The sequence below is a fragment of the Oncorhynchus clarkii genome, chromosome 9, assembly GCF_045791955.1.
Source record: "Oncorhynchus clarkii lewisi isolate Uvic-CL-2024 chromosome 9, UVic_Ocla_1.0, whole genome shotgun sequence".
Taxonomy (NCBI): domain Eukaryota; kingdom Metazoa; phylum Chordata; class Actinopteri; order Salmoniformes; family Salmonidae; genus Oncorhynchus; species Oncorhynchus clarkii.
This window is the reverse complement of record NC_092155.1, coordinates 70,331,272-70,403,112: the sequence shown is the minus strand read 5'-3', so window position 1 is coordinate 70,403,112 and position 71,841 is coordinate 70,331,272. Positions and strand designations below refer to the sequence as shown.

The 71,841-nt window shown below is 44.9% G+C and overlaps 3 protein-coding genes and 2 pseudogenes across 5 annotated transcripts in view; 3 read left to right on the top strand and 2 right to left on the bottom strand.

Annotated features, from left to right (window-relative positions):
- The window catches only part of LOC139417611 (uncharacterized), a 33,563-nt pseudogene extending 22,543 nt beyond the window's left edge, over positions 1–11,020 (top strand).
- A 10,373-nt stretch (positions 11,021–21,393) lies between these two features.
- Positions 21,394–34,230, bottom strand: LOC139416882 (carbohydrate sulfotransferase 11-like). Its single transcript, XM_071166042.1, has 4 exons — positions 33,727–34,230; positions 28,008–28,090; positions 23,900–24,741; positions 21,394–23,624 (listed from the first exon to the last, which is right to left on the bottom strand). Exons 1-4 carry the CDS (start codon positions 33,818–33,820, stop codon positions 23,621–23,623), a joined length of 1,023 nt encoding a protein of 340 aa, XP_071022143.1. The 5' UTR covers positions 33,821–34,230; the 3' UTR covers positions 21,394–23,620.
- Positions 34,231–39,417: 5,187 nt separating this feature from the next.
- On the top strand, positions 39,418–43,642 carry LOC139417610 (uncharacterized; annotated as a pseudogene).
- Positions 43,643–47,265: 3,623 nt separating this feature from the next.
- Positions 47,266–50,276, top strand: LOC139416881 (toll-like receptor 5). The gene is made up of 2 exons (XM_071166041.1): positions 47,266–47,410; positions 48,163–50,276. Exons 1-2 carry the CDS (start codon positions 47,391–47,393, stop codon positions 50,135–50,137), a joined length of 1,995 nt encoding a protein of 664 aa, XP_071022142.1. The 5' UTR covers positions 47,266–47,390; the 3' UTR covers positions 50,138–50,276.
- Positions 50,277–53,880: 3,604 nt separating this feature from the next.
- Positions 53,881–71,841, bottom strand: part of LOC139416880 (mitogen-activated protein kinase 14A-like) — a 28,742-nt gene continuing 10,781 nt past the window's right edge. The window contains exons 4-12 of one of the 3 annotated variants that reach the window (XM_071166037.1): positions 69,328–69,439; positions 68,999–69,028; positions 68,527–68,574; positions 68,200–68,314; positions 67,030–67,101; positions 64,849–64,928; positions 58,117–58,195; positions 57,660–57,833; positions 53,881–57,486 (exon numbers count right to left, since the gene is read on the bottom strand). In XM_071166037.1, coding sequence (XP_071022138.1) covers positions 57,422–57,486; positions 57,660–57,833; positions 58,117–58,195; positions 64,849–64,928; positions 67,030–67,101; positions 68,200–68,314; positions 68,527–68,574; positions 68,999–69,028; positions 69,328–69,439 — 775 coding nt within the window. In that variant the 3' untranslated portion in view covers positions 53,881–57,421. Of the gene's footprint in view, positions 57,487–57,651; positions 57,834–58,116; positions 58,196–63,934; positions 64,015–64,848; positions 64,929–67,029; positions 67,102–68,199; positions 68,315–68,526; positions 68,575–68,998; positions 69,029–69,327; positions 69,440–71,841 lie in introns of those variants that run through there. The other 2 variants (XM_071166038.1, XM_071166040.1) reach the window with 2 other exon arrangements.

The following is a 71,841-nucleotide window of genomic DNA, read 5'->3' as shown; positions in this document are numbered from 1 at the left end:
AGATAACTGTCAGTAGGACTATAAACAGTAGATGACTGTCAGTAGGACTATAAACAGTAGATAACTGTCAGTAGGACTATAAACAGTATATAACTGTCAGTAGGACTATAAACAGTAGATGACTGTCAGTAGGACTATAAACAGTAGATGACTGTCAGTAGGACTATAAACAGTAGATAACTGTCAGTAGGACTATAAACAGTATATAACTGTCAGTAGGACTATAAACAGTAGGTAACTGTCAGTAGGACTATAAACAGTAGATAACTGTCAGTAGGACTATAAACAGTAGATAACTGTCAGTAGGACTATAAACAGTAGATAACTGTCAGTAGGACTATAAACAGTAGATAACTGTCAGTAGGACTATAAACAGTAGATGACTGTCAGTAGGACTATAAACAGTAGATAACTGTCAGTAGGACTATAAACAGTAGATAACTGTCAGTAGGACTATAAACAGTAGATAACTGTCAGTAGAACTATAAACAGTAGATGACTGTCAGTAGGACTATAAACAGTAGATGACTGTCAGTAGGACTATAAACAGTAGATAACTGTCATTAGGATTATAAACAGTAGATAACTGTCAGTAGGACTATAAACAGTATATAACTGTCAGTAGGACTATAAACAGTAGATAACTGTCAGTAGGACTATAAACAGTATATAACTGTCAGTAGGACTATAAACAGTAGGTAACTGTCAGTAGGACTATAAACAGTATATAACTGTCAGTAGGACTATAAACAGTAGATAACTGTCAGTAGGACTATAAACAGTATATAACTGTCAGTAGGACTATAAACAGTAGGTAACTGTCAGTAGGACTATAAACAGTATATAACTGTCAGTAGGACTATAAACAGTATATAACTGTCAGTAGGACTATAAACAGTAGGTAACTGTCAGTAGGACTATAAACAGTAGATGACTGTCAGTAGGACTATAAACAGTATATAACTGTCAGTAGGACTATAAACAGTAGATAACTGTCAGTAGGACTATAAACAGTATATAACTGTCAGTAGGACTATAAACAGTAGGTAACTGTCAGTAGGACTATAAACAGTAGGTAACTGTCAGTAGGACTATAAACAGTAGGTAACTGTCAGTAGGACTATAAACAGTAGATGACTGTCAGTAGGACTATAAACAGTAGATAACTGTCAGTAGGACTATAAACAGTATATAACTGTCAGTAGGACTATAAACAGTAGATGACTGTCAGTAGGACTATAAACAGTAGATGACTGTCAGTAGGACTATAAACAGTAGATAACTGTCAGTAGGACTATAAACAGTATATAACTGTCAGTAGGACTATAAACAGTAGATGACTGTCAGTAGGACTATAAACAGTAGATGACTGTCAGTAGGACTATAAACAGTAGATAACTGTCAGTAGGACTATAAACAGTATATAACTGTCAGTAGGACTATAAACAGTAGGTAACTGTCAGTAGGACTATAAACAGTAGATAACTGTCAGTAGGACTATAAACAGTAGATAACTGTCAGTAGGACTATAAACAGTAGATAACTGTCAGTAGGACTATAAACAGTAGATAACTGTCAGTAGGACTATAAACAGTAGATGACTGTCAGTAGGACTATAAACAGTAGATAACTGTCAGTAGGACTATAAACAGTAGATAACTGTCAGTAGGACTATAAACAGTAGATAACTGTCAGTAGGACTATAAACAGTAGATGACTGTCAGTAGGACTATAAACAGTAGATGACTGTCAGTAGGACTATAAACAGTAGATAACTGTCAGTAGGATTATAAACAGTAGATAACTGTCAGTAGGACTATAAACAGTAGATAACTGTCAGTAGGACTATAAACAGTAGATAACTGTCAGTAGGACTATAAACAGTAGATGACTGTCAGTAGGACTATAAACAGTAGATGACTGTCAGTAGGACTATAAACAGTAGATAACTGTCAGTAGGACTATAAACAGTAGATAACTGTCAGTAGGACTATAAACAGTATATAACTGTCAGTAGGACTATAAACAGTAGATAACTGTCAGTAGGACTATAAACAGTATATAACTGTCAGTAGGACTATAAACAGTAGATAACTGTCAGTAGGACTATAAACAGTATATAACTGTCAGTAGGACTATAAACAGTAGATGACTGTCAGTAGGACTATAAACAGTATATAACTGTCAGTAGGACTATAAACAGTAGATAACTGTCAGTAGGACTATAAACAGTAGATAACTGTCAGTAGGACTATAAACAGTATATAACTGTCAGTAGGACTATAAACAGTAGGTAACTGTCAGTAGGACTATAAACAGTAGATGACTGTCAGTAGGACTATAAACAGTAGATGACTGTCAGTAGGACTATAAACAGTAGATAACTGTCAGTAGGACTATAAACAGTAGATAACTGTCAGTAGGACTATAAACAGTATATAACTGTCAGTAGGACTATAAACAGTAGATAACTGTCAGTAGGACTATAAACAGTATATAACTGTCAGTAGGACTATAAACAGTAGATGACTGTCAGTAGGACTATAAACAGTATATAACTGTCAGTAGGACTATAAACAGTAGATAACTGTCAGTAGGACTATAAACAGTAGATAACTGTCAGTAGGACTATAAACAGTATATAACTGTCAGTAGGACTATAAACAGTAGGTAACTGTCAGTAGGACTATAAACAGTAGATGACTGTCAGTAGGACTATAAACAGTAGATGACTGTCAGTAGGACTATAAACAGTAGATAACTGTCATTAGGACTATAAACAGTAGATAACTGTCAGTAGGACTATAAACAGTAGATAACTGTCAGTAGGACTATAAACAGTAGATGACTGTCAGTAGGACTATAAACAGTAGATAACTGTCAGTAGGACTATAAACAGTAGGTAACTGTCAGTTTTTCAAGCATTGTTTTTTGTTGTCCCAGATATACTGCTGGAGTTTACTCATGGAATAATTGGCAGACTAAAAGCAATTGCAAGTCATGCTAAAACTGTAAGATAGAGAGTGTGGGGAAATTAAAAATGAATGAATGCAAACTAGTTCAGGCATAACTACAGATGAGTGTGCCTGCAACAATCACACTTTTTAACGAAAGTTCTTGAGTGGCAGTGGCACCCACATGATTTCGTTGGCATACTCCGAGTCAGGCCATTGTCTTCCTCTTCTCATGGGTTGTGCCTATGACGTTGGTAGTGACAGTGACAGAGATCACACACCGAGGTGCTGCAGGGGTGTTGGGGAACAGAAAAGTGAAAGTAGCGTGAGGCCAACAGCTGTCTGTTGGTGGGCTGGCAACAGGTGTCCCTGACAGACAGCCCAGGCCCAGAGGGACAGGGACATGTATTTTTAGCCATGAGAGTTTCCACAATGCTAGCCAGAGGGTCTGGAAATACCCATCCTCAGGTTCAGAGAGGATATAGGACAGCCCTCTGTTGAGTTGAGACACTCTGACTCAAGACACTCCAATGATCCACACCACAGTTGATCAAATCGTCTCCCATGTCTCATATTCCAAACATTTCTAACAAAGGAAAATACAATAAAACTTCCACAGTGAATAGCGTAACTGTCGGCTTGTCACGTCACGGATGTACCAGCTTTAGTTAGAGCGGATTGTTTCCCCCTTTGACAGCTCCCGAACCCACAGCGCTGCCCCCTAGGCCCTCCTGTGGAGTGCATGTGTGGAACTCAGAGTGAACTGTATGATGTCTGCATGGAGGTGTTACTGAGGTGATGAAAACACCTCCGCTCATGTAGACGGCTGAATGGCTGCCAAAACTCCTAACGCTAAAAAAGAAAGTAGTAAAAGAAAATTTACAAATTTGGAAAGGTGTAGTATTGGCATATTGCTGGTTTGGATTAAATGTGATGTAAAAAAAAAACATCAGTGGACCGTCAACCAAAACCCAGACATCTCCTGGGGCTTTCCACCTCTCAGGGGTTTACGCTCAAATCTACATCATGAACAAGGATTATTGGAACAATAATAATCCCTGTACTACAGCTTCTGCTACAAACCATACAATCATGGTGTTTTGACAGGAATATAAATATGTATAGAAACTACTGCAAGCCTTCCGTTGAAATACATCAACATACCGTTGTACATTTCCGTATGTGTCTCCTACAGCTGTAAAACAGCACAACTGTAAGTTGTTTGACATTAGTAACTCTGTTGTAATTGCCAGCCAACTGTCGGCGAAGAATTCGGTTGCAATGTGGTGAGTGGTGCAACTTCTCAAATCAATGTTTATGCATGGCTGATTGAGGCATAATGAAGACGTTTAGGTTTTCCTTTTCCAGTATGTTCTGTCTGTTTCGTTATTCCACGACACCACCTAGTGGGAACACTCAATGCACACTGAGAGTACAAAACATTAACAACACCTGCTCTTTCCATGATATAGACTGACCCGGTGAATCCAGCTGAAACCGTATTAATGTCACTTGTTAAATCCACTTCAATCAGTGTAGATGAAGGGGAGGAGACAGGTTAAAGAAGGGTATGGTAGTAGGTGCCAGGAGCACCGATTTGTGGCAAGAACTTTAACGCTGCTGGGGTTTTTTCACGCTCAACAGATTTACCGTGCGTTTCAAGAATGGTCTGACATTGGTTGTGGTGAGTATAATTGAAACTTGAGTATCTTTATGGCCCCTTAGGGAAATAAGTATAGCCAGTTATAATTGTAATGGTTTATCAGATCATAAAAAATAAGATCCATTTTTACATGGCAAAAAGATAAATAATATAATATCTATTGTTTAAACTCAGTCTACAAATATAGATGAGGTTGGGTGGAAAAGGGACTGGGAGGGAGAAATACATTTTTGTCATGGGCAAAGAATCTGAAAAGGGGTGATTATACCAATTCATATAAATGTTGATCCGATTGTGCAAACTGTACAAAGAAAATAGATTATTTTAGAAATGCTATTGGACCAAAAACAGATCTGACTAATTAATCTATATGGGCCAAATAATAATGATGATCCACACTTCTTTGAAAATATATATAATAATCTATTGAGCTCACAAGCAACGAATGAATCTATTATTATGGTGGGAGATTATAATATGGTTTTAAGTACCTCAATGGATCGTAAAGGAAATCACACTACAAACTATCACCCTCAAGCACTTAAGGAGATCACAAATATCATGGATACATTAGAACTAGTGGATATATGGAGGCTGAAAAATCCTGACCTAGTGGAGGAGGCTTAAACAAGCTAGCTGTCTTGGTAACTTCCTGGTCTCATTCTTGCTGGCATCAAAAGTTCAAAAAGTATTAACAGGAGACATAATGTGATTGGACCATCTGATTGACCTCCATATCACTCTTACAGAATTTCCACGTAGATGGGGACATTGGACATTTAATCATGATGACATTTTGTTTTTAACTAAGCCAAAATAATTCATAATTAACTTTTTTCTGCACAACATACCCTACTGTTAAAAAGTTTGGGGTCACTTTGAAAGAAAGGCAAAACATTTTGACCATTAAAATAATATAAAATTGATCAGAAATACAGTGTAGACATTGTTAATGACTATCGTAGCTGGAAACCGCTGATTTTTTAATGGAATATCTACATAGGCGTACAGGGGCCCATTATCAACAACAATCACTCCTGTGTTCTAATGTCAAGAAAGCATTGCATGCGCTTCAATGGGGCAGAAGTCTGTGTTGTTGTGATTCTGAATGGCCAGATGGCTACAATATTATCAACCAGGCAAGGTTGTATGTTTTGCAGAGTTGACAGTTCCTTTATTTAACTAGACAAGTCAGTTAAGAACAATTTCTTATCTTCAATGACGGCCTAGGAACAGTGGGTTAACTGCCTTGTTCAGGGCCAGAATGACAGGTTTTTACCTTGTCAGCTCGGGGATTCGATCTTGCAACCTTTCGGTTACAAGTCCAACGCTCTAACCACTCGGCTCCCTGCCGCCCCATGGTGCTGGACAGTGAGTGACTCCATGTTGCCTTGAACCCTGGCATGGAACCCCTCCATGTTGCCTTCTCATGTTCGAGTGAATACATCACAAGTCTATGAAGTAGACTGGCTTATATAGACAATCACTGATGCTTACTCTGTTGGATCATCTATCAAATAATAATGCCAAAATCTTGGTGTGTTATCTTAGTATTTCAGGGCATAATTCATACATCCAAAAGAATTAGTGTCTTGACACTGAAACATCGATTCTTTAAAATAAAAATATCTCCTGCAGGAGCCTACCCTGACGGTGAAGGAGTCATTTTTCCTTTCTGTTTTCTCAGAAGGCACAGAGAGCATGTCTCCTGTCAGTGAGCCAGCAAAGGGCCATGGAAACAATCAAACAAATGGAACGGGAGCAACAAGGAGATTCTAATTGGATCAACTGTACCTGCTGCCTCTTTCTATTCTCAAATCACATTTTATTTGTCACATGCGCCCTATACAACAGGTACACCTTACTGGTGTACAACAGGTACACCTTACTGGTGTACAACAGGTACAACAGGTACACCTTACTGGTGTACAACAGGTACAACAGGTACACCTTACTGGTGTACAACAGGTACAACAGGTACACCTTACTGGTGTACAACAGGTACAACAGGTACACCTTACTGGTGTACAACAGGTACAACAGGTACACCTTACCGTGAAATGCTTACTTACAAGCCCTTAACCAACAATGTAGTTCTAAGAAAAAAAAGAGTTAAGAAAAATAAACTAAAGTAAATAATAAAATACAAGAGCAACAATAAAATAACAATAACGAGGCTATATACAGGGGGTACCGGTACCGAGTCAAGGACCAGGAATTGAGTGAAAGCCTCTTGGTAGAGTAGTTTGTGTGCCAGTAAGATAGAGCCTGTTAGCAGTGTGGTCAACAGCTGTGGTAGTATCATATGACAGAGAGAGTGAACACTCTAGTGACGCCTGGACCCCTCACCAGGACTGATTCATCACAGGACAACACAACTGTTGTGGTTTTCTGTGCTTGTTCCAATCTCCCTAATTTGTTCTTGGGGAAAAGGATATGGCTAGGACAGCAAAAGAACAACATGTAACTGCAAGAGGACTTTAATCAAGTTCACCCACTTTTCAGCACAACGGTCCATTGTTACGTCTTTATTGTAACCGGCCCTGTTCTCATGACATTTCATGAAAAGCAACACTGTAGTAAAGTCGAGCTCCCAGCTCCCAGAGGTAGGCAGCATATACACTAGCTTGAGGTGCTTACTGGCGAAGGAATGTGGTGGTCTGTGGATCCCAGGCTGTGTCACTACCCCCCCCCCCCCCCCCCCCCCCCCCCTCACAGCCCTTCATCCCTACTCTGTGTGTTTCAGCACTGGGAAGTGTCATCACAGAGATCTTCATCCTTGTCCCAACTCTGAAGGGAAAATCTTGGCTGCTCGCCACTCCACCGCAGTGAGGCCACATCTTCAGCATCCTGTTGTATACGTAGTATTAGCCAAAGTAGGAGGCAAGTAGCCTGGTCTCTTTATGTATTATTATATCTTGATAACAAGTCTTCCACAGCATTTAACATGTTTTATTTAGTCATTTAGCAGATGTTCTCCTCCAGAGTGACTTACAGGAGCAACTCAGGTTAAGTGCCTTGTTAAAGGGCACATCGACAGGTTTTTCACCTAGTCAGCTTGGGGACCTTTCGGTTATTGGCCCAACACTCTTAACAACTAGGTCACCTGCCACACACCACAACTTCTCCTTTAATTTCCCAGCCTGAAAGACAGATAGCAACACTAACTGAAGCCCGAGGCTAACGTGACCTTTACTGTAGAAACGGATCACAGTAAAAACAGGTGTTGGAGTAGTCCAGGGTTAGGAAGAGGTCAAGATAGCCCTTGGTCACACATTATCCAAGGCATGATCATGAAGGTACGCTAAGCCCATAAGGTACAGTAGATGTGATGGATAGATGGACCCAGGGGTTGTGAAGGTCCATTCTCTCCCCAGGTTCAGGCCACAGTGGTGGACTTCCTGCCTGCAGTTGCAGGCATAGCACTGGGGTCCATGCCTAGAGGTGGGGTAGAGCTGGCCCAGGCTGCTGTAGTCTGTGCCAGCAGCATCATCACTGCATTCATGGCAGCACTGACTCTTGGTGAGTTCACCCTGAGATTGTCTTTATTGGATTGAGATGCCAAGTGTCTCAATAGTAGTATCTGTTAAGTTTTGCTATCCCCCCCCTCCCTCCTTCCCTCCCTCCCCCTCTCTCTCTCTCTCTCTCCCTCTCTTCCTATCTTTCTCTCTCTCTCTCTCTCTCTCTCTCTCTCTCTCTCTCTCCCTCGCTCTCTTTCTCTATCTTTCTCTCTCTCTCTCCCTCTCTCTCTTTCTCTCTCTTTCTCTCTCTCTCCTACATACCTCTCTCTTTTCTCCATACCTCTCTCTCTCGCTCCCTCCCTCCATAGGTCTGGTGATGATCATGGTGATCATTGGCTCCAGGAAAGTGGGCATCAACCCAGACAACGTGGGAGATCTGATCACACAGTCTCTGCTGGCTGGATTCAGTACAACACTCTAACAGTACCGAGGTAAGGCTTTATTATAACAGATGAAGGGTTTAATTGAACTTTGATTAAGAAATCAGTAATTTAACAATTAATAGAGTTGGTGCAGTGCATGTATCTGGGTAAATAACTGTTTAAGCCAATTAAGACCTTCAGTTTGTGGTAATAATATTCAGAACCAGCAGAGGGCAGCAGAAGTTACGTTCCAACTCATCTGTTGCCTGTTGTCAGCACTGACTGTACAATTAGTTACTTTTACGAAGCTCAATGTGTACATGCAGAAGTAAAATGTCTTCAATATCTTGCGAATATCAAACATGTTTGGGAAATATCTTGATTGATTTCAATGCAAGTTTGGCAATGCTCTTATGTCAGATTAATGGTATTCTCTATGTGTGAGATAGTGGTATTGTTGTATTTATTGGAGACCATTCTAACCTGTGTTTTCTCTGTGTACTGTAGACGTCTGGTACCTGTGTTTTCTCTGTGTACTGTAGACGTCTGGTACCTGTGTTTTCTCTGTGTACTGTAGACGTCTGGTACCTGTGTTTTCTCTGTGTACTGTAGACGTCTGGCACCTGTGTTTTCTCTGTGTACTGTAGACGTCTGGTACCTGTGTTTTCTCTGTGTACTGTAGACGTCTGGTACCTGTGTTTTCTCTGTGTACTGTAGACGTCTGGTACCTGTGTCTGGTGTGTGTGTTCTTCCTGGCTCTGGTTCCCTGTGGGTGGTGGTGGCCCGGAAGAGCCCTCAGAACAAGAAGGTCCTCGTGTCTAGCTAGCAGCCTGTCATTGTAGCCATGTCCATCAGCAGGTAAATAGACAACTCGCCCAAAAGCCCATTTTGGCATGGGCAGCGCCATTGATCACCATTTTACATACAAAGAACTATCTAACTATCTCTATGGGTGCGACACACAGGACACTTTAGCATTCAATACATGTTCCTGATCAGTAGATGTGTTACTGGTTTATTTCATCATGACCTTGTTCAGTTTCGTGGGACACAAGACTGTTAGCGACCCTAACTTTAAGGGAATGGCTGTCTTACACTTGTCATCAATGGTGGACTAATCACGGTGAAATGTTATCAACACACTATACAAGGATGGAAATGGGAGAGTGAGTTATTAACTGTCCCATGGAACATGCATGACTCTCTTCCTCTGAGTGAGGGTGTGATATGAAGAGGATGCTGGGGACAGTGGTTCCACAGTCAGAGAGACGGAGAGACTATCGTGTCTGGCTGAGAGTCAGTTAGCTGTGTTTAAATGGCACATGCTGAGGGATCCTTTCAAAATGAGCCTGTTTAAGAGCACACAGCCAGATGTTCTGAGTCACAAATGGCAGTGTCCCAGGCTGATGTTGGCAGCCTGATGTAGTGCATTGGATAACCATTGGATACTGTGAAATATTGCTTGCAGTGAATGTTAACGTTGTCCAATCTGGTTAGAATTTCCCCTCTACTGGTTCTGTGACTATAACGTAGCACGTTTGTGTTTTTCCCACTGTCCCCTCGAGTCTCTGCAAGTCTGAGATACACAGCTGCATTGAGTTTTGATTAAGATGTGACAAAAACAGTATTTTAGATTGTAAGTTTTATTAGAGTTCCTCCATTCCATGGCAACTGTGGCAGGACCACAAAGTAGAATCTGTCAATGTGGAGTTAATACATCAATTAAGAAATGATAGAACTCGACCATTTCTAAGATTTCTATCCTTATAATGTCAGAAGCAAGTGGTGAGCAACGTGTGTTTTACAGGATAGAGATGAAAATCTCAAAGGAAAGCATACGACTATATAATATGAGACTTGTGTGGCTGATACTCTCTCCATACATTTCTTGGTGCTTCCTCTCAGGTGTCGGAGGGAACTTGGTGCCCATCCAGGTCAGTCGGATCTCTACCTACCTGCGCTTCTGGAGCGTGATGGAGTCTTACCCTAGAAGATGAGATGGCACTGGCCCAACCCCTTCAGCACCTCCTTCATCTCAGGTAAGGCTTGTCCACTCTGTCTTTCTATGGAGGGTCATGGCTGTCCGTGGGATTGCACGTAGATACTGTATGTCTTTATAAATAGGAACTCTACTCTTGGAACCACTCTTGGCATTTCTCTATTTATCCTCTCTTGATTTTATCATAGGATTTGTACAGATGTACTTTTCAACCAGTGCTTAACTAACGTGTATGCAGTATCCATTGTCCATGCAGTATCCATTAGTTGTATCCATTAGTTGCCTCTGTCTGTCTCTCCAGGTGTAAACTCCAAGTCGGCGAGGGTGTTGTTCCTACTGGTGGTGCCTGGTCACCTGGTGTTCCTCTGCCACCTCTCTGCTCCAGGAGACCACACTGTCTCCTCCATCTCTCTGCTCCAGGAGACCACACTGCCCTCACTGTCTCCTCCATCTCTCTGCTCCAGGAGACCACACTGACTCCTTCATCTCTCTGCTCCAGGAGACCTCACTAACTCCTTCATCTCTCTGCTCCAGGAGACCTCACTAACTCCTTAATCTCTCTGCTCCAGGAGACCTCACTAACTCCTTCATCTCTCTGCTCCAGGAGACAACACTGCCCTCACTGTCTCCTTCATCTCTCTGCTCCTGGAGACAACACTGCCCTCACTGTCTCCTCCATCTCTCTGCTCCAGGAGACCACACTGACTCCTTCATCTCTCTGCTCCAGGAGACCTCACTAACTCCTTCATCTCTCTGCTCCAGGAGACCTCACTAACTCCTTAATCTCTCTGCTCCAGGAGACCTCACTAACTCCTTCATCTCTCTGCTCCAGGAGACAACACTGCCCTCACTGTCTCCTTCATCTCTCTGCTCCTGGAGACAACACTGCCCTCACTGTCTCCTCCATCTCTCTGCTCCAGGAGACCACACTGCCCTCACTGTCTCCTCCATCTCTCTGCTCCAGGAGACCCCACTGCCCTCACTGACTCCTCCATCTCTCTGCTCCAGGAGACCACACTGCCCTCACTGACTCCTTCATCTCTCTGCTCCAGGAGACCCCACTGTCTCCTCCATCTCTCTGCTCCAGGAGACCACACTGCCCTCACTGTCTCCTCCATCTCTCTGCTCCAGGAGACCATGCTGCCCTCACTGTCTCCTCCATCTCTCTGCTCCAGGAGACCTCACTGACTCCTCCATCTCTCTGCTCCATGAGACCACACTGCCCTCACTGACTCCTCCATCTCTCTGCTCCAGTATACCACACTGCCCTCACTGTCTCCTTTATCATCTGCTACCTGTGTGACACCCTCCTCCAGGTACGCCCCTCAGTCTGCTACCTGTGTGACACCCTCCTCCAGGTACGCCTGTCAGTCTGCTACCTGTGTACCGCCCTCCTCCAGGTACGGCCATCAGTCTGCTACCTGTGTGACACCCTCCTCCAGGTACGCCTGTCAGTCTGCTACCTGTGTGACACCCTCCTCCAGGTACGCCTGTCAGTCTGCTACCTGTGTGACACCCTCCTCCAGGTACGCCTGTCAGTCTGCTACCTGTGTGACACCCTCCTCCAGGTACGCCTGTCAGTCTGCTACCTGTGTGACACCCTCCTCCAGGTACGCCTGTCAGTCTGCTACCTGTGTACCACCCTCCTCCAGGTACGCCTGTCAGTCTGCTACCTGTGTGACACCCTCCTCCATGTACGCCTGTCAGTCTGCTACCTGTGTACCACCCTCCTCCAGGTACGCCTGTCAGTCTGCTACCTGTGTGACACCCTCCTCCAGGTATGCCCGTCAGTCTGCTACCTGTGTACCACCCTCCTCCAGGTACGCCTGTCAGTCTGGTACCTGTGTACCGCCCTCATCCAGGTACGCCTGTTAGTCTGCTACCTGTGTGACACCCTTCTCCAGGTACGCCTGTCAGTCTGCTACCTGTGTACCGCCCTCCTCCAGGTACGCCTGTCAGTCTGCTACCTGTGTACCGCCCTCCTCCAGGTACGCCTGTCAGTCTGCTACCTGTGTACCGCCCTCCTCCAGGTACGCCCGTCAGTCTGCTACCTGTGTGACACCCTCCTCCAGGTACGCCTGTCAGTCTGCTACCTGTGTGACACCCTCCTCCAGGTACGCCTGTCAGTCTGCTACCTGTGTACCACCCTCCTCCAGGTACGCATGTCAGTCTGCTACATGTGTACCGCCCTCCTCCAGGCCCGTCAGTCTGCTACCTGTGTGACACCCTCCTCCAGGTACGCCTGTCAGTCTGCTACCTGTGTACCGCCCTCCTCCAGGTACGCCTGTCAGTCTGCTACCTGTGTGGCACCCTCCTCCAGGTACGCCCGTCAGTCTGCTACCTGTGTGACACCCTCCTCCAGTTACGCCCGTCAGTCTGCTACCTGTGTGACACTCTCCTCCAGGTACGTCTGTCAGTCTGCTACCTGTGTACTGCCCTCCTCCAGGTACGCCCGTCAGTCTGCTACCTGTGTACCGCCCTCCTCCAGGTACGCCTGTCAGTCTGCTACCTGTGTGACACCCTCCTCCAGGTACGCCCGTCAGTCTGCTACCTGTGTACCACCCTCCTCCAGGTACGCCTGTCAGTCTGCTACCTGTGTACCGCCCTCCTCCAGGTACGCTCGTCAGTCTGCTACCTGTGTGACACCCTCCTCCAGGTACGCCCGTCAGTCTGCTACCTGTGTACCACCCTCCTCCAGGTACGCCTGTCAGTCTGGTACCTGTGTACCGCCCTCCTCCAGGTACGCCTGTCAGTCTGCTACCTGTGTGACACCCTCCTCCAGGTACCCCTGTCAGTCTGCTACCTGTGTACCGCCCTCCTCCAGGTACGCATGTCAGTCTGCTACCTGTGTGACACCCTCCTCCAGGTACGCCTGTCAGTCTGCTACCTGTGTACCGCCCTCCTCCAGGTACGCCCGTCAGTCTGCTACCTGTGTGACACCCTCCTCCAGGCACGCCTGTCAGTCTGCTACCTGTGTGACACCCTCCTCCAGGTACGCCTGTCAGTCTGCTACCTGTGTGACACCCTCCTCCAGGTACTCCTGTCAGTCTGCTACCTGTGTACCACCCTCCTCCAGGTACGCCTGTCAGTCTGCTACCTGTGTACCGCCCTCCTCCAGGTACGCCCATCAGTCTTCTACCTGTGTACCGCCCTCATCCAGGTACGCCTGTTAGTCTGCTACCTGTGTGACACCCTCCTCCAGGTACGCCTGTCAGTCTGCTACCTGTGTACCGCCCTCCTCCAGGTACGCCTGTCAGTCTGCTACCTGTGTACCGCCCTCCTCCAGGTACGCCTGTCAGTCTGCTACCTGTGTACCGCCCTCCTCCAGGTACGCCCGTCAGTCTGCTACCTGTGTGACACCCTCCTCCAGGTACGCCTGTCAGTCTGCTACCTGTGTGACACCCTCCTCCAGGTACGCCTGTCAGTCTGCTACCTGTGTACCACCCTCCTCCAGGTACGCCTGTCAGTCTGCTACATGTGTACCGCCCTCCTCCAGGCCCGTCAGTCTGCTACCTGTGTGACACCCTCCTCCAGTTACGCCCGTCAGTCTGCTACCTGTGTGACACTCTCCTCCAGGTACGTCTGTCAGTCTGCTACCTGTGTACTGCCCTCCTCCAGGTACGCCCGTCAGTCTACTACCTGTGTACCGCCCTCCTCCAGGTACGCCTGTCAGTCTGCTACCTGTGTGACACCCTCCTCCAGGTACGCCTGTCAGTCTGCTACCTGTGTACCGCCCTCCTCCAGGTACGCTCGTCAGTCTGCTACCTGTGTGACACCCTCCTCCAGGTACGCCCGTCAGTCTGCTACCTGTGTACCACCCTCCTCCAGGTACGCCTGTCAGTCTGGTACCTGTGTGACACCCTCCTCCAGGTACGCCTGTCAGTCTGCTACCTGTGTGACACCCTCCTCCAGGTACGCATGTCAGTCTGCTACCTGTGTGACACCCTCCTCCAGGTACGCCTGTCAGTCTGCTACCTGTGTACCGCCCTCCTCCAGGTACGCCTGTCAGTCTGCTACCTGTGTACCGCCCTCCTCCAGGTACGCTCGTCAGTCTGCTACCTGTGTGACACCCTCCTCCAGGTACGCCCGTCAGTCTGCTACCTGTGTACCACCCTCCTCCAGGTACGCCTGTCAGTCTGCTACCTGTGTACCGCCCTCCTCCAGGTACGCTCGTCAGTCTGCTACCTGTGTGACACCCTCCTCCAGGTACGCCCGTCAGTCTGCTACCTGTGTACCACCCTCCTCCAGGTACGCCTGTCAGTCTGGTACCTGTGTGACACCCTCCTCCAGGTACGCCTGTCAGTCTGCTACCTGTGTGACACCCTCCTCCAGGTACGCCTGTCAGTCTGCTACCTGTGTGACACCCTCCTCCAGGTACGCCTGTCAGTCTGCTACCTGTGTACCGCCCTCCTCCAGGTACGCCTGTCAGTCTGCTACCTGTGTACCGCCCTCCTCCAGGTACGCCTGTCAGTATGGTACCTGTGTACCGCCCTCCTCCAGGTACGCCTGTCAGTCTGCTACCTGTGTGACACCCTCCTCCAGGTAGGCCCTGCCACCTCGCCTGCCACCTCGGTCACTGGTCCACAGATGGAGTTTGGTCAAGTCCCCTACAGACTTATAAGGACTTCTCATTATAGTGTTATAGACCTATAAGTACTAAGGGGGGAATTCCGACCCGAGTTAAGAACATAAATGGAGCGTAATTCCCTTTTCATGCACTTTTCTCTCTACACATATTTTGACCTTGAACTTTAGCATGAGAACAGCATGATATTCACCCAGCTATTCGTTTGGGGTGGAGATTGAATAAATGAAGGTGTGGTGGAAGTGTGTCTAGAGATATTCTGACCTTGAACTTTAGCATGAGAACAGCATGATATTCACCCAGCTATTCGTTTGGGGTGGAGATTGAATAAATGAAGGTGTGGTGGAAGTGTGTCTAGAGATATTCTGACCTTGAACTTTAGCATGAGAACAGCATGATATTCACCCAGCTATTCGTTTGGGGTGGAGATTGAATAAATGAAGGTGTGGTGGAAGTGTGTCTAGAGATATTCTGACCTTGAACTTTAGCATGAGAACAGCATGATATTCACCCAGCTATTCGTTTGGGGTGGAGATTGAATAAATGAAGGTGTGGTGGAAGTGTGTCTAGAGATATTCTGACCTTGAACTTTAGCATGAGAACAGCATGATATTCACCCAGCTATTCGTTTGGGGTGGAGATTGAATAAATGAAGGTGTGGTGGAAGTGTGTCTAGAGATATTCTGACCTTGAACTTTAGCATGAGAACAGCATGATATTCACCCAGCTATTCGTTTGGGGTGGAGATTGAATAAATGAAGGTGTGGTGGAAGTGTGTCTAGAGATATTCTGACCTTGATTTAATTCCCTCATCAATCCATCACCTTTACGCGTAAGGAAACCATGAATGTCGAGAGAACCTACCAGTTCCATGTTTCTGTTTTCTGATAGAATTTCCATACACTTTAATTATAAATTGATAAGAGTTAGGTAAATGAGTCATCCATTTGGAGAAGGGGATTGTAAATACACATTGCAATTATTTTAGATGACTTTTCCTTATGATCCCTGGAGACTAAAGTGAAACCAGTCATGTGGAAAAAAAGTCATATGGAAGTGCTGCATTGTGGCCCCTCTTCCACAGTGACGTGGGCTACAAACGGAAGGAAACAAACACTAAAGTCACAGTGACGTGGGCTACAAATAGCTGTGCCATTATTCTGAATTTTTATGATATGTCCTTCTATTCGCATGGATGAAATTTGGAGACCCAGGCTTTTCTCCGTTTTATTTGAATCATGTTAAATATTAGCCACTATCAGGAACCACCGTCAGTAAAACCCACGTACATTCATAAAACTGTCATGTAGTGTTAGTTTCCTTCAGTTTGTATCCTACATTTATAACTGTGACTTTAGTGTTTGTTTCCTTCAGTTTGTAGCCTACATTTATAACTATGACTTTAGTGTTAGTTTCCTTCAGTTTGTAGCCTACATTTATAACTGTGACTTTAGTGTTAGTTTCCTTCAGTTTGTATCCTACATTTATAACTGTGACTTTAGTGTTAGTTTCCTTCAGTTTGTATCCTACATTTATAACTGTGACTTTAGTGTTTGTTTCCTTCAGTTTGTAGCCTACATTTATAACTATGACTTTAGTGTTAGTTTCCTTCAGTTTGTAGCCTACATTTATAACTGTGACTTTCCACTCAGAGTCCCAGCCCCTCCATGAGTGAGACAGAGTGGAAGACCAGAGACAGGAAGCCGGTCTCCCACAGCTGTCAGGTAGGGTATGGAGAAGTTGTATGGGTCCAAACTCCTCCTCCACATCAGATGGACTATCAGATCAGCCACATAGAGAAGGATGCCTGAAGGGACATCACAATCAATCAACCAATCACACAGCCGATCTGAATTAGAAGTCAATAATGGCCCGAATATGACTTAGGAAATGTCTTTCCTACTCATGCCTTCCTTTTACGCACTTCTCAGTAGTTGGTATTCAGACTTCCCTTATGCAGGTGTGTAACGGCCTTTGCAGGCGTGGTTTCCTTGCACGCACTGAATAAATGTAATTCAACCGCTGAAAAACCTCCCACTTGCTGACCAACATATTTTCTTGTGGTGTTTGCATTCAACAGGGTTTTCAGTACATTTATCTTAAAGCCATCCCTTTAAATTTGGTGCACCTTTAATTAGATGTTTGTGGACGGACTCCATACAATACATGTTGAGAACAGGGATCAATGAAAGAAATCCATCTAAATATACGGATATTCGTCTCAGTTTCAGCACCAACTGGTAGATTTAAAAATACTCTGATCTTGTAGATTATTTGGGCACATTTTGGGGTTAGGAAAGTATGTATGAATCATAACAAACTGGGTTGGAGAGCCTTTTTGCACAAAATACATTGATTAATCAAAAATACTGTGATTTGATTCATCCTGAAAGTTGCCTTGTTCAAGTTCAATGCACAAAATATTGGAAGGTATAAAATAGGGGTTGAACAATCATCTTATAAATCTACCCTAATCATGGAACTGTATGACAATGGTCCAGTTGTTGTGAACCGTGTGCCAGGCCAAAAGGTTTAAACTGCTATGTGTGGTCTGAGTTCCATAATGATCCTAGCCTAATGCTAGCGACCCTCAGGAACAACTACACCTATTTGACAATGGAAAGAAAGGTAAACAGAATGGAATGATGCAAAATGTAGGCTACAAACTGAAGGAAACAAACACTAAAGTCACAGTTATAAATGTAGGATACAAACTGAAGGAAACAAACACTAAAGTGACAGTTATAAATGTAGGCTACAAACTGAAGGAAACAAACACTGGAAGGGGGTTATCAGTCTCCTACAGACCTCCCGGTGCTGTGTATTTCCAGACCATGGTTCTATATCTCTCCCTGCCCTGCCTCTCCTCTGACTTCACCACTGGAGGGGATCGGAGTTAGTTACTCTACTGGGCGTGGCAGTATGACTCACTGAATGCACACTCACTCAGCTGTTTAAAACTCTCATGTTTAAAACCTCAGAAGGTATGGATGATGGGACACAGTCAACACACTAAATGGAACTTTTCTGAAATTAGGGAACGGTTATTGATTACGAACGGTTGCATTGTATGTTGGATAACTTGTTTACAGTATTTCTGGATGCAGGATGCATAGTGGGGCTTGGCAATATCCCTCTCATCATAGACAGGACTTTTTTAAAACATACTTGACAGGTAATTACTGGAACCTTCTGTTGAAGACCAAAGTAGAAGCACCTTCATGCAAAAGTTTTAGAACACCGACTCATTCAAGGGTTTTTCTTTATTTTTACTATTTTCTACATTGTAGAAAAATAGTGAAGACATCAAAACTATGAAATAATGTTTGTAACCAAAAAAGCTTTAAACAAATCAAAATACATTTTAGATTCTTCAAATAGCCACCCTTTGCATTTTTACCTATATTTAACTAGGCAAGTCAGTTAAGAACAAATTCTTATTTTCAATGACGGCCTAGTGGGTTAACAGTGGGTTAACTGCCTGTTCAGGGGCAGAACAACAGATTTGTACCTTGTCAGCTCGGGGGTTTGAACTTGCAACCTTCCGGTTACTAGTCCAACACTCTAACCACTAGGCTACCCTGCCGCCCCGAGGACAGCTTTGCACACTCATGGCATTCTTACAACCAGCTTCACCTGGAATGCTTTTCCAACAGTCTTGATGGAGTTCCCACATATGCTGAGCACTTGTTGGCTGCTTTTCCTTCACTCTGCGGTCCAACTCATCCCAAACCATCTCAATTGGGTTGAGGTTGGAGATTGTGGAGGCCAGGTCCTCTAATGCAGCACTCCATCACTCTCCTTCTTGGTCAAATAGCCCTTAAACAGCCTGAAGGTGTGTTTGGTCATTGTACTGTTGAAAAACAAATGATAATCCCACTAAGCCCAAACCAGATGGGATGGCGTATCGCTGCAGAATGATGTGGTAGTCATGCTGGTTAAGTGTGCTTTGAATTCTAAATAAATCACAGACAGTGTCACCAGCAAAGCACCCCCCCCCCCCCCCCCCCCCCCCAACCATAACACCTCCTCCTCCATGTTTTATGGTGGGAAATACACATGTGGAGATCATCTGTTCACCCACACCGCTTCTCACAAAGACACGACAGTTGGAACAAAAAATCTCCAATTTGGACTCCAGGCCAAAGGACAAATTTCCACTGGTCTAATGTCCATTGCTCGTGTTTCTTGGCTCAAGCAAGTCTCTTCTTATTATTGGTGTCCTTTAGTAGTGGTTTCTTTGCAGAAATTTGACCATGAAGGCCTGATTCACGCAGTCTCCTCTGAACAGTTGATGTTGAGATGTGTATGTTACTTGAACTCTGTGACGCATTTATTTGGGCTGCAATTTCTGAGTCTGGTATGAATGTATCCTCTGCAGCAGAGGTAACTCTGATTCTTCCATTCCTGTGGCGGTCCTCATGAGAGACAGTTTCATCATAGCGCTTGATTGTTTTTGCGACTACACTTAAAGAAACTTTCAAAGTTCTTGAAATTAACTGGATTGACTGACCTTCATGTCTTAAAGTAATGATGGACTGTCATTTCTCTTTGCTTATTCAAGCTGTTATTGCCATAATATGGACTTGGTCTTTTACCAAATAGTATACCACCCATACCTTGTCACAACACAACTGATTGACTCAAACGCATTAAGAAGGAAAACAATTCCCCAAATGAACAAGGCACACCTGTTAATTGAAATGCATTCAGGTGACCACCTCATGAATCTGGATCAGAGAATGTCAAGAGTGTGCAAAGCTGTCATTAAGGCAAAGAGTGGCTATTTGAAGAATCTCAAATATAAAATACACTTTTTTGGTTACTACATGATTACATATGCGTTATTTCATAGTGTTGATGTCTTCACTATTATTCTACAATGTAGAAAAGAGTAAAAAAAATAAGAAAACCCCTGGAATGAGTCGGTGTTGTAAACCGTTTGACCGGTAGTGTACGTCACCACCAAGGCGTGGAAGGGAGCTTGACCTGCGAATGTATCAATGGTGGAACATATTTGAAGGACATCAGTATTCATTAGTACTGTTGAAAGAGCAGCTTTCGGTCACCGTGTTAAGTTCAAGTACTTTTAAAGGAGATTTTAAACCGTAATGAATCTTGAATGACGTTACCATTGACATATCATCAGTAATGTGAAATGCGGTACGGGCAAAGCATTGGAACTGTTCTGAAATCAGATTTCAGGTGTAGTCGTCCACATCTTACGACAGGACAGGAGCAACAATATTTTTGCAAAACGCCTGATGAAGTATAAGTTGCACTAATTTTTTTCACATCTTAATGTTCAGTAGCAATCTTGAATGCAAAAGTTACAAAGAGAAGGTAGCTGTATTTCAGACATAGCAATGTTTCCGTTCTGCTCATTGGTTATCTAAACATGCCTTCTGTATGTTACGACTGTGGTGTCCTCACTGCCTGCTCATTGGTTATCTAAACATGCCTTCTGTATGTTACGACTGTGGTGTCCTCACTGCCTGCTCATTGGTTATCTAAACATGCCTTCTGTATGTTAAGACTGTGGTGTCCTCACTGCCTGCTCATTGGTTATCTAAACATGCCTTCTGTATGTTACGACTGTGGTGTCCTCACTGCCTGCTCATTGGTTATCTAAACATGCCTTCTGTATGTTACGACTGTGGTGTCCTCACTGCCTGCTCATTGGTTATCTAAACATGCCTTCTGTATGTTACGACTGTGGTGTCCTCACTGCCTGCTCATTGGTTATCTAAACATGCCTTCTGTATGGTACGACTGTGGTGTCCTCACTGCCTGCTCATTGGTTATCTAAACATGCCTTCTGTATGTTACGACTGTGGTGTCCTCACTGCCTGCTCATTGGTTATCTAAACATGCCTTTTTCTACACAATTGCTGAACTCTTGTATTATTTAAATAACCGTTCATAGACATTTACAAATCATGATATCATCATCAACAAGCATCAATGTTTTCTGTGGCTCTGGTCAGTCCTATTGTAATAACAAATGCTAAACAGGTATGTGACAACATCAACTGTCATCTTTCTCTCTCAGCTCTCCTTGTCCACCACTCAGTCAGTACCATTGGTTTACATCTGACCACTGGTCTGTACCAGCTCATTTATTGGTATGATTTCCCAGTAAGTTGGTATCACACGATGAGCACATAGAGGGCATTTTAAAGTGGGTGTTCAATGTTCTCACTGCAGATTGGGCTTTGTGGAGTGGAGAAAACTTCAATTTCTTCACAATAGTTTTATAGCCGCAAAATAGATTTCTGTCACAGAACAACAGTCATTCATAATGGATTTTTTTTTATTTAACCTTTATTTAACCTTTATTTTACTAGGCAAATCAGGAAGGAAACATGAAAAAAAGGAAACTTCTATGACGGTTTTGAAGTATAACCGGTAATGACAATACACGATGACATCACTGTCTACTGGGTGCTTGGTTGTTGAGAAATTAGTGTAAAAAATATCATTTATATTAAATGGTGGATATTATTACTATAAAATACAATTTGCAAAATAAACATAAGGGTACTCTCATATCAGACAAAAGTAAGAGAAAATTAACCAGACTGTAGTACTGGTAGAATAAATACACACTTCTCTGTAGGCTAAATACCAGGTCTTCCAGACGACTTGTCCACAACGGTGAAATGTTGTATGTGGATGTTCTAGAGCAGCCACTTCCCAGCTGAGAGGAGTTCATGAACCGAGACAACTCTATTGGTCGACACCTGTGTTCTCTCCAGACATTATTCACAGTCTATGGGTGTTTGTCTGAAACAGGCTGTACACAACTTGACTATGGCTCGTTAACATTAGGAGCAAATTCATTCAGACGAGAGTCTACTTCTATTTCAAGGCAACAATTTGAAAGTTGTAAAGTATTTGGTTGTTTCCAACACAAAGAACATGTCCTCCACACCACCGCTACCTCAACACGTGGCCTATAGGCAGGGATCGTCCACTAGATTCAGCCATTGGCTGATCTATTTTTGAGCGGATGGTCAGGGGGGCGGAACATAATTACAAATCATTTGTAGACTGGAAGAAGCCCAAACCTATATATTATTTGACTAAAACAAAATCATTTCTAACCATGCTTTCATTTTCATACGGTCACATATATCTCTCTACTAGGCGTAGGAAAACAGATTTCCTTAATTAAAATCACTTAGAGCTCGTGTTTTTACACTTTCTTTGTGTCCTGCAAATTATTTCATTTTTTTGTTGTTGTTTAAACTATTATTATTTTTTGCTCAAACTTGGGGAGCCAAATAAAAATCACCCTCGGGCCAAATTCAGCTCACAGGCCACCAGTTGGGTAACCCTGGCCTATAGCATCAATTGATGCAAATTAATGTTGTTGTAGCAGTAAACGGTACATAGACCATTTTTATGGGCAAACTGTTGAGGCACAACATCAACAGGCATGAACATGTGATATTAAATGTCTTTATATACAGCTCATATCAAGTCATGACAAATATTGCACTTTTAAGCATGGTGTAAATTCAATAGAATATTTGTCTTTTACCAGAAGGTTTACCTGGTTTTAACCTGTAGTGCCCGTGTAGATAGTTAGCCCTACGTGGCTGTCCACAGTTCAACAAGGAACTCTCTGACGAAGGGCAGCCTTGGACCAAACCACAGCTATGTGCTGTTTGCTCAGTCTGCCGTGAGCTAAAGAAAGAGGTGACTCTGACAAACAGAGCATGTGGCATTTCTGTCATCAACTCCCTGTCTGAAGTCATCATGCCTGCCAGGCTTCCTATACCCAGCATACATTGTTTATCAGTACATTTTTACTATCAACCTGTGGCTTGCATAACATCAACGAACAGGTGGCCACCAAGACCAAGGCAATTATTTCTTACCACCGTGTTAGATTTATCAACTCATTTACATTTAAATGAGTTTTAAAAATGTATTCACTTTGGGTCTTTGCAAACCTCACAACTGAGTAAATGGCAGCCTGTTCATGATTTTGAATGTGTAGACTGATTTCTTTTGTTTGTTGGTTTATGTAAGTTCTACAACACCCTTTGTCCCCAGAGGAACATTTTGGCTACATAAGATGTGCAAGAGTCAAGAAAACACGCTGTATGTGCAAGCAGAGAGAAATGCATAAATGGAATGTTCTCCCACAATTCACTCAAGTGTCCAATGACTCAGTCTATAATTACAATAAATACTTAGAATTGTATAAATAAAGAGGAAGGTTCACAACCCTCAAAAAGAAGAACCTGCTTCTATCTTATATAGGCCACATGAAGAGTCCTAGGAATGAACAGTGCCCCCAAAGTCACCCTTGATAATAAAGGTCATACATCTAACAATGCAGGGAAGGCACTGGTAAGGCACTTACCAATAACATCTGAACACCACTACACACCCACCCAGATTGATTAGAAATTCCAGACCCAAAACAGATTGATTACTAAATCACAGTTGACATGGAGAGAGCCGCCCTCACCTAAACTTCAAGTACTCTGGGTTGGAGTAGTTGACATGGAGAGAGCCGCCCTCACCTAAACTTCAAGTACTCTGGGTTGGAGTAGTTGACATGGAGAGAGCCGCCCTCACCTAAACTTCAAGTACTCTGGGTTGGAGTAGTTGACATGGAGAGAGCCGCCCTCACCTAAACTTCAAGTACTCTGGGTTGGAGTAGTTGACATGGAGAGAGCCGCCCTCACCTAAACTTCAAGTACTCTGGGTTGGAGTAGTTGACATGGAGAGAGCCGCCCTCACCTAAACTTCAAGTACTCTGGGTTGGAGTAGTTGACATGGAGAGAGCCGCCCTCACCTAAACTTCAAGTACTCTGGGTTGGAGTAGTTGAACAGCAGGAAGTCCATGCGGTAAAGGTTGTACAGCTTCTTCTGGTAGAAGGGACTGATGTTGTGGAAGAACTGAGCCGCCATGTCCCCGTTGGTCCTGGTGCTCTTGCCTGAGGTGGGGAAGTGGACCTCCCCGTCAGCGCCGGCCAGCCGCAGCACAGAGCGGGAGTCCTGCTCCAGAGTCTCATACTTCCCCACCACGTCGTAGTGGATGAGGCAGGGGTGGCACAGTGAGTGGATCCGCTCCCAGTGCTCGTTGAAGGGCTCCTCTCTCTGTGTGCGGGGATCCACCAGGTACTGCACAAACTCCTTGAAGGAGACATCGTTGCCCTGCTCCAACGCCTCCGGCTCAGGGTGGGGCCGGTGTCGGCGGATGATCTTGGTGCCGTAGCGCTTGTGGAAGGCTGTGTTGTAGCTGCGGGTGAACTTGTTGCGGTAGGCCGACACCAGCCTCTCAAAGGGCTCCCGAACGAAGAGGAACTTCAGGTATCTGCGGAGGCGGTGGTTTATCTCGCCGGTGGAGTACTCTGACAGCGTGCGCAGGTTGCCTGCCACGTGGGCCTCATTGGCGGGGATGGCTAGGGGCTCGCGGTAGCGTCCGTCCCCTGTCAGGACCATGAGGACCCGTTTCCAGTTTGTGCAGGCCACCTTGGGGACGTAGCAGTACAGCAGACTGTGCTTATCGTCTACTATGAGGTGGCGGAGGTCGTCTGGGGTCAACACCCGCCGCTTCCTGGTGTGGGTGAGACACGCCTCCTCCAGCAGCTCCCGCCGACCACGCAGAGACGCCTGCGCAGCAGACATGTCCAACTACAGACAGAGAGAAGGAGACAATACTCACATTTACAATTAAACACTTATTAGTGATGAAATATTCAATCTATCCAAGTGATAACATTTTCATCTCTCCAAGTGATAATGTCTAGCCACATCCTCTGACTAAGACAATTGTGCCCAACAGTCAGGGTTTGAATCTATCTTGTCAGATGAGTCAGATTAACAGGAATTGGTCTGACATCAAGGCCAACCACTGTGTTTCCCAGTAGACAGGCTGCAAGAGTCAAAACAGTGTTTCACACTCTAATGAAGACACGGCTTGATCTGAACATTGAGGAAGCAATAAAGGGATTCAAATCAAATCAAGTCCAATTTTATTTGCCACGTGCCGAATACATCAGGTGTAGGTGGATCTTACAGTTAAATGCTTACTTACAAGCCCTTAACCAGCAATGCAGTTGGTTAAGGGAAATAAAAGTAACACATAATTACAGAGCAGTAGTAAAATAACAATAGAGAGGCTGTTTACAGAGGTACCGCTACAGAGTCAATGTGGGGGCACCGGTTAGTCCAGGTCATTGAGGTAATATGTACAACGTAGGTAGAGTTATTAAAGTGACTATGCATAGATAATAACAGAGAGTAGCAGCAGTGTAGAAGGGGGTGGGGCAATGCAAATAGTCTGGGTAGCCATTTGATTAGCTGTTCAGGAGTCTTGTGGCTTGGGGGGGTAGAAGCTGTTAAGAAGCCTTTTGGACCTAGACTTGGGGCTCCGGTACCACTTGCCGTGCGGTAGCTGGAGTCTTTGACCATTTTTAGGGCCTTCCTCTGACTTCCTCTAATTGGACATGGTGCTTTGTTTCTGACCCGCTCTGGTTGAGCCTGAAAAAAATGGATCAAGAGAGGCGGTGCCAGGTGGACTGGGTCAAAGAGGAGGAGAACAAAACTGAGAAGACGAGCTACATCAGCAGCACCAAACGACTATCATCAGTGTCATTGAGAAAGCATGATTACACAGACAACACACATGGAGAGAGAGAGAGAGAGAGAGAGAGAGAGAGGGAGAGAGAGAGAGAGAGAGAGAGAGAGAGAGAGAGAGAGAGAGAGAGAGAGAGAGAGTTAGAGAGGGAGAGAGAGAGAGAGAGGGAGAGAGAGAGAGAGAGAGAGAGAGGGAGAGAGAGAGAGAGAGAGAGAGAGAGAGATAGAGAGAGGAGAGAGAGACTGAGAGAGAGAGAGAGAGAGAGAGAGAGGGAGAGAGAGAGAGAGAGAGAGAGAGAGAGAGCACGATGCAGACAAAGGGAGAGATCACTCAGCATTCACTGGATTCCTGAGATATTGGAGCTGGAAAAGAGAGCTTTGTCTTCCTGCAGAAGAGGGGGTAGTATTTTTTATAGTAACCACTAAGAACCTGAGTCCTAACTTCTAAGTCAAATCAAATGAGCTCAACTCAGCTTTGAAGTATTGCTTAAGCCATGACCTCTGAGGAAGGTAAAGGTATGTAGTGTGATGCTAAAGCCATGACCTCTGAGGAAGGTAAAGGTATGTAGTGTGATGCTAAAGCCATGACCTCTGACCTCTGAGGAAGGTAAAGGTACATAGTGTGATGCTTAAGCCATGACCTCTGAGGAAGGTAAAGGTATGTAGTGTGATGCTAAAGCCATGACCTCTGACCTCTGAGGAAGGTAAAGGTACATAGTGTGATGCTTAAGCCATGACCTCTGAGGAAGGTAAAGGTATGTAGTGTGATGCTAAAGCCATGACCTCTGACCTCTGAAGAAGGTAAAGGTACATAGTGCGATGCTTAAGCCATGACCTCTGAGGAAGGTAAAGATATGTAGTGTGATGATAAAGCCATGACCTCTGACCTCTGAGGAAGGTAAAGGTACGTAGTGTGATGCTAAAGCCATGACCTCTGAGGAAGGTAAAGGTATGTAGTGTGATGATAAAGCCATGACCTCTGACCTCTGAGGAAGGTAAAGGTACGTAGTGTGATGCTAAAGCCATGACCTCTGAGGAAGGTAAAGGTATGTAGTGTGATGCTAAAGCCATGACCTCTGACCTGAAGAAGGTAAAGGTATGTAGTGTGATGCTAAAGCCATGACCTCTGACCTCTGAGGAAGGTAAAGGTACATAGTGTGATGCTAAAGCCATGACCTCTGAGGAAGGTAAAGGTATGTAGTGTGATGCTAAAGCCATGACCTCTGACCTGAGGAAGGTAAAGGTATGTAGTGTGATGATAAAGCCATGACCTCTGAGGAAGGTAAAGGTATGTAGTGTGATGCTAAAGCCATGACCTCTGAGGAAGGTAAAGGTACGTAGTGTGATGCTAAAGCCATGACCTCTGAGGAAGGTAAAGGTATGTAGTGTGATGATAAAGCCATGACCTCTGACCTCTGAGGAAGGTAAAGGTACGTAGTGTGATGCTAAAGCCATGACCTCTGAGGAAGGTAAAGGTATGTAGTGTGATGCTAAAGCCATGACCTCTGACCTGAGGAAGGTAAAGGTATGTAGTGTGATGATAAAGCCATGACCTCTGAGGAAGGTAAAGGTATGTAGTGTGATGCTAAAGCCATGACCTCTGAGGAAGGTAAAGGTATGTAGTGTGATGCTAAAGCCATGACCTCTGACCTCTGAGGAAGGTAAAGGTACATAGTGTGATGCTAAAGCCATGACCTCTGAAGAAGGTAAAGGTATGTAGTGTGATGATAAAGCCATGACCTCTGACCTCTGAGGAAGGTAAAAGTATGTAGTGTGATGATAAAGCCATGACCTCTGAGGAAGGTAAAGGTATATAGTGTGATGATAAAGCCATGACCTCTGACCTCTGAGGAAGGTAAAGGTATGTAGTGTGATGATAAAGCCATGACCTCTGAGGAAGGTAAAGGTATGTAGTGTGATGCTAAAGCCATGACCTCTGACCTCTGAGGAAGGTAAAGGTATGTAGTGTGATGATAAAGCCATGACCTCTGACCTCTGAGGAAGGTAAAGGTATGTAGTATGATGATAAAGCCATGACCTCTGAGGAAGGTAAAGGTATGTAGTGTGATGTAACATTTCATGTAAAGCAGCAGTCATTCAGTTGAGAGACCAAAGGCGACCCAAAAGCAATATTGTTTGAGAAATCAACTATGTGTAGAGCAAATTAAATTAGTCAAAGTGGCTCTCGAAGATCAATGCTTTGTCAAATGACATTTCCTGTGTGTGACACATCTGGAAACACTAACGCATAAATAGTATATAACCGCGAGTGTTCTCACACTCAAGACATGATCGAATGGGGCCATTTTAATTCTAGTCACCTGGTCTTCGTTGTAGAGGGTCTGTAGTGGACTTCTCCTCGTCTTCCCCGGGCCGATGCCCTTCCACCCAAACTGCTCCACGGCTACAGAAACAAGGGCAGAGAGGGAGAAAAAGGGAAACAGATGAATCACCTAAAAAAGGGCAGTATTGGCTGTTTTCTGTAGTGTTCAGTGACGGTGCTCGGTGTTCATGGAACGTTGGCTCACTGTGGATTGCTTTGGATTTCAACAACTTATATGTTACTGGTTGAGCTGTTCTGAACAGTGTTTACCCTGCTCTATATAGAACTTATATGTTACTGGTTGAGCTGTTCTGAACAGTGTTTACCCTGCTCTATATAGAATTTATATGTTACTGGTTGAGCTGTTCTGAACAGTGTTTACCCTGCTCTATATAGAACTTATATGTTACTGGTTGAGCTGTTCTGAACAGTGTTTACCCTGCTCTATATAGAACTTATATGTTACTGGTTGAGCTGTTCTGAACAGTGTTTACCCTGCTCTATATAGAACTTATATGTTACTGGTTGAGCTGTTCTGAACAGTGTTTACCCTGCTCTATATAGAACTTATATGTTACTGGTTGAGCTGTTCTGAACAGCGTTTACCCTGCTCTATATAGAACTTATATGTTACTGGTTGAGCTGTTCTGAACAGCGTTTACCCTGCTCTATATAGAACTTATATGTTACTGGTTGAGCTGTTCTGAACAGTGTTTACCCTGCTCTATATAGAACTTATATGTTACTGGTTGAGCTGTTCTGAACAGCGTTTACCCTGCTCTATATAGAACTTATATGTTACTGGTTGAGCTGTTCTGAACAGCGTTTACCCTGCTCTATATAGAACTTATATGTTACTGGTTGAGCTGTTCTGAACAGCGTTTACCCTGCTCTATATAGAACTTATATGTTACTGGTTGAGCTGTTCTGAACAGCGTTTACCCTGCTCTATATACAGTGCTGCTGTAGCCCATCTAGTTCTCATGTCAGTCTGTTTTGCCGTATGGTGCACGATCTCACATGAGTATCACATCTGTGCAGGGATACTAGCATTTTGGGTGAATTATTATACTGTAGAGGCCCAAAGGTTTGGGTAACCCTGCATGAGACAACCTTCCTGCATCCATCATGATGTGATTATGATCACCCATAAAATGCCTTCCCTTTTCCCCTAGATTTACATTTTCTATAGGAACATCCTGTTCCTTTCAAGAATCCCAGTCCTCCCCTCCCACCCCTAGCCATAGCGCCTCAGGGCTGGAGACATGTCAGTGGTGGGGCCCTCCTCACTAGTGAGAGGAAACTGATTGGATTTGCACATGTGCCAGTAGAATGCAGAGGATTGCTTTACATCTCACAGGGGAGAGAGAGAGAGAGAGAGAGAGAGAGAGAGAGAGAGAGAGAGAGCGAGAGAGAGCACGATGCAGACATAAAGGGAGAGATCACTCAGCATTCACTGAGTGACAGAGAGACAGAGAGAGAGAGAGAGACAGAGACAGACAGAGACATAGAGAGAGAGAGAGAGACAGAGACAGAGAGACAGTGACAGAGAGACAGTGACAGAGAGAGACAGAGTGACGGAGACAGTGACAGAGAGAGAGAGAGAGACAGAGAGAGACAGAGAGAGACAGAGACAGTGAGAGACAGTGAGAGAGAGAGAGAGAGTGACAGAGAGACAGTGACAGAGAGAGAGACAGAGTGACATAGACAGTGAGAGAGAGAGAGAGAGAGAGAGAGAGAGAGAGAGACAGCGAGGCAGAGTGACAGAGACAGTGAGAGAGATAGAGAGAGATAGAGAGAGAGAGACAGAGAGAGAGAGAGAGAGAGAGAGGACACAAAAGGAGAAGAGGACCAGGTGGGGGGAGGAAAATGGGAAGGTCTTCTAGCCGACAACCACTACAACTCCTACCTAAGGTGTACATATACACCCTCAGTAAACTGCTGGGAAAGTGGGTCAAGAAGACTGAAGCTGAGGCACTCTCAACACAACAAACAAGGTGGTGCAATAGCAAATAACCAACAGCATGAATAAACATTACAATTACGTGTTATGTATTAGTTTATCCTAATTCAGTTCATGAATCAGCTTGTTAAAGCAGTCTCACTAAGTATTTTAGTGCAACAAAAAAGCCTTCCCCCTTCGACATCTCTGTCAGCTCATCTGCTCTACATATCTGTGACAATGACTGTGACTTCCGTTTTGGAGGAATTGCACTGTGCACAGAGAGGGGGAAGTTTCAGTGTTACAAAACAATGTCAAGATTCCAAATGAACCCCTTGTCTATGCACTGGCCAAAGATAAATACACACCAGTACATCACTGGGGCCAAGCTTCCTGCCATCCAGGACCTATATACTAGGCTGTGTCAAAGGACAGGCCCCAAAACTCCAGTCACCCAAGTCACAGACTGTTCTCTCTGCTACCGCACGGCAAGCAGTACCAGAGCGCCAAGTCTAGGACCAAAAAGCTCCTTAACAGCTTCTTCCCCCAAGCTATAAGACTGCTGAACAACTAATCAAATGCCTGCCCCTGTCACCCCGCACATTGACTCGGTACCGGTACCCCCGTATAGCCTCGTTATTGTTATTGTCATTTTATTGTGATACTTTTTATTTTTTACTTTAATTTATTTAGTAAATATTTTCTTAACGCTATTTCTTGAACTACATTGTTGGTTAAGGGCTTGTAAGTAAGCATTTTACATTAAGGTACCTGTTGTATTCGGCGCATGTGACAAATATTATTTTATTTGAAATCAGAAGAGTTCTGCTTTTGAAAAAAGAACCATCTTTTAGCATCTCCTCTCATTATGGAGAAGAGATCACAGGATGCACATTTCATTATTCACTGTAATGTTAGTGACCATATCTGTATAGCATGCCCCCCAGGTACTCAATAAGCAGGATAGAAATGGAATAAAAACAGTGAGCAAGAACACAAACCCAGCAGGTGTAGGAATGGCTGACTCAGCTCTGTGCCAGCGTGGGAATAGGGTTTGGGACAAACACCAAACGTTAGGAACACCTTCCTAACACTAAGTTCCACCAGTGGTGTGCCTGCCACCTACCTCCATACCCCGTTCAAAGGCACTTCAAATCTTTTGTCTTGCCAATTCACCCTCTGAATGGCACACATACACAATCCATGTCTCAACTGTCTCAAGGATTCAAAATCCTTCTTTAACCTGTCTCCTCCTCTACATTTTTTTTTTTTTTTTTACATTTAACCTTTATTTAACTTGGCAAGTCAGTTAAGAACAAATTCTTATTTACAATGACGGCCTACTCGGGCCAAAACCAGAAGACGCTGGGCCAATTGTGCACCACCCTATGGGACTCCCAACCACAGCCGGTTGTGATACAGCCTGGAATCAAGATGCACTGAGATGCAGTGCCTTAGACCGCTGCCCCACTCGGGTGCATACACTGACTGAAGTGGATTTAACAAGTGACATCAATAAGGGATGTTGGTCCATGTCGTGGAAAGAGCAGGTGTTCTTAATGTTTTGTCCACTCAGGGTACAGTATGCCAACCTTGTTTGTTTACTTGACAAGACCCACATGATGCCACAGTAAGAAGACTGTGTGTGTGTGTGTGTGTGTGTGTGTGTGTGTGTGTGTGTGTGTGTCTGTGTGTCTGTGTGTCTGTGTGTGTGTTAGTGAAAGTTTAAATCCCTCATTCTTAGCAGATGTCTGGTGGCAGCGTTTGATGAATAAAATAATTAGAAACGATATCTGATAGTGAAGTATTTAAGGTTTAGAACAAGACCAGAATAAATCAAAATGCCAAAGAGTTGAGAAAGTCTGCTCAGCATGTGGTACTGGGCTCATGCCACTCCACCTAAAATGACGTCTGGACTTCAGCCGAAGACCGTCAGGAGGGAGTATAGACAAACCAAATACATCTGAAGGAGGTTCCGTATGAAAAGTTCCCTCAACGTAACAGTATTTTCACCTGTCACATTGTGAATACATCTGCCCACTATAGGAGAATACACACTTCTGTTCAATTCTCAACTTTCATAATAACTCTAGTGTAAGCAATGACTAATTAATGTGCTTCCCTGGGTCCTGTGCTTCCCTGGGTGTTGGCGGCTCAGCAAAATGCACAATGGGGTCAGAACAATAAGCTCTATTTCTCTTCCTGTCTACTAACACAATGGGACTCTACTGTGTGTGTGTGTGTGTGTGTGTGTGTGTGTGTGTGTGTGTGTGTGTGTGTGTGTGTGTGTGTGTGTGTGTGTGTGTGTGTGTCTCTGTGTGTGTGTGTGTGTGTGTGTGTGTGTGTGTGTGTGTGTGTGTGTGTGTGTGTGTGTGTGTGTGTGCGTGTGTGTGTGTGTTTGTGTGTGTGTCCTTGTGTGTGTGTGTGACGTGCTGAACGAGGGCATGTGTGTGTTTTACGAGAGGGTTAGTGTGTTCTCAGTGGACGTATCTCATCCAGTCCATATGGGTTTCATGTTAATGCCATCAGCGTTGAAATAAATACTGGCTATGCAAGTCAGCCACAAATAAGGAAATGTGTATGGTTTTAGAAGTTAACCCTTCCGACTTCCTCATATGTTTTGGTTTTAGAAGTTAACCCTTCCGACTTCCTCATATGTTTTACTCATATCACACAGAGTATCTTCGTGTAACTTCTCTGACAACATGAGGGTTTGGGAGGAAAGGAAGGACTGTCACAGACTATATGTTGTCTACAGTATGTGGTCAGAGAAAGAGCAAAGCCCTGACAAGGGCCTCTTCTCTGTCACATTTGGCAGGGCTAAAATAGATCTACATTACAGAATAACTAATAATTAGACAAGCCCGGACAGTGCTGTGCCTCTGGCATTGAACCGTACATGTGTAGGAGCCCTGCCGTAAAGCAGATAAACAAGCCCAGACAGTGCAGGTATTAAGAGGAGACGGTTGGAGAGGAAGGATGATTCTGTTCTGATTGTATTCTGCTTAAACTTTTAATGTTTAAACAGAAAAACTCTTATGACATAATGTAATAGCATAGTAGTGTCCCTTCCTCGGTCGCACTTAGTCTTGGAGGCTCTGTAAAATTAAGTATCTGGACTTATTACATCGTTGCTTTCCCATTTCTATGGTAAAACAACAGCATACACACTGTGACATACAAATGTATAGTTCATTTTGAATTCTCTCTCTATTAAAACGTAAGACATAACCCAGGAAGGAGGTCAGGTTAGGTTGACCACTCTTTTCACTTCTCTCCTATTTTTAATGTCCCTCGGTATCACTCCACTAAGGGTAAATGCTTCCTGTTCCTCTGTCTCTGCCCAGTGGAGAACATGAGAGCTGAGACTGGTCCAAAAGGAACAGGAATGCAGCAGGGTCTCTCAGAGGGGGCTATCACAACATTCCACGGTTCACACTCACAGTGGTCTTATTCATGCCCTGCCATTTACCCCTTTCATTGTGTCCCAACTCAACACACATGCTAATTTAGAAACCACACCATTATTCAGAGGGGGACACTGTGCAACAGGCAGGGTAAAGATTTGCATCACTTCGGGGTCCTCTTTGGTAGCATCGTGGCACAAACCTACAGCTCGTTTCAGTTAGACATGATGTTTGTGATCTAGACAACTAGGCTAATGAACAACAGCTAACAACGTGTTATACCTAATTCCCCAAAACGTCCCTCTACAGGTGCATAGGGACACCATCCCATGGCGGATGTAAGCTGATGGTCGACAGTCCACACTTACCTGGCCTTGTGATGTTCTGAAAGTACAATATGACCATGAAAAGTGACCCAACGCATGTCGCCAGGAAAATTCGTCCAACTTTGGGTTTTGTCATCCTGATTCCCCGAGCTGGCAGAGTAGAGCAGAACCCTCTCCCCGAGGTGTCTCATGCGAGGCAGCTCGTCTGATGCGACTTAACGATAGAAGGGAAAGAATGGGCCTTCATGTGGAAAAACTTGGCAGTGATACCGTTATATCAGTCTATTTCTCAACTATTCTTTTCGACGAAAAAATGAATAGCCGCGAAAATATTGGAACGCGCGAAAGTCGGTTGCCTTTGTAGGAGTTCAGATCAATTATATATTTCAATCATATTTTACGTTCCGCTGAAATGTCTCATCGTATACAAGTCCCGAGAGAGCCAGATTGTTTCGGAGTTCTCTGATAATCCCCATCGTTCAACAGTTTTCGTTTCGTCAATTTTTTCAACCCAGTCAAACTTCCCGAAACATGGTCGGCGGCTCTGGGGCTATGACGTCACACCCACCCCTAGTACTTTCTTGCGGTGACCGTTACCCATCTGAAGGTTGTCACTAGTTACTACAGCCACAAAGTCAAAATTGTATAATAGGTGAGGTTTAGCCATGATGAAGACTTTGTGGCTGTGGTAACTAGTGACGACCCCAATCTTCCCTGTGACAAATGAATCCAATAATATAGGTCAGGGTTCCCCAACTGGTGGCCCGCGGGCCCCCGAGTTATTTGAGAAGAAGAAAAAAATATATATATACACACTACCATTCAGAAGTTTGGGGTCACTTAGAAATGTCCTTGTTTTTGAAAGAAAAGCACATCTAATTGATCATTAGAAAACCCTTTTGCAATTATGCTAGCACAGCTGAAAACTGTTGTACTGATTAAAGAAACAATAAAACTGTCCTTCTTTAGACTAGTTGAGTATCTGTGGCATTAGCATTTGTGGGTTCAATTACAGGATCAAAATGGCCAGAAACAAAGAACTTTCTTCTGAAACTCGTCAGTCTATTCTTGTTCTGAGAAATGAAGGCTATTCCATGCGAGAAATGCGAGAAATTGCGCTGTGCACTACTCCATTCACAGAATAGCGCAAACTAGCTCTAACCAGAATAGAAAGAGGAGTGGGAGGCCCCGGTGCACAACTGAGCAAGAGGACAAGTACATTAGAGTGTCTAGATTGAGAAACAGATGCCTCACAAGTTCTCAACTGACAGCTTCATTAAATAGTACCTGTAAAACACCAGTCTCAACATCAACAGTGAAGAGGCCAATCGGGGATGCGGGCCTTCTACCCCACTCTACCCAATGTATTTGGACAGTACAGAATGTCACCTTTTATTTTAGGATATTTTCATACATATCTGTTTTACCATTTAGAAATTAAAGCACTTTATGTATTTATGTATGTGTCTTTTCGGAGTAACTTTTATTGTAATCAAGAATATAAGATCTTCTGAACACATTAATGTGGATGCTACCATGGTTATGGATCATGAATTTGAATAATGATGAGTCAGAAAGATACAGAGGCACAAAGATCATACGATGCTAACCTCATATGCTAACCGCTCAGAAACATCTTATCGACTCATTTCAGTCATCATTCACCATTCAGTTCCTATTGGGCAAAACATAACCCAAAACACAACCAAAACAAACTGCATCCAACAAGTTGGGTGCCAGGTATACTATACAAATTATAAACTTCTGACTCCTTTAATACACCATAAGTGAATTTGTCCAATACTTATGAAACCTTTCCAAAGTGGGGTCTAGCTACATAAAGTGCTTTCATTTCTAAACAGTGAAACAGATATGTATGAAAATACACTAAAATTAAAGGTGAAATTCTGTACTGTCTCCTCATATGAAACATTGATCTCAAATCCAATTATAGAGCCACATTTACCAGCCTGGTCTCATAGACTAGATGTAACATAGTAAACATAAATATGGCACACTCAAATTAGTATTTGTTACGGTTGGTATGGTTACATAAGGCCAATGGTTACTTAAGGCAAAACAAAAGTAGGCTGGATGGGTGGTATAACACAAATGTTTAGGAACCCAAAGGTTGTGAGTTTGCATCTCATTATGAACAATGTTAGCATTTTAGCTAATTAGCAACTTTTCAACCACTTACTACTTTTTAGCTACTTTGCAACTACTTAGCATGTTAGCTAACCCTTCCCCTAACCCTAACCCTTTTAGCTAACCCTTCCCCAAACCCTAACCTTAACCGTTTAACCTAACTCCTAAACTTAACCCTAACCCCTAGCCTAGCTAACATTAGCCACCTAACCACCTAGTTAGAATTCGTAACGTATCATACATTTTGCAAATTCATAACATACAGTACATTTTGCAGATTCGTAAAATGTGAAACAAATGGGTGAGGAACATCCACAAATTAATACATACCATAGGAAATCTAACATATCATACTAAATGGAGTGTGATGGATTTACGTACAGAATAATATGAAATGCTCTGAGACCAGGTTGCAGCCATACAATATGGAGAGGAGTGTATATTCATGGTGGATCTAGGGATGTCGGGATAGTAAAGTGGATCCAGGGATGTCGGGGATAGTGAAGTGGGTCTAGGGATGTCGGGGATAGTGAAGTGGGTCTAGGGATGTCGGGGATAGTGAAGTGGGTCTAGGGGTGTCGGGGATAGTGAAGTGGGTCTAGGGATGTCGGGGAGAGTGAAGTGGGTCTAGGGATGTCGGGGAGAGTGAAGTGGGTCTAGGGATGTCGGGGATAGTGAAGTGGGTCTAGGGATGTCGGGGATAGTGAAGTGGGTCTAGGGATGTCGGGGATAGTGAAGTGGGTCTAGGGATGCCGGGGATAGTGAAGTGAGTCTAGGAATGTCGGGGATAGTGAAGTGGGTCTAGGGATGTCGGGGAGAGTGAAGTGGGTCTAGGGATGTCGGGGATAGTGAAGTGGGTCTAGGGATGTCAGGGATAGTGAAGTGGGTCTAGGGATGTCGGGGATAGTGAAGTGGGTCTAGGGATGTTGGGGATAGTGAAATGGGTCTAGGGATGTTGGGGATAGTGAAGTGAGTCGAGGGATGTTGGGGTTAGTGAAGTGGCTGTTGACGAGAGGCAGGAGGCTCTTTCATGATGCGGTTCGGCACAATGTGCTCCACTGAAACTTCTGGCGGTGGAGATATCAGTCAAATGTTGTGAGGAGTCACGCCAAACATTACCTCAACTCTGCTCCACACCGGACAATGCCCGAGGCTGGGATTTAACAGCGCCAAACAAATTTAACATGGAGTACGATACATCTGACACATCTGATTACACAATACCCCTTCATTAAGGAATAGTTTTGTTTAATGATCATTATCATGCATAGTAAAAGAGGATATTAAGTGGCAGTACCATGACTGGTGGTTGGAGGAATGTGGGGGGTTATTCCTCTTTCGGACTGACAGGCATCTCTATTTGAATGCACTGATTGGACGCTCCATACAGCAGGCATTTCTAGGATCCAGTGGTGACCATTAATTCAGGGCTGTTTTGAGACCCACCTTCACATATCAGTTTGAAAACATGCTTTTAATTGAGTTAATAAAGCTGCATGCAAACGTAGTGTCTTTTTTGCTTTCTTAAGTAAGGCAGCTGCAAAATGCAGGTGTTTGAGCCAAGCTCAGTGCTTTCTGTGGTGGTGGGGCAGCCAGCAGAATATACGGAGAGTAGGGATTGGTAATGTTCTCTAGTTGCACCGTGATTGGCTCAGTGTTCTGTCACTCATGGGGACACTACATCACCTCCAAATCTAAGGGGAGGGCTAGAAAATTCTAGCCCCTTTGGTGCTGCAATAGAGTTACATTAGAATGCCCATCCAAGAAGGCTCAAGGTCATTGGCCACAGATAAAATGATGTCAAATCACGTTATATCTAGAGCAGTTTTGATTAGACTGATCATGTCAACATCATACTTTCAAAATCGTAGCTAGCAAGCATGAATCAAGTCAACAATCTGCTGGCAAATCCATTTTAATCCTTATCATATGAAGAGAAATAGCAAAGAGAAATTATAGATAAAATGTATAGGTGCTCATCGGCCATTGAACATAAAAATTACACAAGTTGGATATCGCAAATTCAACAATGAGTGGTTTGGAAGGAATCAGTGGCTAACTGCAAGCATTGCAAAGCAATCACTAGTCTGCTTTTTGGTGGAGTGGGTGAGTGGCCATGGTGTCAATCCAGCATGACTTTTTATGCCCTCAAAACAACTGGAAACTCAGAACTGGGAAATTTGATTTCAAGACAACTGGGAACTCTGGGACAAAAACGAGCTCTGACTGGGAAAATACGTTTTGAACAGTCATCCAACTCGGAATTGCAAGTCGGGAACTCTGGCCTCTTTTTAGAGCTCTGACCTGAAGATCACTGACGTCATCATGATTCAACATTGTTTTTTTCTAAGTTCCCAGTTGCCTTGAAAGCAACATAAATCCAGAGAATGCCAGACTTTGATGACAAAATTTGCCCACAAAGGGCCGCCGCGCCACATTCCTGTTCAAGTGAGCACAGCATAACAAGGTGAGTCCAAAAATGTATTGCATGCTGCTGCATAAACGATGTTATGTGCCATGGAGATATGTATACAGTAGCTAAGAAAGTTGGAACGGAAATGGCGCTCCACCAAACTGGAAGTCTTCCGACTAGCTTGGAAAGACAGTACCGTGCAGTATCGAAGAGCCCTCACTGCTGCTCGATCATCCTATTTTTTCCAACTTAATAGAAGAGAATAAGAACAATCCAAATTGTATTTTTGATACTGTCGCAAAGCTAACTCAAAAGCAGTATTCCCCAAGAGAGGATGGCTTTCACTTCAGCAGTGATAAATTCATGAACTTATTTGACGAAAAGATCATGATCATTAGAAAGCAAATTACGGACTCCTCTTTAAATCTGCGTATTTCTCCAAAGCTCAGTTGTCCTGAGTCTGCACAACACTGCCAGGACCTAGGATCAAGAGAGACACTCAAGTTTTGTAATACTATATCTCTTGACACATTGATGAAAATAGTCATGGCCTCGAAACCTTAAAGATGTATACCGGACGATATTCCAACTAAACTACTGAAAGATCTGCTTCCTGTGCTTGGCACCCCTATGTTGAATATAATAAACGGCTTCCCATCCACGAATGTGTACCAAACTCACTAAAAGTAGCAGAAATAAAGCCTCTCTTGAAAAAGCCAACCTTGACCCAGAAAATATTAAAAACTAACGGCCAATATCAAAACTCCCATTCCTCTCAAATATTTTTGAAAAAGCCGTCTCGCAGCAACTCACTGCCTTCCTGAAGACAAACAATGTATATGAAACGCTTCAGTCTGGTTTTAGACCCTGTCATAGTACTGAGACCGCAATCGTGAAGGTGGTAAATGACCTTTTCATGGAGTCAGACCAAGGCTCTGCATCTGTCCTCGTGCTCCTAGACCTTAGTGCTGCATTTGATACCATCGATCACCAAATTATTTTGGAGATTGGAAACCCAAATTGGTCTACATGGACAAGTTCAGGCCTGGTTTAGAGCTTATCTGCCGGAAAGATATCAGTTTGTCTCTATGGATGGTTTGTCCTCAGACAAATCAACTGTAAATTTCGGTGTTCTTCAAGGTTCCGTTTTAGGACCACTATTGTTTTCACTATATATTTTACCTCTTGGTGATGTCATTCGGAAACATAATGTTAACTTTCACTGCTATGCGGACGAGACACAGCCTGTGTTTCAGACATAAGGAAGTGGATGGCGGAAAATGTTCTACTTTTAAACTCGGACAAAACAGAGATGCTAGTTCTAGGTCCCAAGAAACAAAAATATCTTCTGTTGGATCTGACAATTAATCTGGTTGTACAGTCGTCTCAAATTAAAACCGTGAAGGACCTCGTCGTTACTCTGGACCCTGATCTCTCTTTTGACGAACATATCAATAATATTTCAGTTTTTACATATTTTTTGACTTTCTGTCAAAAAATGATGCAGAAAAATGTATCCATGCTTTTGACACTTCTATATTAGACTACTGCAATGCTCTACTTTCCGGCTATCCGGATAAAGCACTAAATAAACTTCCGTTAGTGCTAAACACGGCTGCTAGAATCTTGACTAGAACCAACAAATGTGATCATATTACTCCAGTGCTAGCATTTCTACACTGGCTTCCTGTTAAGGCTAAGGCTGATTTCAAGGTTTTACTGCTAACCTACAAAGCATTACATGGGCCTGCTCCTACCTATCTTTCCAATTTGGTCCTGCCATACATACCGACACGTACGCCACGGTAAGGATGCAGGCCTCCTTACTGTCCCTAGAATTTCTAATCAAACAGCTGCATGCAGGGCTTTCTCCTGTAGAGCTCCATTTTTATGGAATGGAGTCTATCCATGTGAGAGATGCAGACTCGGTCTCGACCTTTAAGTCTTTATTGAAGACTCATCTCTTCAGTGGGTCCTATGATTGAGTGTAGTCTGGACCAGGGGTGTGAAGGTGAACGGAAAGGTACTGGAGTGACGAACCACCCTTGCTGTCTCTGCCTGACCGGTTCCCCTCTCTCCACTGGGATTCTCTGCTGCTAACCCTATTATGGGGGCTGAGTCACTGGCTTACTGGTGCTCTTCCATGCCGTCCCTAGGAAGGGTGTGTCACTTGAGTGGGTTGAGTCACTGACGTGAAATTCTTGTCTGGGTTGGCGTCCCCTTCGGGTTCGTGGTGTGGGGGAGGTCTTCATGGGCTATACCCGGCCTTGTCTCAGGGTAGTAGGTTGGTGGTTGAAGATATCTCTCCAGCGGTATGGGGGCTGTACCTTGGCAAAGTGGGTGGGGTTATATCCTGCCTGTTTGGCCCTGCTGGGGTCATCGTCAGACGGGGCCACAGTGTCTCCCGACCCCTCTTGTCTCAGCCTCCAGTATTTATGCTGCAATAGTTTGTGTCGGGGGGCTAGGGTCAGTCTGTTATATCTGGACTATTTCTCATGTCTTATCCAGTGTCCTGTGTGAATGTTTTGTTATAATCTCCTTCTGGCACAGCTAAAAGAGGACTGGCCACCCCTCAGAGCCTGGTTCCTCCCTAGGTTTCTTCCTAGGTTCTGGCCTTTCTAGAGAGTTTTTCCTAGCCACCGTGCTTCTACATCTGCATTGCTTGCTGTTTGAGGTTTTAGGCTGGGTTGCTGTACAGCACTCGGCTGATGTAAAAAGGACTTTATAAATACATTTGATTGATTGATTGATTGATGTTGTGTAGTAAGCTGTTAGTAGCCTATGTGCCTCATTCTAATCATTTGGTCCCTTTTCCCCTCATAACTTAGCCTACTGTTCTGACTTGGTGGTGTACATGTAGCCTATAGCATGTTTTAAAAATGTAATCTTTGAATATTGTAAGAGCATTCATTGTCTGCTTATATGCCCCATTTATTTATCATACAGTTCTGCAGTTCTGACTTGGTGTACAGGGAGAATACTTTAACGGCCCATGTTCTGAATTCTGTCGCTGTACATTTCAAAAGTGCTAAACAAATACGTTAGTAATATTGACTACGTCCGTCCTAGCTCGAAAAATGTTTTAATCTAAATTACAGATTGCCTCTTATCCGCTTGTCGTCCCCTTATGCCATAATTTGTACATCTCAATTGTCAGTAGAAACCACATTTGTTAAACAAGTCAGCCATATCAGCTATGTTTGTTTTTGAAAGGCAGTAAATTAGGCTGAATGAACTGTTTAGTTGCCATACAAGGCTCCACTGCCGGGTGTAGCAGTGGTAAGGTGTTGGGACTGCTGTTGGGACAGCTTTATGTGGGCCCTAACAGTGTGTGGGCACCATTTGTCACAGTAACAGTGCAATTCATGTATTGTGTAGTGCTGTGTTTTGTGTAGTGGGTTTGCTGGCATGCATCTAAAACATGCATTTTTTTGTTTGCCTCACCAAGATTTACATGTTAAAATCGCCACTGCTAGGATGTCTGATTTGTCCTCCCGGGATTCGGCTGTGTTCTCTTATTGGACTAACTCTGGGGTAGACTCAGGTTGGGGAGACCTGCTGCCTCAATAACTGACCTGATGCTACAGAGAAAAAACATTGCATTGTCAATAAACAAAGATTCCTTCTTCTTATCATTATCTTAACTTTAAAGTGACTGACAACACAGTGAAATGTCTGCTGGTGTGCATTCCATATACATGTTGTGCCTGCTCACACACCCATCTCTGACTATCTAATTGGTGTGTTGCAGATGGAGAGATGATTGTGCTGTCAGTGGGGAGTAGTTCCACATACTGTAATGATAGCATTGGGCTCATGTTTTGGAAACTCTCTACTGTGCCACATCAATGCATAGGGCCACCATAAAAGTATCCCTTTACGGATGTCACGGATCCCTCCGGAACTGTGTCATTACACACACCTGGTCCCCATTTTCCTAATTGTAATTGTATAAATGTGCCCTTTGAGTTCCATTGGGCTGTTGATTATTGTTCCAATATCCGTTGGTCGTGTGAGTAGCTGTGCTGTGTTGTTTTGGCTTTCGTGCCGCTTGTATTGTGCAGATGATTACGGGTCTTGTCCCGTGTGGTATCATTGGGCGCTTGTGTATTTATTCGAGGTACTCCTCGCTCTTTTGTTTGGTTCTCAACCTTGTGTTTTGTATACGTGTTTGTTTGGTCTTCGTCCCTGTGCCTTTACATGGCACTCTGTAATTTGGGTAAATAAAAGTTATTATTATGCATCTCCCGATATCTTTTACCAACGTGACAACAGCTCATAAGTGGAGAGCCTTGTGTTTTATGTTTGATACCATGCCATTGATTCTGCTCCAGCCGTTACCACAAGCCTGTCCTCTCAAATCAAGGTGCCACCAACCTCCTGTGCTTTAAACTAACTACCGAAAGAGAATTTAAGCTAATCTAAATACTTGTCATATACATGAAATATTATCTAAACCAGAAAATGACTTATTTCAAAATAATAATAATTTATTTTAGAATGTTTTTTTTTACTAATGATTAGAAATAGAACTACAAGCTGACTGCCAGTGATTCATCCTTGCTTGAGTCTCACCCAGGATCTGTGTGGTGGACTGCTGGGCCACGTTCAGTAGCCAAACTTGGTTGATCGTGGCATAGAATAGAGCAAACATGATTCCTTATTCTACAAGTCAAAGGCATGTTTGTTCTACATAGCATATTTCGATCTGAACATTCCAAGAAGTTGTGTCCTGCTGAATGCTCCCCAGGACAGTGGTAGACTCGCCAGGTGTGAGGAGCAGGGCTCTGAAGGACAGTGGTGTCTCTCCAGATGTGAGGAGCAGGGCTCTGAAGGACAGTGGTGGACTCTCCAGGTGTGAGGAGCAGGGCTCTGAAGGACAGTGGTGTCTCTCCAGGTGTGAGGAGCAGGGCTCTGAAGGACAGTGGTAGACTCTCCAGGTGTGAGGACCACGGCATGAAGGACAGTGGTGGACTCTCCTGGTGTGAGGACCAGGGCTCTGAAGGACAGTGATGGACTCTCCAGGTGTGAGGATCAGGGCTCTGAAGGACAGTGGGTGTCTCTCCAGGTGTGAAGAGCAGGGCTCTGAAGGACAGTGGTAGACTCTCCAGGTGTGAGGACCACGGCTTGAAGGACAGTGATGGACTCTCCAGGTGTGAGGACCAGAGCCATGAAGGACAGTGATGGACTCTCCAGGTGTGAGGACCAGGGCTCTGAAGAACAGTGGTGGACTCTCCAGGTGTGAGGAGCAGGGCTCTGAAGGACAGTGGTGTCTCTCCAGGTGTGAGGACCAGGGCCATGAAGGACAGTGGTAGACTCTCCAGGTATGAGGACCACGGCATGAAGGACAGTGATGGACTCTCCAGGTGTGAGGACCAGGGCTCTGATGGACAGTGATGGACTCTCCAGGTGTGAGGATCAGGGCTCTGAAGGACAGTGATGGACTCTCCAGGTGTGAGGACCAGGGCTCTGAAGGACAGTGATGGACTCTCCAGGTGTGAGGATCAGGGCTCTGAAGGACAGTGATGGACTCTCCAGGTGTGAGGAGCAGGGCTCTGAAGGACAGTGATGGACTCTCCAGGTGTGAGGAGCAGGGCCATGAAGGACAGTGGTAGACTCTCCAGGTGTGAGGAGCAGGGCTCTAAAGGACAGTGGTGTCTCTCCAGGTGTGAGGACCAGGGCCATGAAGGACAGTGGTGTCTCTCCAGGTGTGAGGACCAGGGCCATGAAGGACAGTGGTGTCTATCCAGGTGTGAGGAGCAGGGCTCTGAAGGACAGTGGTGTCTCTCCAGGTGTGAGGACCAGGGCCATGAAGGACAGTGATAGACTCTCCAGGTGTGAGGAGCAGGGCTCTGAAGGACAGTGATGGACTCTCCAGGTGTGAGGACCACGGCATGAAGGACAGTGATGGACTCTCCAGGTGTGAGGACCAGGGCTCTGAAGGACAGTGATGGACTCTCCAGGTGTGAGGATCAGGGCTCTGAAAGACAGTGGGTGTCTCTCCAGGTGTGAAGAGCAGGGCTCTGAAGGACAGTGGTAGACTCTCCAGGTGTGAGGACCACGGCTTGAAGGACAGTGATGGACTCTCCAGGTGTGAGGACCAGAGCCATGAAGGACAGTGATGGACTCTCCAGGTGTGAGGACCAGGGCTCTGAAGAACAGTGGTGGACTCTCCAGGTGTGAGGAGCAGGGCTCTGAAGGACAGTGGTGTCTCTCCAGGTGTGAGGACCAGGGCCATGAAGGACAGTGGTAGACTCTCCAGGTATGAGGACCACGGCATGAAGGACAGTGATGGACTCTCCAGGTGTGAGGACCAGGGCTCTGATGGACAGTGATGGACTCTCCAAGTGTGAGGATCAGGGCTCTGAAGGACAGTGGTGTCTCTCCAGGTGTGAGGACCAGGGCCATGAAGGACAGTGGTAGACTCTCCAGGTATGAGGACCACGGCATGAAGGACAGTGATGGACTCTCCAGGTGTGAGGACCAGGGCTCTGATGGACAGTGATGGACTCTCCAAGTGTGAGGATCAGGGCTCTGAAGGACAGTGATGGACTCTCCAGGTGTGAGGACCAGGGCTCTGAAGGACAGTGATGGACTCTCCAGGTGTGAGGAGCAGGGCCATGAAGGACAGTGGTAGACTCTCCAGGTGTGAGGAGCAGGGCTCTGAAGGACAGTGGTGTCTCTCCAGGTGTGAGGACCAGGGCCATGAAGGACAGTGGTGTCTCTCCAGGTGTGAGGAGCAGGGCTCTGAAGGACAGTGGTGTCTCTCCAGGTGTGAGGAGCAGGGCTCTGAAGGACAGTGGTAGACTCTCCAGGTGTGAGGAGCAGGGCTCTGAAGGACAGTGGTGTCTCTCCAGGTGTGAGGACCAGGGCCATGAAGGACAGTGGTGTCTCTCCAGGTGTGAGGAGCAGGGCTCTGAAGGACAGTGGTGTCTCTCCAGGTGTGAGGAGCAGGGCTCTGAAGGACAGTGGTGTCTCTCCAGGTGTGAGGACCAGGGCCATGAAGGACAGTGGTGTCTCTCCAGGTGTGAGGAGCAGGGCTCTGAAGGACAGTGGTGTCTCTCCAGGTGTGAGGACCAGGGCCATGAAGGACAGTGGTAGACTCTCCAGGTGTGAGGAGCAGGGCTCTGAAGGACAGTGATGGACTCTCCAGGTGTGAGGACCACGGCATGAAGGACAGTGATGGACTCTCCAGGTGTGAGGACCAGGGCTCTGAAGGACAGTGATGGACTCTCCAGGTGTGAGGATCAGGGCTCTGAAGGACAGTGGGTGTCTCTCCAGGTATGAGGAGCAGGGCTCTGAAGGACAGTGGTGTCTCTCCAGGTGTGAGGAGCAGGGCTCTGAAGGACAGTGGTGTCTCTCCAGGTGTGAGGAGCAGGGCTCTGAAGGACAGTGGTGTCTCTCCAGGTGTGAGGAGCAGGGCTCTGAAGGACAGTGGTGTCTCTCCAGGTGTGAGGAGCAGGGCTCTGAAGGACAGTCAGGGCCAACAGTGAGGAGGTGGGGCTGGGCAGGGACTTGTAGGTCAGGGAGGGGGAAAGAATCACTTCATCCACAATGGACATAGATTCCTGGATAGAAAACCCAAAATACATTGGTACACACAGAGACACAGAGAGAGAGTGAAAAAAGCATCTGCCCTACTTCCTGCTCATCCTCCTCAGAGAAATGTGGGGCTGTCATGACAAATAATGTCCCCAAGACAAAAATGGTCCCCCCCTGAGTCACAATGGGAATCGATAAACTATTACACTTTTGAGCAGGGGGACACTATTTGGCATGACAGGCCTTCTAGTGGTTGAAGAGGGAACTGGCTAGTGAAGTCAAACCTCTAATAAGACTAGTGGTAAGTCCCATATAGAAGGATAGAGGACTCTTTTTTTGTTTTTGTCCCATTATGGCATCTGTGAGCGTACGGCCAGCGCCATCTCCACTTTGAAGTAGTCCCTTTTCTTCTTCTACTACTTCTATGAGTTGATAAACAAACTGAAACGGTGCACACTGCCACCTGGAGTGTGTTGTTTAAAGAGGGATAAGCCAAGGTTGGTGATTTACTGCCCCCTGCAGTTATGGAATATTTTATCACAATTACAATTAGTTGACTGATCCCTCCTGATGACCTGGGTGGAATTATGTGACTCGTCCTTAACCCAAAGCAAGTCCCTCCCAGTTGACAACTTCAAACTGGTAAAAGTCCTCAATAGTGATGCCCATGGTAAAACAGGCTTTTGGGCAGTAGAGTCCTTTATCATTCTCTATGATAAGTCTCACTCATTTGTGAAGTGTGACCCCTTGTGGACTACTAGAGGCTGCTATTTGATGATGCTTATTTATCCTTTTTGATTTACAGTCGTTCCTATTTCATTAGTTCAATATATTGTCTTATTCCAGGCTGATGTTTTTGGTGTGCAGGGTTGCAATTTTTTCATCATTGCATGTAATTCAGATCGTGTCGGTCCTGCTCTCAAAGACATTGCCAATATGAGCTTTACATTTTTTAAATGTTATTGAGAGGCTAATATGAGTGTAATATTTAAACCTTACAGTTTTGGACTATTCCGAATCTTTTCATTCAGAGTGAATATATTAATACACCATTTTACAGTTCTAGAAGTTCACACTACAGGTAAGCAGCGGTGGAAATCAAACCAAATCAAATTGTGTGGAAATTGCGTAAGGAAGGAGTTTCCAAAACAACAGGGGGAACATTTTCGGCATGCAAAATGTTTTGAGGCTCATGCCCGGTGGTCCGATAGTGGTTCATTCCCGGAGTGATATTTTTTCACCAATTCCACCCCTGATTGTAAATGGAGTATTGAGACAGAAAGAAATTCCCTGGTTCTACACATTCAATTAGCATAATGTGTAATAACAATGTAATTGTGACACAATTTTGCACAACATGTTTACACAGGGGGAAATGTTTTTCCCCTGTGTTTCACGAGGACGCTTTGATGTAAGTCAAAACCACAGGGCTATAAAAACTTCACTAGGTCAGTCAGAAGAGAAGTAAGGTTATCTCATGTAGATCACTTTCAAAAATTGCTGGATAGGAAAGTCAGTTTCTGGGTTTATGAAAATCAGTGCTTCAAGTTATCTGCGAGGGGAGATCTGATAAACATACTCACAAGCTGTAAACACATTCTTTATGAGCGCGCATCACTTCAGGTAAGCTACAACTTTTCATTAATTCTTTGATTGACTATTCATTTTTTGTTGAAGTTGATTGGTTGGTTTAATGTGATTGACTTTTTTTTTTCTTTTTTTTAACCTTTTTTGACTTAACTTAATACATGGAGAAAATATTGATTTGTTTTTCAACATTATTTGAACCTGATTGTTGACATTGGATTTGCATTGAACTTTGGAGGAAAAAATGTACAAGAACTTAAAGGTTCAATGCAGCCATTTTGATCTCACCATCAAATCATTTCTGGGTAACAACTAAGTATCTAACTTGGGTTGTTTTTAATTAAAATGGTCAAAAAGATACAAAAAATAGCTTCTACCATTCTATCATTTTGATCTCATAGTCCCGTCTATGAATTTGAGAGTGGTGACATTTCTCCAGTCCCATCCCTCAGCTGTTTAGCTCAAAAAGCACCTTTATTCATTGATATAATACAAACAGGCCTGGGGAAGCCTTGTTACACCAGACTAGAGCAAGGCTGTGTACTCAGCACACACATAAAGTAGGGGATTTCCATTAGCAGGCTGGGACAGAACCAGTGGACTATGGACCTTTAAGTGAAAACAGACAGTTAAACATAAACTCCCTAACCAAGGATGTCTCATCTGAAGGGGATACCTCAAGACTGAAATATATATCCAATTAATGTATGTATGGTAGCCCTGTAATGACATAAACATCATTTTTATTATATTTAAATAATTTGCATTATTTTCTACTTTTGTGCAAGGGGGATGATGAGGAACTCTATACTGCTGGTTATCTTTGGAGTCTACCTGCAAGTGGTGAAATGCACCCCAAGATGTCCACTATATGGTTCTATAGCAGTTTGCACCAACCTGTCTCTATATCAGGTCCCTGCACTGCCTCCATACATTACCCATGTGTATATGAGGGATAACTACATCAGTGAGATAAACGAGACGTCTTTCTCTGGGCTTGAAGGGCTAAAAGAACTGGACCTCAGTTGGCAACGAGTCAATGGTCTAACTATAAGAACTAACACCTTTCAAAGACTGGCAAACTTGGCAGTGCTCTATTTAGGACATAATAGAGGTTTACAGATTGAGCCAGGTGCGTTTGTGGGACTGTCCAACCTGAGAACACTCTCTCTGTATGTGTGTGACCTGACTGAATCCATATTACAGGGCGACTATCTCAGGCCCCTGGTGTCTTTGAAAACGCTAGATCTGTATGGTAACCAAGTGAAAAGAATCCAACCTTCACCATTCTTTGTGAACATGACAGATTTCCAAGAGTTAAACATTACCCTAAACCAGATGGAAAGCATATGTGAGGAAGATTTGCTTGGCTTTTGTGGCAAACACTTTCGGTTGCTCAAATTGAACAGTGTCTATCTATATGGTATGACTCAAAATGGTTTTGACTGGAAACGATGTGGAAATCCCTTTAGAAACATGTCTATAGAGACACTTGACTTATCTTCCAACGGATTCAACGTGGACAAGGCAAAATTGTTTTTCAATGCAATCCAAGGAACGAAAATTCACCATATTATTCTGGAACACAGCACCATGGGAAAATCATTTGGTTTCAGCAATTTCAAAGACCCAAACAAGAAAACATTCAATGGCCTCAAGAATAGTGGCATCAAGATTCTAGATTTGTCCAAATGCTTTATATTTGCTTTGCAATATGCAGTATTCAGTCCACTGAGAGATGTAGAGGACATAACATTAGCCCAAAACAAAATTAACCAGATTGACAGGGGGGCATTTTGGGGTCTTGAAAATTTACAAAGGCTCAACCTGTCACACAATCTTATAGGGGAAATCTATTCTTACACATTTGACAATCTACCCAATATTTTAGAATTAGATTTATCTTACAATCATATTGGTGCATTGGGATATCAGGCATTTACAGGACTTCCAAACCTACAAATCCTGGATCTTACAGGAAATTCTATTCGCCAACTAGGTACACATGGTTACCTTGCACCACTACCAAACCTGCAACTTCTTCATTTGGCTGATAATAAGATCACATCCTTAGAGGGCCTCTTGGGCTTTGCTAACAGTACTATCATACTGAATGTTCAAAACAACAGGTTAACTAATTTAGAGGATGTATACATTGTGTTAGCTAAATTCATGCGCATTGAGCGTATCTGGTATGGTAACAACAACATAAAGTGGTGCATCTTTAACAGTAATATTTCTGTGCCCGCTGTAAACTCTCTAAAGCTGCTGGAGCTCAGGAACATCGCCCTGCATATTTTATGGGGACATGGAGTGTGTTTGGACGTATTTGAAAATCTTATCAAGCTTTTTAGTCTGGATTTAAGCTTTAACTCGCTGAGGGCTCTCCCAGATGGCATATTCAAAGGCCTCGTCTCTCTGGAAGAGATGGATCTCAGCTTCAACTCTCTCACATACCTCCAACCAGACATTTTCCCAGCGAGTCTCAAAACAGTTGACCTCTCTTACAATTTCCTCTCCTCTCCTGACCCAGCGGCTTTCAGTTCTCTCAGCTGGATCAACTTATATAGGAATCGCTTCCACTGTGACGGTGGCCTGAAGGACTTTCTGACGTGGATGAACAGGACCAACGTGACTTTTCCAGACCCCGGCGTGGCTGAATTCAGCTGTGAGTTCCCCTCGGATCTCCATGGTGTCAGCCTGTTGAATTACAGCAAAGTCATAACGGAAAAGTACCCAAAACCATCTTTGACAAAAATATAAAACAAGACAATTAGAGTTGGTATTATGTGTGTCATTTTCCATGCTATCTACTCTGTTTACATGTTTGCTATTGGGAATCACATTTTATTTTGTTGCCTACAATATCCTGAATGTCATATGGCATAATGTATGATACAAATACCTCATCAACACATCTTTAGTTTATCACACAGCGTAAAACAAATCAGCCAAAAGACAGTAAAAAGGTGTCTTCCAAAAGCATTATTTTCAAATGTTTGTCTAAAGGAAAATACATATATATATATATATTGTCATTCTGTGCTTTTTTCCGTTATCTCACCACAAGACCCAATCCTTTGTGAAGTGTGAGCCCCTGTGGACTACTAAAGAGGCTGCTATTTGATGCTTATTTAAGCAATAAAGGCCCGGGGGGAGTGGTATTTGGCCAATATACCACGACTAAGGGCTGTTCTTAAGCACGACGCAACGCGGAGTGCCTGGATACAGCCCTTAGCCGTGGTATATTGGCCATATACCACAAACCCAGAGGTGCCTTATTGCTAGTAGAAACTGGTTACCAACGTAATTAGAGCAGTAAAAATACATGTTTTGTCATGCCTGTGTTATACGGTCTGATATACCACCGCTGTCAGCCAATCCGCATTCAGGGCTCGAACCACCCAGGTTATAGCTATCCTTATATAGCCATTCATTTTTCATGAATTCAATATATTGTCTTATTCCAGAGTTCATTTTGCGTGCAGGGTTGCGATTTATCAACATTATATGTAATTTCAGATCATATCTGTCCTGCTCCCAAAAACATTACCAATATGAACTTAATTTCTTTTTTTAATTAAGATAAATGTTATTGTATTCTGAGAGGCTAATATGATTGTAATAACAATGACATTTTGAACTATTCAGAACGTTTTAATTTAGAGAGAATGGATGAATAAACCATTTTTTTTCCAGTTCTACAATGTCACACTAGTGGGCTACAGGTAAGGGCATTGTGGGGAAATTGGGTGAGAGAGGAGTGACCAGTTTTGAGCTGAATGACCAGTGAATGATACAATAATGGGGAATTTCCTGAGTGATATTTATATCTCTATTACTACCCCCCCCCCCCCCCCCCTTTGTTGAGTAAAAAATGACCGTGGTGTGCTAACTGTAAATCGCTGCTAAATGACTACAATGTCAATTCCACGCCAAATAGCAGCTAGATAGGTTTAGTATCTCACGCATGTTCGTTCAATCTTCCAGTACGCCACGTTTATTTGTCACCTCCATCCTTCATACAGAACACAACCTGCTTCGTCTGTTCATTAGGTTTGGCCTAATCCAGGTGCTACACAGGGTCCCCAATCAATTTATTAATAACTGCAAAATAACATTATTTTGAAAATAGAGTGTACTCAATCTAGTGTCTCGACGCGCCCTTTTTTCGGTGAAGATCATAGCCCTCTCGCGCTCTCTCCCACCACAGGTTTATGACGGTCATAAATACCTAAAACTCTTTGCCCCACTCGGCAAAAAGGTTAGGTTAGGAATCCCTTTGTTACCACAGAGAAAGACTGTGCAATATGGTAAACTCAAAAGATTGAATAATGTAACAATATTTCTGTATTCCAACCAATTTAAATTGTCCGTGGGTACTCAAAGAACAATCATGTTGAATTCCTTTACTAATTTGTAATGTAACAATGTTATGGGATTTTTTTATGAATAATGACTAAATTATGTATACATTTAACTTAGAACTATAACTAAACAGAATACTACTTTGTTACTGTATGAATGTATGAAACTTATTATAATCCTAATACTGAATATGTGTGTAGTTTTAGTCAAGAATTAGAACAAGGACTTTCTGTTCCTTGTTAGAAACTAATGGAGCTATCATCAGACAGGCTGGAATACTGTTTTCCTTACAGGACATTCTGTCCCCACCCAGGGAGGGGAGAGACCGTGGGCTTGTTGTAGATTGTTTAACAGGTGGCAGACAATCTGAGAAGGCTTGTGAACTATATTGCCATTGTATCTGAGAGGAGGAGGGACATTTATGACGAAATGTGAGGTATATAAACCAATGTACATGGTATTATGACCAGAGCTCTCGGGAATTAATGCTATTGATTAATTTTGAGACTGATCTTTGTCTATTTTATGCAAATAAGAACCTTACAAATTCTTAGAAACGGACAAAGTGTTTTGCTTTGTTACAATTGAATTGGTTAATGAACACATAGTTACTAAATTCATGTAACAAACTACCACAGCTGAACAACATAACTGTTTCTCTGAATGTGTATATTTCCCAGTTACTAGATTTACATTTGAATGTTGTATAAAATGAATGATTGAGTATGGGACTACTTTTTAAAAGATGAAATGTGATGTTAGCCTTCTAAATGAGAGTATGGTCTTTCATGTAAAGTTTCAACTAGTCAGTGACCACAGAGCACATTTACAAAATGTACATTTAGTCAAGATAACGCCAGGACAGGGTCCCCACGTTGAAATGGCTAAAACGCTAGACCAAAACACGCAGGGTGATGCTAGCGTGTGAAGTGGTTCAAACTACAACTCTACCAAAGGACAAGGCCAGAGAACGTGGAGATCATCACCACACTGAAATGGTGAAGAAATCTACAAACTACAGACCAATTATTCAGGCTGCAGCTTTTTAAGTACTTTAGTCTAGTAAACGCAAACAGTCGAATGACCGAATAGTACTCTGACGTATCTATTATAACAAGCTACAACTCCCAAAGACTTTGATCTATGGTGGACAAACCAGAGACTTTCTGTCGAAAATCTATCCGGCAGACAGGCGATCGCAGAGAGGGACAACAAAGGCCCTCTCTGCGAAGGTGTGGGGCCACTCTTGAGCTGGCCCCACCCCTTTCCTTTGTCTACCAAGCCGTCATATCGACTTAGCCCACTAGGGACTTTTGTGTATCATGTCAGTAACCAATGTATAACTATTGTGTGTGTGTGTGTGTTTATGTAATTCTGTGATTGATTAGTTGGTAAATAAATAAGCCAATTTGTTTATCGCTGATTCATGATTTACGTTAGGATTCGTGCAGATATCCAAAGGCTTGCAACGTTTAGGAATGAGACGAGGTCACAATACATTAATAGAAGACTAATCGATAAGATAAAATATCTGAAGTTAAATTCGGGAAATTTAAACTCTATAAAACATTTCCCCGTGGAACCCCGACTTCCTAGCTAATTACTATTCCGTGATTTGTTTAATTACTGAATAATTATAAAGAGAATTGATTTGATAAATATAACTGTCTTCACATTTAAATTATTGAATAGACAGGTGTCATAGTCAATGCTATGTGTGTGGCCCACAGACTCATGCCTTCATTTAATTGAGTGGTGGAGTTCGTTTTGGATGGCTGGTGCCTCGGTTGGATGAGGATTTCACTTAAGGACCATTGGAATGGTCTAAAATGAGAACTCTGCCCACCTGGGGTACCTGGCCATGCAAAACAAACTTCACCATTAATACACTAATGATAATACACATTTCTACACAACTGCTCTGACCCAAACACATCTGTGATGGCTCTGATCTTTTCACATTGTCTTTTACTGCTTGGTTGGTGGATGCACAATCCGGCATGATATGACTCAGTAAGTGTGAAAAACTGTTATAAGCTACAGAGATAAGCATTGCCACTTCCTTTGCAAACCTTGAATACTTCTAGCACACGTAGGGTATGGATTTGAAGGCACAAAGTATAAAACAGACTATAGACTTAAAAATAACTGTCTTTATTTCTTTATAAACAAAGGCATTAATTATAGTAATAGTTACTCTGTTGTAAAGACTGTTAGATGTCAGTCTTCTATGGGGATTGGCTGAAATAAACAACAGTATCTCTCTCCAGTTGAAATACCACCTCAACAAAGTATAAATATAACTAAGCAATTCCCTCATTTCTTTTTGACATGGATTTACATTTTTCTATTTTGCGGCTTTAAGCATGACACGTCAAGCTCCTGTTAACACATGTTCAAAACACACACGCACAAATGATGAACATGCTGATAATGAAGATTGTTTAAATTCAACAAACCAAAAAAGAAGTCATGAAGATTAAAAAATAAAATATAGAACAGATATTTACATACATTTGAGTTGATTTTGTACCCAAAAATACATTTTTTCCTAGTTTACTTAATGCCACGTTGATTGGCACATTCATTGACAACCCACAGTGGCTCATATCAACTCCATCTGGGTTTAAAGTGTCAATATGGAAAGTGGTGAAACCAGAATGAATTCTCTATTCAATGGAGTGCAGCATGGTTCAACTAGGCTAGAGTCCTGGGGCTATTCAATGGAGTGCAGCATGGTTCAACTAGGCTAGAGTCCTGGGGCTATTCAATGGAGTGCAGCATGGTTCAACTAGGCTAGAGTCCTGGGGCTATTCAATGGAGTGCAGCATGGTTCAACTAGGCTAGAGTCCTGGGGCTATTCAATGGAGTGCAGCATGGTTCAACTAGGCTAGAGTCCTGGGGCTATTCAATGGAGTGCAGCATGGTTCAACTAGGCTAGAGTCCTGGGGCTATTCAATGGAGTGCAGCATGGTTCAACTAGGCTAGAGTCCTGGGGCTATTCAATGGAGTGCAGCATGGTTCAACTAGGCTAGAGTCCTGGGGCTATTCAATGGAGTGCAGCATGGTTCAACTAGGCTAGAGTCCTGGGGCTATTCAATGGAGTGCAGCATGGTTCAACTAGGCTAGAGTCCTGGGGCTATTCAATGGAGTGCAGCATGGTTCAACTAGGCTAGAGTCCTGGGGCTATTCAATGGAGTGCAGCATGGTTCAACTAGGCTAGAGTCCTGGGGCTATTCAATGGAGTGCAGCATGGTTCAACTAGGCTAGAGTCCTGGGGCTATTCAATGGAGTGCAGCATGGTTCAACTAGGCTAGGGTCCTGGGGCTATTCAATGGAGTGCAGCATGGTTCAACTAGAGTCCTGGGGCTATTCAATGGAGTGCAGCATGGTTCAACTAGAGTCCTGGGGCTATTCAATGGAGTGCAGCATGGTTCAACTAGAGTCCTGGGGCTATCACGGTTATTTATTCTGACTCGGGCTGTATCTCAATATTCTAGTGGCTTCCTTCCGTTGTGTCCGTCATCTGCACAGTTGTGTTCTGAAAACATAGAACAGTTGAAAGCAATATGGTTGACCCCTTACCAGGCCTTCGCTTTCTCCTGTCCAGTTCCTTTACCTCGGTGCAGATCAAGGAGATGAGAACGAGAGGAATCCACAAAAATTGTCTGAATCTGCCAGAATTCCATCATTTGGGTATTCAATTAAAAAAATCTGTCGATGTGCCCTTGAGCAAGGCGCTTAACACCAATTGCTCTTGTAGGTTGCTCTGGATAAGAGCGTCTGTTAAAATGACTAACATGTAAAAGGTATTAAACATCCTATGGTCTGGCGCTGGCATTGAACAGTATTAACACTTGGAGGGAGAACTAATCTGCAACGTGGTATATTGAACAGTATTAACACTTGGAGGGGGAACTAATCTGCAACGTGGTATATTGAACAGTATTAACACTTGGAGGGGGAACTAATCTGCAACGTGGTATATTGAACAGTATTAACACTTGGGGGAGGAACTAATCTGCAACGTGGTATATTGAACAGTATTAACACTTGGGGGAGGGGGAACTAATCTGCAACGTGGTATATTGAACAGTATTAACACTTGGGGGAGGGGGAACTAATCTGCAACGTGGTATATTGAACAGTATTAACACTTGGGGGAGGGGGAACTAATCTGCAACGTGGTATATTGTACAGTATTAACACTTGGGGGAGGGGGAACTAATCTGCAACGTGGTATATTGAACAGTATTAACACTTGGGGGAGGGGGAACTAATCTGCAACGTGGTATATTTAAACATTTCTCACAGCTAAAACATTTCCACAAAGTTAAAAAGTTCATAACAATGTTGAAGAATAGAATGAATCCCTATGTGCATTCCAAATGGTCCCCAATTCACTATATAGTGCACTACTGTTGACCATAAGCCTATGGGCCCTGTTCAAAGGAAAGGAACATACCTAGTCAGTTGCACAACTCAATGCATTCAACTGAAATATAGTCTTCCGCATTTAGTACTGCAGTATTAGAGTTCCATTTGGGACACATCCTATGTCATATACCAGATCCATTAAAGAAGATCATCAACGGTTTCTGAAGCGCCTGGGAGTCTTGACACCAGTGCTGTGACTGACAGGAAAACAAAGCCAGGGGAGTCTGACACGAACGCTGTGATTGGTAGATTGGCAGATCGCGAGTGACAGACAAGCATTATTGCACATTTCAGATGATACACATCATGAAATTATTCAATCAGAACACATTTTCCGGATGTTTCAATTCAGCATCTAATTTCTTTCGGATATCACAGGGGTGAGCAATAGAATACAGTGGTGAGCAATAGAATACAGTGGTGAGCAATAGAATACAGTGGTGAGCAATAGAATACAGTGGTGAGCAATAGAATACAGTGGTGAGCAATAGAATACAGTGGTGAGCAATAGAATACAGTGGTGAGCAATAGAATACAGTGGTGAGCAATAGAATACAGTGGTGAGCAATAGAATACAGTGGTGAGCAATAGAATACAGTGGTGAGCAATACTTTCATAATAATAAAACTTCTGAAGTAGGAATACAAAACTAGTTTAAATATAGATTTTATTCCAAATAGCATCCTATTCCCTATATAGTGCCCTGGTCAAAAGCAGAGCACTAAATAGGGAATAGGGTGCCATTTGGGACACAAATATAGACAGAATAATAAAAGAAGCATGACATTTTTCAGAAATTGACCAATAATGGTATTAGTGGTTGTTTTCTGCTTGCCTCCGTTTCTCCCTTGAAAATACACGGTAGTAGACACATACAATCAGTATTTGTTAACACCGATTTAACAGCCCTTAAAATGTCGCTCTCCTCTCCTCCATTGTAGTTCTAGCCTGGTCCCATATCTGTTTGGGTTGTACAGCCAACTCCCATGGCCATTGTCATGCCACAGCACCAACGAACCTGGGACCAGGCTATTTTTTGTAACGTTTCCCTTGCAACACCTTACGGAGTCAAAATGGTGGGAGAGAGAGCGCGAGCTTAAGAAATATAACAATAGACAAACATTTGCAGGCACTCAGATGATAATATTATTCCAAAAGATCGTCTGATAAGAGGGAACCTCAGTGATAGAGATGTTTGGTGTTGACGGGAGAGGGGCTTGTAGAAATCACATCGCCCAATCACTATTCCATGTCGTTTTCATCGAAGATGGGTGGCTCAAAATCACATACCGCCTCAAAGGTCAGCCCTGTGAGGAAGGGAGGGAGATGGAAATATTTTTCGCAGGTGTTTCAGAGCTGTCTGAGGGGTTGTGAGCAGAGCAGAGCAAAATACATTTATTTTGCAAGATGGAAAAAGTTTGGTCCCACTTTACTTTAAAGCATTCAGGTATAATGGCCCCGTCTATTTTATTCTACATACGTTTCCATTCTTCGATGTCCAGATCGCGGCTCTCAAAGCTCTGGTCGTAGGGGTCAGCCTCAGGCTCGTCGTCTGGGTCGTGGTACTGGGAGAAGTAGGGGTGGGCCAGTGCCTCGGCAGCCGTGATCCTCTTATCTGTGTCCAGAACCAACATCTTCTCCAGCAGGTCCACAGCTACAAGCAGAAAAACATCATCCATACCAACAGGGTCCATATTCACAAAGACTCTCAGTGTAGGAGTGCTGTTATAGGATCAGTTTAGCTTTTTCCATCATAAATTGATAAAGATTGTATGGACAGGGGGAACCTAAAAAAGCACCTACTCTATGATGCTTTTTGAAAATGGCTGCAGCAGGCCATCTTATGACTCCTTCCTCTCATTATCATCATCAATTATAACATCTTGGGGTCTGATTTACAGCCAAGTGTTCTGAGTATAAAATTATTCCAACACTACCTTGTGGGTTGGCTCCAATGAACACGTCAGAAAAATTCCTCTTGGGCATCTGAGGCAAGGATTTGATGTAGTTCCTTGCCTGAAAACCAATGGGAGTAAAGAGATCAGAGGTTAAAGGCCAATAGAACACAAAACAAGGCTGGCATCCAAAACAGCACCGTATTAACTACATAATGCCCTGTTTGACCAGGTCCCATAGGGCTCTGCATAGGCACTATGTAGAACATAGGGTGCCATTTGGAATACAATCCAAAGCCACAAGATGACCCCTTTTCTTTTGGGGTCATAAGGTTGGTTTCCCTGACCCAGATTAAGGCTACTTATTCTGGGCAACAACAACAAAAAAAATCTTTATCTGGGGCTGCGAAAGCGGCCACTAACATTGTATTCAGAGAGTAAAGACTATGATTAGCACTAATTAGTCCCATATTAGACAAGGACTTTTCCCAAACCACATCAAACTCCCCATGTCCCCACTTGTGACTGTGCACTATAAAGGGAATAGGGTGTCATTTGGGATCCCTCATCAGGAGAAATGTGACTAGATTTACTCATAACCATATTGTCCCAGTCACTTGATCATATGGCAGCATTGGCAAGAATTGGATTAATTATCAGCATCGCTAAGAGAGGGTTTCAGATTTGCAGATTTGGTGAATGTGCAAAGAGAGAGAGAAGCAGAAGGAGAAGAAACAGTATTTAAATTTTTTTTTTTAACCTTTATGTAACTAGGCAAGTCAGTTAAGAACAAATTCTTATTTTCAATGACGGCCTAGGAACAGTGGGTTAACTGCCTGTTCAGGGGCAGAACGACAGATTTGTACCTTGTCAGCTCGGGGATTTGAACTTGGAACCTTCCGGTTACTAGTCCAACGCTCTAACCACTAGGCCACCCTGCCGCCCCATGAATATGTAAACAATAACTGAGTATTGTTTATTTATTTGGTTGCAGTACTTACTGTATAATCTAGCACCATGTAATATAGCTACCATCTATTCAATCAGTTCACACTTCAAGAAGAGGAACTGCAATACTGTGAATTTCAGTTCCTACTTTCCTTACCACACTGTTGTCAGAGGAGGAAGTGTTTCAAACAAATTATGGTTCAGGCAATGTGCCATAGTTTGTTAGTGTGCAATTCTAGACATATTAATACTTTATATGGTTTCATAATTCTTTACAACACTGCTATGGCAAGCCAAACATTAGAAGGCAAGAGAGTAGTTGCTGCTTGACTTGCATTGACGTACAGCAAGCATCAGACGCCACTCAGTGGTTATAGTAGAGCGCTTTGGGTAGTAGAACATAGAAACCTACAGTCGAAAAAAGCAGCAATGTCAAAATGCTACATGTATGTTTGTCTACTTCCTCTTTATGTGGGAGCAAATATCATCTAAGGAGGTTGTAATATTGTAGCACTGGGTATGTGGCAGTGCTCTGGGCTAGGTGTGACGGAGGTGGCAGTGCTCTGGGCTAGGTGTGACGGCGGTGGCACTGCTCTGGGCTAGGTGTGACGGAGGTGGCAGTGCTCTGGGCTAGGTGTGACGGCGGTGGCACTGCTCTGGGCTAGGTGTGACGGAGGTGGCAGTGCTCTGGGCTAGGTGTGACGGCGGTGGCAGTGCTCTGGGCTAGGTGTGACGGCGGTGGCACTGCTCTGGGCTAGGTGTGACGGAGGTGGCACTGCTCTGGGCTAGGTGTGACGGAGGTGGCAGTGCTCTGGGCTAGGTGTGACGGAGGTGGCAGTGCTCTGGGCTAGGTGTGACGGAGGTGGCACTGCTCTGGGCTAGGTGTGACGGAGGTGGCAGTGCTCTGGGCTAGGTGTGACGGCGGTGGCACTGCTCTGGGCTAGGTGTGACGGCGGTGGCACTGCTCTGGGCTAGGTGTGACGGAGGTGGCAGTGCTCTGGGCTAGGTGTGACGGCGGTGGCACTGCTCTGGGCTAGGTGTGACGGAGGTGGCAGTGCTCTGGGCTAGGTGTGACGGCGGTGGCAGTGCTCTGGGCTAGGTGTGACGGCGGTGGCACTGCTCTGGGCTAGGTGTGACGGAGGTGGCAGTGCTCTGGGCTAGGTTTGACGGCGGTGGCACTGCTCTGGGCTAGGTGTGACGGAGGTGGCAGTGCTCTGGGCTAGGTGTGACGGAGGTGGCAGTGCTCTGGGCTAGGTGTGACGGAGGTGGCACTGCTCTGGGCTAGGTGTGACGGAGGTGGCAGTGCTCTGGGCTAGGTGTGACGGAGGTGGCAGTGCTCTGGGCTAGGTGTGACGGAGGTGGCAGTGCTCTGGGCTAGGTGTGACGGCGGTGGCACTGCTCTGGGCTAGGTGTGACGGAGGTGGCACTGCTCTGGGCTAGGTGTGACGGAGGTGGCAGTGCTCTGGGCTAGGTGTGACGGCGGTGGCACTGCTCTGGGCTAGGTGTGACGGCGGTGGCAGTGCTCTGGGCTAGGTGTGACGGCGGTGGCAGTGCTCTGGGCTAGGTGTGACGGCGGTGGCACTGCTCTGGGCTAGGTGTGACGGAGGTGGCAGTGCTCTGGGCTAGGTGTGACGGAGGTGGCAGTGCTCTGGGCTAGGTGTGACGGAGGTGGCAGTGCTCTGGGCTAGGTGTGACGGAGGTGGCAGTGCTCTGGGCTAGGTGTGACGGAGGTGGCACTGCTCTGGGCTAGGTGTGACGGAGGTGGCACTGCTCTGGGCTAGGTGTGACGGCGGTGGCACTGCTCTGGGCTAGGTGTGACGGCGGTGGCACTGCTCTGGGCTAGGTGTGACGGCGGTGGCAGTGCTCTGGGCTAGGTGTGACGGCGGTGGCACTGCTCTGGGCTAGGTGTGACGGAGGTGGCAGTGCTCTGGGCTAGGTGTGACGGCGGTGGCAGTGCTCTGGGCTAGGTGTGACGGCGGTGGCACTGCTCTGGGCTAGGTGTGACGGAGGTGGCAGTGCTCTGGGCTAGGTGTGACGGCGGTGGCACTGCTCTGGGCTAGGTGTGACGGAGGTGGCAGTGCTCTGGGCTAGGTGTGACGGAGGTGGCAGTGCTCTGGGCTAGGTGTGACGGAGGTGGCAGTGCTCTGGGCTAGGTGTGACGGAGGTGGCACTGCTCTGGGCTAGGTGTGACGGCGGTGGCACTGCTCTGGGCTAGGTGTGACGGAGGTGGCACTGCTCTGGGCTAGGTGTGACGGAGGTGGCAGTGCTCTGGGCTAGGTGTGACGGCGGTGGCAGTGCTCTGGGCTAGGTGTGACGGCGGTGGCAGTGCTCTGGGCTAGGTGTGACGGCGGTGGCAGTGCTCTGGGCTAGGTGTGACGGCGGTGGCACTGCTCTGGGCTAGGTGTGACGGAGGTGGCACTGCTCTGGGCTAGGTGTGACGGCGGTGGCACTGCTCTGGGCTAGGTGTGACGGCGGTGGCACTGCTCTGGGCTAGGTGTGACGGCGGTGGCAGTGCTCTGGGCTAGGTGTGACGGCGGTGGCACTGCTCTGGGCTAGGTGTGACGGAGGTGGCAGTGCTCTGGGCTAGGTGTGACGGCGGTGGCAGTGCTCTGGGCTAGGTGTGACGGCGGTGGCACTGCTCTGGGCTAGGTGTGACGGAGGTGGCAGTGCTCTGGGCTAGGTGTGACGGCGGTGGCAGTGCTCTGGGCTAGGTGTGACGGCGGTGGCAGTGCTCTGGGCTAGGTGTGACGGAGGTGGCAGTGCTCTGGGCTAGGTGTGACGGAGGTGGCAGTACTCTGGGCTAGGTGTGACGGAGGTGGCAGTGCTCTGGGCTAGGTGTGACGGAGGTGGCACTGCTCTGGGCTAGGTGTGACGGAGGTGGCACTGCTCTGGGCTAGGTGTGACGGAGGTGGCACTGCTCTGGGCTAGGTGTGACGGCGGTGGCACTGCTCTGGGCTAGGTGTGACGGCGGTGGCACTGCTCTGGGCTAGGTGTGACGGCGGTGGCAGTGCTCTGGGCTAGGTGTGACGGCGGTGGCACTGCTCTGGGCTAGGTGTGACGGAGGTGGCAGTGCTCTGGGCTAGGTGTGACGGCGGTGGCAGTGCTCTGGGCTAGGTGTGACGGCGGTGGCACTGCTCTGGGCTAGGTGTGACGGAGGTGGCAGTGCTCTGGGCTAGGTGTGACGGCGGTGGCACTGCTCTGGGCTAGGTGTGACGGAGGTGGCAGTGCTCTGGGCTAGGTGTGACGGAGGTGGCAGTGCTCTAGGCTAGGTGTGACGGAGGTGGCAGTGCTCTGGGCTAGGTGTGACGGAGGTGGCACTGCTCTGGGCTAGGTGTGACGGCGGTGGCACTGCTCTGGGCTAGGTGTGACGGAGGTGGCACTGCTCTGGGCTAGGTGTGACGGAGGTGGCAGTGCTCTGGGCTAGGTGTGACGGCGGTGGCAGTGCTCTGGGCTAGGTGTGACGGCGGTGGCAGTGCTCTGGGCTAGGTGTGACGGCGGTGGCACTGCTCTGGGCTAGGTGTGACGGAGGTGGCACTGCTCTGGGCTAGGTGTGACGGCGGTGGCACTGCTCTGGGCTAGGTGTGACGGCGGTGGCACTGCTCTGGGCTAGGTGTGACGGCGGTGGCAGTGCTCTGGGCTAGGTGTGACGGCGGTGGCACTGCTCTGGGCTAGGTGTGACGGAGGTGGCAGTGCTCTGGGCTAGGTGTGACGGCGGTGGCAGTGCTCTGGGCTAGGTGTGACGGCGGTGGCACTGCTCTGGGCTAGGTGTGACGGAGGTGGCAGTGCTCTGGGCTAGGTGTGACGGCGGTGGCAGTGCTCTGGGCTAGGTGTGACGGAGGTGGCAGTGCTCTGGGCTAGGTGTGACGGAGGTGGCAGTGCTCTGGGCTAGGTGTGACGGAGGTGGCAGTACTCTGGGCTAGGTGTGACGGAGGTGGCACTGCTCTGGGCTAGGTGTGACGGCGGTGGCACTGCTCTGGGCTAGGTGTGACGGAGGTGGCAGTGCTCTGGGCTAGGTGTGACGGAGGTGGCAGTGCTCTGGGCTAGGTGTGACGGCGGTGGCAGTGCTCTGGGCTAGGTGTGACGGCGGTGGCACTGCTCTGGGCTAGGTGTGACGGAGGTGGCAGTGCTCTGGGCTAGGTTTGACGGCGGTGGCACTGCTCTGGGCTAGGTGTGACGGAGGTGGCAGTGCTCTGGGCTAGGTGTGACGGAGGTGGCAGTGCTCTGGGCTAGGTGTGACGGAGGTGGCACTGCTCTGGGCTAGGTGTGACGGCGGTGGCACTGCTCTGGGCTAGGTGTGACGGAGGTGGCACTGCTCTGGGCTAGGTGTGACGGCGGTGGCACTGCTCTGGGCTAGGTGTGACGGCGGTGGCACTGCTCTGGGCTAGGTGTGACGGCGGTGGCACTGCTCTGGGCTAGGTGTGACGGCGGTGGCACTGCTCTGGGCTAGGTGTGACGGCGGTGGCACTGCTCTGGGCTAGGTGTGACGGCGGTGGCACTGCTCTGGGCTAGGTGTGACGGCGGTGGCACTGCTCTGGGCTAGGTGTGACGGCGGTGGCACTGCTCTGGGCTAGGTGTGACGGCGGTGGCACTGCTCTGGGCTAGGTGTGACGGCGGTGGCACTGCTCTGGGCTAGGTGTGACGGCGGTGGCAGTGCTCTGGGCTAGGTGTGACGGCGGTGGCAGTGCTCTGGGCTAGGTGTGACGGCGGTGGTTCGGGCTAACCAGGGTTGGAGTCAATTTGGTCAACTCAGGGAGTAAAAATGCAATTTTCAGTTTACTTCCTGAATTGACTTGGAATTTACCAAAACCCTGGAGCTAACAGTCTTGTGGCACGCAGGTTCGAGGACTTGGGTTCGAATCCTTGCTTGGCCCCATATAGAATGCATTGAATTGAGTAATTCGGTCCTGCTCACCTCGTGGCTTGGCATCCTGCTTATTAGAGAGGCTGGGGGCGTTCCTGTCAGACGCATTATCTGCTGAAGCTGGTTTATATCTATCAGGTACGGGTCAAGGGGTATCAGCAGACAGCAGTATAGCAGAGACGGTAAGTTGACAAGCAGCTAGTCAGTGGGAGACCTGATGACTCGCATTAGCTCCTCGAGCTTATACCTGGCTTTCTGGCCTAGGCGTTTAGCTCCGCGGGCTAACAGTCTTCTTTATGAGTTTTATGGTAAGGCTCAACTCCTAAGACACTCTGCAAAAAAAAAAAGTGAATAGTCCCATCTTTGGAGGGAAAGGTAAGAAAAGAGAGGGTGAGATTGTAAAGGTGTGTAAGGCAGACTGATAGCATGCTTGAGGTTATGTTAGAGAAGAGAAAGTTCAATTAGTAAGGAGAAAGTCAAGTTAATAAATCACAGGTGTGAAACCCAAAGCTTTGAACATAGAAGCAGGGCTCTATGCTGACCCTTTTTAGTTTAAAAAAATTTAGGCGCACAGAAATTTAGGAGCACACCGAAAAAAATATTTTTGGTAATAAAGCTAGAATTCATAATTTTTCTAGGAGCACTGGTGCTCCTAAATTTAAATTCCAGATCACACAGCAAAATATTTAGGCGCATATGCAAGTAAAATGGTCGCACTGTAGAGCCCTGAGAAATGTATGTTCATTTATCCAAGTGAAGAATTTGTTTTCAAATCAAAACAGGTATTGCATTTGACCCCATCTCACAAACAGAGATTTCAAAGGATGTAAACATGTAAAATAGTTGTTGTTGCTGAAGAGTATAACACACTTCACAAATTGATGCAAAAACAAATAATTACCAGGGACTTTAGCAATTTAAGCAAGCAGAGACCTTGCAGCATAATAACTATGTGTACAACTCACAGACGAAGAGGAGATTTTCATCAAGAGCTCAGGCTCTGGCGTCCCAACGAGCATCATTATTAGCTTCAACTGATCAATGTCTAACAGGTACCGTGTGTAAAGGAACAACAGGAGCTGGCTGGGGAGGGGAGAGGAACCAGCAAGAACAGTATTTGTTGTCTTTAAAAATAACTGAGCTGTACTTGATTGAGCTTGCCTGGCACAATGGAACCAAGAACAATGACAAATGCAGCCCGGGACATTGAATTGTCAGAGTTTCACACGGACTATAACATATATTATAAACTGGGTGGTTCAAGCCCTGAATGCTGATTGGCTGACAGCCATGGTATATCAGACCGTATACCACGGGTATGACAAAACATTTATTTTTACTGCTCTAATTATGTTGGTAAGATGTTTATAATAGCAATAAGGCACCTCGGGGGTTTGTGATATGTGGACAATATATCACGGCTAAGGTCTGTATCCAGGCACTCTGCGTTGCGTTGTGCCTAAGAACATCCTTGGCCGTGGTATATTGGCCATATACACCACACCGCCTCGGGCCTTACTGCTATTATAAATTAAGTGTAACATGCTTGTACAAACTATAATCAGAATTGCCTCTCTGAATGGTTGAAAATCAACATGACCTATATTATATCGGAGGCCCTGTTTTGCGCAATCATGTGACATGCTTGGATTTGAACCTTTATTCAAATCTTGCTATGACACATGACTGTGCAAAACACAGGGCCCCAATTGGAATTGCTAGGTGTTATCATGCTGGATAAGAACTATGGAATGGGTAAACACACAGCAGATGGATCTTTAAATGCCTCGTTGTTAGTACCTCTGAAAACACTGACAGGCAAGGAAATACAAAGATTAGTGCCAGACTCATTCAGCAGATCCAAAGACTAAAACATTCTCATACAGTCCAACAGACTATTAGACACGTGTTACAGAAGAGGAGGCTCTGTGCATCGGACAGACAACGTAAGAAGGCTAGGAAGCCTGATAAAACAGAGTTTTAGAGACCAAGTGTGGAGAGGTAGACGTTAGTGTGGCTACAGAAACGGACAAAGTTTCTACAGTGTAATTCAGCCTCATGGCATGCTGTAGGGTGAGACAACAGAGTGGATCGCAAGAGAACAAACATAGATGGCACCATAGCGGGGTTAGTTGAAGAGGCATCGAGGCACCATAGCGGGGTTAGTTGAAGAGGCATCGAGGCACCATAGCGGGGTTAGTTAAAGAGGCATCGAGGCACCATAGCGGGGTTAGTTGAAGAGGCATCGAGGCACCATAGCGGGGTTAGTTGAAGAAGGCACCGAGGCATCATAGCGGGGTTAGTTGAAGAAGGCACCGAGGCACCATAGCGGGGTTAGTTGAAGAAGGCATCGAGGCACCATAGCGGGGTTAGTTGAAGAAGGCACCACAGCGGGGTTAGTTGAAGAAGGCACCATAGCGGGGTTAGTTGAAGAAGGCACCATAGCGGGGTTAGTTGAAGAAGGCACCATAGCGGGGTTAGTTGAAGAAGGCACCATAGCGGGGTTAGTTGAAGAAAACACCATAGCGGGGTTAGTTGAAGAAAACACCATAGCGGGGTTAGTTGAAGAAGGCACCACAGCGGGTTAGTTGAAGAAAACACCATAGCGGGTTAGTTGAAGAAAACACCATAGCGGGGTTAGTTGAAGAAGGCACCATAGCGGGGTTAGTTGAAGAAAACACCATAGCGGGGTTAGTTGAAGAAGGCACCACAGCGGGGTTAGTTGACGAAGGCACCATAGCGGGTTAGTTGAAGAAAACACCATAGCGGGGTTAGTTGAAGAAGGCACCACAGCGGGGTTAGTTGAAGAGGTTAGTTTTGCAGACTAGCAGGTTAGGAACATAGAAGAGCTTTAGCTTAGAACACATTATTTTAGGTCACATGGCTTGGACCTGCAAAAAGCTGTTACCATTACGTCAATCAATCACCAGCAGTAGGATTCTGTGTGTACACCGGTCTTATCTAATGTGATTCAATAAGGACATATTGTGTGGGAATCTCACCACCAACCACTCGAAGGTCCGTCACGGAAACAGAGTGGTTTAATGTGTAGGCCAGGCATACTCACAAAGTAGAGGGCATTTCAGCTTCGGTACTCATATCAGACCAATAGTAGGGTAACTGAGGTTAGGGCAATGAAAGGATACGGTCAGTACCGGGAAACAGAGTTCTGCCAGTGAGGAGTTCAGCCATGATACATCCCACAGACCAAATGTCCACTGTAACAAAGAGGAAATCATTAGTCTGTGTAACACAAACAGAGGAAACAACACACGTAACACAAACAGAGGAACGACACACGTCTACCGTAACAGAGGAACAACACACGTAACACAAACAGAGGAACGACACACGTCTACCGTAACAGAGGAACAACACACGTAACACAAACAGAGGAACGACACACGTCTACCGTAACAGAGGAACAACACACGTGTAACACAAACACAGGAACAACACACATGCAACACAAACACAGGAACAACACACATGCAACACAAACACAGGAACAACACACATGTACCGTAACAGAGGAACAACACATGTATACTGTTAGATATAAAGGAATAACATATATCTACTGTTACATATAGGGGAATAACACATCTACTGTTACATATAGAGGAATAAGACATGTATACTGTTACATATAGAGGAATAAGACATGTATACTGTTACATATAGAGGAATAAGACATGTATACTGTTAGAGGAATAACACATGTATACTGTTACATGTAGAGGAATAAGACATGTATACTGTTACATATAGGGGAATAACACATCTACTGTTACATATAGAGGAATAACACATCTACGGTTACATTTAGGGGAATAACACATCTACTGTTACATATAGGGGGGAAAACATTATGTTCAGCATGTCCATTCAGTGTCCTGCCATTAAGACATCCACCTGGCAAGAACATCGGCCCAACATCACAAGTACATCAACAATGTGTAGCCTAAATGTATAGCTCGCATACATGTCTACAGTGAGCAGATGCAGGCTGTCTAAACCACTCAGATCTCTAGCTACGGTACCTGTCATGATGTAATACATCAGATCTCTAGCTACTGTACCTGTCATGATGTAATACATCAGATCTCTAGCTACTGTACCTGTCATGATGTAATACATCAGATCTCTAGCTACTGTACCTGTCATGATGTAATACATCAGATCTCTAGCTACTGTACCTGTCATGTTGTAATACATCAGATCTCTAGCTACTGTCTCTGACATGATGTAATACATCAGATCTCTAGCTACTGTACCTGTCATGATGTAATACATCAGATCTCTAGCTACTGTACCTGTCATGTTGTAATGCATCCAGTTTAGCATGATCTCTGGGGCCCTGTACCAGCGAGTGGCAACGTAACCAGTCATCTCGTCGTCTGTGTGCCGCGCCAGCCCAAAGTCAAGAATCTGAGGAGGACAGACAGAACCAAACCACGTGGTACTTCGAGAGTTAGATAGTGAAAAGTCACACCCTGTTCTCTCCTTGCAGTGAACATTTAATAGAACCATTTCATAAGGGTGTGCTTGGTTTCACCCTCAGGCAGACGGTCTGATATTCTTGTCCAGACTGTTCAGGATGAAGAAAGTTTGAATGAGTGGGCCAATAATAAACACCTTACCTTCAGCTCACAGTCCTCATTCACAGCCAGGTTGCTGGGTTTCAGGTCCTGGAGAGCGATGGGAGACAATATTATTTCTATATTACTACAGACTACCTACATGAGGCCAGATCTGAATGGGCTTTCTCAATTGGGTCTAGATTCTCTCAAACCAAACCCCCACTATCTGTAGAAGTGTTCCTACAAAACTTCTACAGTACTTCTGCAAGACTAACTCAATCACTAACCAATCAGATCAGTTATTTCAAAACAGCAGATCTGAATAATTGACTCGGTCACAGTACAAAACAGGGGTACTGTTTATGGTTTCACTTCCTCTGTGGTTTATAGTGTTTGAATAAGGAGCGAGCCTGGGCCTTAACCTGCCATGTGGAAGTGAACCAACTGGTCATAAACTAACACAAGAAACAGGGTTGCCATCTGGGAAGGGATTTTTCACTGTGGGCTGAATCAAACAGGAGAGGAGACTTACTCTGTGAATGATATCTGCTGAGTGGATATACTGAGGAGAGAGAGGTGAAGGAGAGCAAAGGCATTACATTAAATCAACATCATGAATCATAAGTTGGTAGTTTTTAGGTACATCACAGATTGCAAAAATTACAAAATTATGACTTCCTTTCAACAGTTTTGCCTGCTGGGAATGTACACAACACTGGTCAACAACTGTGAATGGCAGTTAGTTGAAGAATGTTTAAAATCTCCAAGCATGTTGTTTCACCTTTAACCTCCAGAGTATCTGGTAGATAAGGAACTGTCTGTCTGTCTGTCTGTCTGTCTGTGTGTGTGTGTGTGTTTCACCTTTAACCCCCGGAGGATCTGGTATATGAGGAACTGCACATGGTCATCTGTCAGCTTCTGACACTTGATTATGTTGTTGAGGTCTGCCCCCATCAGGTGGGTCACCAGGTACCTGCCAATCACAACCAGACATAGGCTCAAACTAAACACCTCCCCTGGATTAACAAAGATGGTTTAGTACGAAGATATGTAGAAATTGCTTCTCCAATAGAAATCCCTGATCACGTGCGTCAGCGATGTCATGGCGACGTTGGCCAACTAAGCTCATGCGCAAAACCACGTCATCTGGTCTAACGGTCGTCTTGCACCGAACGGCGCAGGCCTTCAAAATAAAAGGTACTTCTTCGATATAAAGTTGTTTCTGAAAATTAAAATGCGCCAGTTTGTCACTTTCACGAGGTTGGAATTATAACATGTTCAGCTACTGAAGGCATTATAACATGTTCAGCTACTGAAGGCATTACAACATGTTCAACTACTGAAGGCATTACAACATGTTCAACTACTGAAGGCATTACAACATGTTCAGCTACTGAATGCATTACAACATGTTCAACTACTGAAGGCATTACAACATGTTCAGCTACTGAATGCATTACAACATGTTCAACTACTGAAGGCATTACAACATGTTCAGCTACTGAAGGCATTACAACATGTTCACCTACTGAAGGCATTACAACATGTTCACCTACTGAAGGCATTACAACATGTTCAGCTACTGAAGGCATTACAACATGTTCAGCTACTGAAGGCATTACAACATGTTCAGCTACTGAAGGCATTATAACATGTTCAGCTACTGAAGGCATTATAACATGTTCAGCTACTGAAGGCATTATAACATGTTCAGCTACTGAAGGCATTACAACATGTTCAGCTACTGAAGGCATTACAACATGTTCAGCTACTGAAGGCATTACAACATGTTCAGCTACTGAAGGCATTACAACATGTTCAGCTACTGAAGGCATTACAACATGTTCAGCTACTGAAGGCATTACAACATGTTCAGCTACTGAAGGCATTACAACATGTTTAGCTACTGAAGGCATTACAACATGTTTAGCTACTGAAGGCATTACAACATGTTTAGCTACTGAAGGCATTACAACATGTTCAGCTACTGAAGGCATTACAACATGTTCAGCTACTGAAGGCATTACAACATGTTCAGCTACTGAAGGCATTACAACATGTTCAGCTACTGAAGGCATTACAACATGTTCAGCTACTGAAGGCATTATAACATGTTCACCTACTGAAGGCATTACAACATGTTCAGCTACTGAAGGCATTACAACATGTTCAGCTACTGAAGGCATTATAACATGTTCAGCTACTGAAGACATTATAACATGTTCACCTACTGAAGACATTGGCTCCATTCCAGCTTGTGCATTCAGATTTGGAAAAACTATTGAAAGGAATTGCAAGCATTCCCGGAAGTATCGCGTTGCTGCGCCTCTGGGTTTAGAAACTCTGTGGTATTAAGACATCGACAACCATCTGTTTCTCACTGTTACATAGTCCACTAGTGTGACATATGTTTAGGTTTTCAGCTTAAATAAAATAAGTTTTTATCTTACCCTTATTTAACTAAGAAAGTCAGTTAAGAACAAATTCTTATTTACAATGACGCCTAGGAACAGTGGGTTAACTGCCTTGTTCTGGGGCAGAATGACAGATTTGTACCGTGTCAGCTCAGGGATTTGATCTTGCAACCTTCCGGTTACTAGTCCAAGGTTCTAGCCACTAGGCTACCTGCCGCCATTTCGGCTAATTTGTTTATTATCTGGTTAATGTAACCAGTGAACCCATAATGCTCACCAACGCCACAGTATTACGATGTGCCATCTGTTTCCCACCCACCTCTAAAAAAGTCATTGGATAGAACAAAATATATATAATTTTCCCAAAATTCTTCATTATATTTGTTTTACCCATAGACACATACATTCACTTGTTTCTATAGACGGGTGGGTTGACGATGTCACCATAATAACGCGCGTGCAGAGTGTTAAAAGGCTATATATGTTGCCTGAATGGTCAGATTGAGGGCAACAATGACAAGAAACTGCTGCGCTGTGAATTGTAGATGTCTCGTTTCAGCTAGTTCTATCTTGTTCTTGATACCATCTCTTGTTTTGACTGATGTCATGTTTATGCTAATATGGCTCAGATTTGCTAGCTAGCTAACCAACAACCTTAACAATGTATTTGAGACAACACGTGCTTGTGGACAAATGCATTTAAGCGGCTGCTCTCACAATAAATATTTGCTAATGAAATATAGCTCACAAGTTATCAATAAGCCTTTGATTGTAAACCGACTGTGTCCCTTTTTTGCCAGCTGAAACCGGTTGAGCAGCTGCTCCCCAGACACACATTCCTCCTCCTCCTCCTCTCTAGAAGCCACAGCAAGGCGAGCCCTCCACGAATAGAATGGCATTAAACAAAATACAGGTCCATTAAACCCACTTAATTTTTGCAATTCAAATCTAATCCCATAGT

Excerpts from the sequence above, each read along its gene's own strand:
- LOC139416882 (XM_071166042.1), bottom strand. The coding sequence starts at position 33,820 with ATGACAAAACCCAAAGTTGGACGAATTTTCCTGGCGACATGCGTTGGG. Across the intron at positions 28,091-33,726 it reads TCAGAACATCACAAGGCCAG|CCGTGGAGCAGTTTGGGTGG; the intron begins GTAAGTGTGGAC and ends TTGTTTCTGTAG. Across the intron at positions 24,742-28,007 it reads CCCTCTACAACGAAGACCAG|TTGGACATGTCTGCTGCGCA; the intron begins GTGACTAGAATT and ends CTCTGTCTGTAG.
- LOC139416881 (XM_071166041.1), top strand. The coding sequence starts at position 47,391 with ATGAGCGCGCATCACTTCAG. Across the intron at positions 47,411-48,162 it reads ATGAGCGCGCATCACTTCAG|GGGGATGATGAGGAACTCTA; the intron begins GTAAGCTACAAC and ends CTTTTGTGCAAG.